The 72,089-nt window shown below is 41.7% G+C and overlaps 1 protein-coding gene across 1 annotated transcript; it reads left to right on the forward strand.

The window, feature by feature from the left end:
* Positions 1–3,045: 3,045 nt before the first annotated feature.
* On the forward strand, positions 3,046–42,253 carry SLC16A1 (solute carrier family 16 member 1). Its single transcript, XM_014780015.2, has 5 exons — positions 3,046–3,191; positions 27,518–27,778; positions 32,281–32,424; positions 36,809–37,675; positions 40,317–42,253. Exons 2-5 carry the CDS (start codon positions 27,562–27,564, stop codon positions 40,592–40,594), a joined length of 1,506 nt encoding a protein of 501 aa, XP_014635501.2. The 5' UTR covers positions 3,046–3,191; positions 27,518–27,561; the 3' UTR covers positions 40,595–42,253.
* Positions 42,254–72,089: the final 29,836 nt, after the last annotated feature.

The following is a 72,089-nucleotide window of genomic DNA, read 5'->3' on the forward strand; positions in this document are numbered from 1 at the left end:
CTTATTTAGGGAAACCTTTACACCCTACCCAAAGGGGTATGGTCTTGTTCTACAACTGCAAAAATATAGTCCTCTCAGAGTACAATACAACAGGCATAATATCTGAACTGATGATTTGCACAAAAGGTAAGAGGGAGAGGCTTCATTCTGTTAATATACAGCTCAGAAGTGGGGTAGGTAGCCCCTGGACCTCACCCGGGAACTGGTATCATCAGTTCTGCGTATTACAGGGCACTGTGGCAGATTCAGTGTTCTCAGATTCAGGGTGTCACAGATTGAGTTCTGTGATTTATTTACACCTCAGCTTGTTCACCAGTGCAGCAGTATCAAGAGCCAGTTAGAACACCCAGATCTGGCTCCCCAGGCAGGTGGATATATAAAGCTAGTCATTATGATCTACGAGGCCTCCTTCGTTGCATGCACCCCTCTCCTAAGTCACACTAGGCTTGAGGTGCAGTTGCTCAGGAGTTCCAACTGCCTGCTGCTGCTGTTGGGTGAGGGCCATAAGATCCAAGTTCTCACACTAAAAGACCTCTCAGCATGAAATATGGGTGCCAAGACACCCAAAACTTCCTGGAATGTAGGTGATCTTAAAACTAAGTTGTTCAAAAAACGTGCCTCAATGTCTCTGCCCCAAACTTAGCTGCCTAGAGATTTACAACTATCTGAAATTCAGATAAGCAGAGGGTAGCTCCTGCAGTGCACTTTCTGGCTTTCACGGCCAATAGCTTTAGTAATGATTGTTTAGCTCTGCCAGGGATAGAAGGAACCTAGATCAGGCTCTTCCTAAGTCAAGATGACCTTCAAACTCTGTGGATTAGTCTCCTATGGTAGTAATAGTTATAAACAACAATTTCTACTCATGTATTTTTGGTGAGAACTAAATGATAACTACTTCCTGATGACTGCAGACAATACCGATTATGTGACCTTGGGCAAGTTATTAACCTCTATCTGTATCTGCCTGTAAAATGGGAATTTTAATAGTACCTAGTTTATAGCATTTTTATGAGTAGTAAATGAGTTAGTATGTGTAAAGTGCTTAGATCAATGTCTGGCATATAGCAAATATTCCCTAAATCCTAGCCTGGAGAGGTAAAATGGTTTGCCTAAGGATAAAGAGCTATTAAGTGCCAAGTATCAAAGTTGGAACTCAGGAGATCTGGCTCCTGGGTCCACATTGTGAACCTACCACACTCTGCTCCTTTATAAGCCTTCTCCTGAGGTTTCCTAGGAAACCTTATTCTACTACTTACCACTGCATTCTATAGTTCAGGCCCTGATAAGTCCACATCTGAGCCAGTCCTATTTTGTCTTCCTAACTTGACTCTCCTACCATCTACCCTGAATGCTACTACGATCTTAAGAATCCTAAGCACCGTTGTTCTAGGTCCTGGCCACCCCAATGACCTGAAGTGCCTTCCTCCTCTGCATTTATCAAAGCTAAGAAGCAGTTACCAAGTACTCATAAGCAGTACTGGGCCACAGATTCCATACTGTCTTCTAATGTGTTGAATTGTTGCTGAAAACTGTTGTTGTGTGAAACAGGCAGAGTTGGTGAGAGGAAAGCACATGGGAGCTCTCAGAACCTGATCCTTCAATCCCCACTTGACCACAATCTCAGGTTTTTCATTTGCAAAACAGGCCAGGCCAACCTCACAGGGTAGTTACCAGGGGGGAGAGGGAAGGGCGGGGAGGGGGGATGGAAGGGCAGGGTTGGGGCATGCAGCAAGTCCTTATCAAATGTTGGTTGATTTCTGCCTGACTCAATCTCCCCAAAGAACTTGTAAGCTCTTTGAAGGCAAGAGCCTTGACTCATACATCTTTGGTATTTCTCAGAAGTCCTGGACATTAGAGGCACTTCATGAGTATTTAATCTGATCACTTCAACAGCTACACTTCGGTATCTGGGCTTGCTCAAGAACCTACAATGGCTCTTATGACAAAATCAGGCTCTGGAGTCTGACTTCAATGTTGGTCACTTACCAGCTCCGTGACCTCTGGAAAACTACTTAATCTCTCTGAGCCTCAGGTCCCTTATTTGTAAAATGTTAACAGTAGTACCTACTTCACAGGGTTGTGAGGATAATTCAGATGAACTGCTAAATATATAATCAGCCCTTTAAAACAGTTAGCTATAATTATATCCTGTCCCAAACATTCAGTGTCCATAAAAATCTGGCCTCTCTGCATTCTCCTTTCTCCATGTTTCCGACACACCCTCCCCCTTGGGACCAGTCTCGCCTCCCTCTGACCTGCTTTCCCGACTTCTATGTTTAACACCCACCATTCATCAAATGCCACAGGCCAGGCTCTGTAGTAAGCAAGTTCCCTAAATTCTCGCATAAAAACCACCAAAAGCGCCTTTGAGGTCGGTTCTATTACTGTTGCCATTTTAGAGAACAGAAAACAGGCCCGGAGGGGTTGAGCGACTTCCCCGAGGTCACTGAACTCAAACGGCGAGGCCACCGCCCAAGCTCTTAACCGCCGGCCTCTCAGCCTCTTCCCGGGTCCCAGATGCACCCGCGTCCATTCAAACCCTGCCCAGTCCCTCCACTTCCACTCGCTTCCCGGCTCCTCCGCGCGCCCATCGCCCCCCACACCTGAGTCAGGCCCCTGGGGGCACGCCCCATCGGTCCTTGGCGGCTTTTCCCTTTTCTCCGCCAGAAACTGAGGGTGAGACTGACGTCGGTGTCCGGGACGCGCCTAGGTCACCGCGAGCTCCCGGGACGGCGGGGCCGAGAGGCACGTCCCGCAGAGGAGCGCTGCAGCTCGGCCCGCGCCGCATAGCGGGGGCGCCGCGCCCGGCTCTGCCCGGCAGCCGGTCACGTGGCGGGGAGGGGGCGCGGCGCGCGCGAGCGACGGAGCGACCGAGCGGGCGCGCACGCCTGAAATCGTGTGGAGGCGCGAGTCCCAGTTCGGGTGTATGTATAGGGGGGAGGGGGCGGCGGCCGGGAGAGCCGACTCCGCCTCCTTTGCGCATGCTCGGGCCCCAGCGGGTTATAAGGCAGACTCGCGGGCCCGGCCCGACAAAGTGCTAGTGAGCGGCTACGGAGTAGCCGGCCGCGTGGGTGCCGGAGCGAGCGAACGAGGCAGCGAGCGAAGGACGCGACCTGGACCTGGGGTCCCGCGGAACTCTAGCCGCGCGGCCGCGTCACGCACGCGCTCGGCGCCGTGAGCCGCGCATAACGGTTAGTTGGGTAACGGCCGGCGGCGGGGCTTGGCGCGGACCCCGCGGTGCCCGCGGTGCCCTCGCTGCCTCGGCGAGGTCGGAGGGAGCTTCGGGGAGCGGAGACCTTGGCCTCTGGGGGAGGGAGGCAGCCCGGCGGGGGCACGTTGGCGGCGGGCAGCCGCGTGGCCCCAGAGTCAAGCGTTGGTGAAGGAGACCTTGAAGCGCTGGGGACAGCGCCGCTCCCAGCCGAACTACGGCCCGGTGGTCAGGTGCCGGCCACCGGCCTGGCCATCGTGGTGCCGGTGACCTTGGGGAAGTCGCTTCCTCTGTAGTCTTCAGTAGGCTCCCCATGAGATGCTTTTGATCTGGAAAAAGGACAACGTGGGGCTGATTCACGTGGTGCCTCCTGGCGGCGTTCTGCTCCAAGGGAAGGGACTCGGGGCTGGAGTTATTTTGGACTCGTGGCATGCCCGCCCCAGCCTCCTCGGCCAGCCAATCCTTGTCCCACTGGTGACTTGCGATAGTGGTTTGAGGAGCTGCAGTCCCCGCGGCCAAGGCGTGACTGCAGGGTTCGAGTGGACTTTGCCGAGGGGACCGGGCACCTGGCAGACTCCCAGGACTGCTGCTGACGGGGGCCCTTTGTCATTCAACCTGTGGCTGCGGCACGGCTGCCGCAGTGCCCTCAGGTCTCAGGCGGCCCTGTTGGGAGGAATCTGAAGGATAGCGCTACACTTGGTCAGATGCACGCTGTGTGTTCCAAGTACATCGTTTTTCCCACGTGCATTTTAACATTTCATTTCTTTGTCATGACTTATTTGGTGCGACAAGCAGTTGCCAAAACTAGTTTGTGATTAATCTTAACCAGAAAACAAACGTTATTACTACTTTATCTGAGTTTCCAGTGTCTGCTTATAAACTAGGCTTCTACTGATAACAGTAAGATGTTTAGGAGCTACGTTATTCACCATAACTAGTTTTGAAATTGAAATTTATTTTCACAAATTATTCTGGTTTCGAAATAAAAGATGTACATGTCAGTGCCCTGAAAACATGTGGGATTAGTAACTCCTGGCATGTTATGATAGGGTGAACTCTGAAGTGTGTGAGAGTTTGGAAGAATGTGATAAGGAATTAGCCATTAATAAACAGTTTTGATGTGAGCTACCAGCCCAGTGAGGGGAAGCAGAGGCTGTATCTTTGGCTTTTTAGTTAGGCATTAAATAGTACCCCTAAATCCAAGTTTTATACCCTGGGGTACAACTTTGTCCTTCAATTGCCGTAGAAATGATAAAGAATTCAAGACATCTAACCCTTAAAACTAGTAGTGGATATGTGTTATTTAAACAAAAGTTGAACATACTTCAGTAGTTAATTCAGTGTTTGGATAGATGCTGTTCTTTCATAGGATTGCAGTGACTCTTTTTAAATATGCAGGTTAATGGTCTGGGGAGCATTTTGTGAGATTTTTATAGCTGAATAGGTTTAAAGGTTTAGTAGTAAGCTTAACATAAGAGGCTATAACATACCTAAACAGATTAAAAAGGAAAAAAAAAAGATCATACCACCATAGGATGAAACCAACTTATTAGTGTTTCAATAGTTGACATATAGTTTGACCTTTTATTTTTTTTTTTTTTAAAGATTTTATTTATTCATTTTTTTTCCCCCCAAAGCCCCAGTAGATAGTTGTATGTCATGGGTTCACATCCTTCTAGTTGCTGTACGTGGGACTCGGTCTCGCGTTGGACGGAGAAGTGGTGCCTCGGGGCGCGCCCGGGATCCGAACCCGGGCCGCCAGCATCAGAGCGCGCGCACTTAACCGCTAAGCCACGGAGCCGGCCCTAGTTTGACCTTTTAAATATTAATGCATATATTAACTCTGGAAAAGATCTTAATGACAAACTAGTCAGTTCCCTTATTTTACAGATTAGGAAACTGAGGTTGAAGAGGTTAGGTAACTTATCATCTTAGGTCTGAAAACTTGTTAATGGTTGGGTGGGAATTATATGTGTCTTTTGACTCCCATTTGATCAGATTGGCACTCCTGAGCTTTGTCTAAAATTATAAATATGGATATAAATGATTTCCTGCTGAACATAGATATTTTGAATAATAACTTTTCCCAACTTTTTGAGTCTTTCATTCCCCTGTGTTTTCATTTCACTTCGTAATATGCATTTCTGTGGAGATCTTAGGTCCCTGTAAATGCCTACATGGCCAATCTGTTTTTGTTGCAGGTGAGAACTAGGAAGATGGGACTTGGATATGAGAAAAACAGTCCAGAAAGTTGTGAATTTTTATGTATTCAGCAGTTTGTTTTTGGCTACCGGGCACAATGAGAGACTTAGGATTCAGCAGTGAACAAGTTCCAGAACTATGCCTCCTGGAGTTTATAGTCTAACTGGAAAACAAATAAATATATAATTACCACAACAAGTTCTTTACAAACAAGTATAGAGTGTTATGATAGAGGAAGTACAGGTTCCTATGGGAACAAATACTTTATTGTGTAGGTGTGAGAAGATACCCAAGTTAGTGTAGAAGCAATCTGGGTAGGCCTCTCTGAGGAAATGCTATTTAACCTGAGACTTGAAGGATGAATAGGAGCTAGCTAGCTAGGCCAGGGAGTAATGATGGAAGGAGCATGCCAGACATGAGTGCTGAAGCTACAAAGTACAGTCCGGGGTGCACTGGAAAAACTGAAAGAATTTCACTGAAGTTAAAGCATAAAGAGGGAGCAGAGAGAATGGGGAGAGATGGAATTTGGAGAAGTAGACAGTATCAGATAATGGAAGGCCTTATAAGTCAATTTAAGGAATTAAGGAAGGGACTAGGTCAGAAAATTTAAGAAAGCGCTCTTGTCTTGAAACTAATCAAAAGCAGTTTAAGGGTTTTAAATGGGGCTGCGGATAGCATGATCATATTTTGCATTTTAGGAATATCTCTCTGGCTATAATGTGGAGAACAGGTGGGAGGGAGGCTCAGAGTGTTGTGAGACCACAGTGACGGACAAGATGAACAGTAGTGGGAGGAACGAAGAGAGAGGGGAACAGACAGGATTCATTGGTGGACTAGATGTGGGGGACTGGGGAAGCCAGAGGACTTGAAGATATCTCCCAGGTTTCTAGTTTGAACAAATATGAGTTTATGAGTTTATTAGGTGGTATTTGTCTCCATTTAACCAATTGGGACATTAAGGGGTTGGGTGCCTAGCCCAGGGCTGCTCAGCTTGTAAGGCTTGGAAACAAAACTGTAATCCATTCCTGTCCTCTCTGTAGCTTTGTTGGAGTTATTGATAGTGATGTTTTTTTCTCATTTTTTTTTCCCTTCTAAACAATTTATTCTGGAAAATTTCAAACAATTGAGAGCCACCACTGTTTCATCTATACCTCTACTTACCCCCCCCCACCCCCTACTGGATTATTGTGAAGCGAATCCTAGGTATATAATTATTTCATCTGTAAATATTTCAGTATATCTCTAAAAGATATGACTCTTAAAAAAATCATAACCACAATACCATTATCCCATCTTTAAAAATTAACATCACCAAATACCCAGGCAGTATTCAAATTTCCCTAAATTGTTTTGAAATAATTGGTTGGTTTGATTTGGAATCCAAACAAGGTCACGCATTATGTTTGGTTGGAGTGTCTTTTAATCTACAGGTTCCCCTTTCTCTCTTATTTTCCTCATAATTAATTTGTTGAAGTAACCAGGTTATTTTTCCTACAGTTCCCCTCATTCTGGATTTTGTTGAATGTGTCCCTCTGGTATAATTTTAACATGTCCTAGTTTAACATGTCCTTCTAACTCCTGTATTTCCTGTAAATTGATAGCTAGAGTGAAGACTTTGAGCAAGCTTAGATCAATTCAGGTTTGATTTCTGAGAGTATGGGTGGTATGGGGGAGAGGGCAAATATAATTCATAGGTGGTGGTGTGTATTTCCATCAGGAGGCATATGTTATTTGGTTGTCTCTCATTCTGCTATATTAACAGCCTAGTTCCATTATTTCATTAGTGGTTTGCAAATGACAATAATTTAACTGTGCCTTTAATTCTAACATTCCTTCTTTTCTTTTCTTTTTTTTTTGTGAGGAAGATCAGCCCTGAGCTAACATCCATGTTTAATCCTCCTCTTTTTGCTGAGGAAGACCGGCTCTGAGCTAACATCTATTGCCAATCCTCCTCCTTTTTTTTTCCCCCCAAAGCCCCAGTAGATGGTTGTATGTCATAGTTGCACATCCTTCTAGTTGCTGTATGTGGGACGCGGCCTCAGCATGGCCGGAGAAGCGGTGTGTTGGTGCGCGCCCAGGATCTGAACCTGGGCCGCCAGTAGCAGAGCGCGCGCGCGCACTTAACCGCTAAGCCACGGGGCCGGCCCTCTACCATTCCTTCTTAATTGATTAACTAGACTACCTCTATAAAGAGAAGTAGTTTGAATAGGAAGAACAAGTTAAATTAAAGTTTGTGTTTTTTAACACAATATCATATATGATTGAGACACTATCGTTATGGAGAAATGTATTTAAATGTATCAAGATGTATCCTCATTAAAAGCCAGTAGTGTATTAAAATGTTTTTAGGACTTGATATTAACATTTAAAGTAGCTTTTAATATTTGTAATATTTAGAATTTCTGTTCTTAAACTGATAGGATTTCTTTTGGTCTTCTCTGTTCTTTCTCTCAAAGAGCTTATCTGTTCTCATTGCTTTGGGGGAATTTCTGGTAGAATCACTACCAAATCTAAATCTCTAGCTGTAACCAGATTACAGATTTTAAGTTCCTTGAGGACAGGGGTTGACTACCCTTATCAATGATCTGCTTTTCTAGTTATCTCTTGGACGTTTCAAACTTAATATGTTGCCTAAAACTCATTATATCTGCCTGTTCTCAACTTCCCTTCATCCCCCAAACCTAGGTTTTTCTTCTGACTACCATTCTAAAACATCTCTGAATCGTCTTAATACTTCTCTAGTGGGCCCCCTGCCCTACTAAATGCAGTTATGTGCCAAACCTTTCTCCTCTGTGTTATCTCTTGTATCCATTCCTCTCCCCCTTTTTCATTCTTTTTTTTTTTGTGAGGAAGATCAGCCCTGAGCTAACATCTGTCGCCAATCCTCCTCTTTTTGCTGAGGAAGATTGGCCCTGAGCTGACATCGTGCCCATCTTCCTCCACTTTATATGGGACGCCACCACAGCATGGCTTGACAAGCGGTGCATCGGTGCGTGCCCGGCTCTGAACCCGGGCTGCCAGCAACGGAGCGCACGTTCTTAACCGCTACACCATGGGGCCGGCCCCCCCTGTTTCATTCTTATTACCGCTCCCTAGTTTAGGCTGCTGCCACGATTGGTAGAGTGGCCTTTTACCTTCTTTTACTGTCTATCGTTGCCATCCCCCTTCTCCAGTCTGTCCTACGGTGTGCTGCCGGTTCCGATTGTGTCATTTTGCTAACCAAAACTTTTTGTGGCTTTTTGGAACAGTGTGGATGGTGAGGCACAGCCCCCATCCTGTGCACGTCCCACTTTGGGTTCTCCACCCTGCCCCCCCCACCACTGCCACCCGTGCCAGAGACTGCTCAGCCTTGCACTGGCCTTTCGTTGTTGTCCATGTGTAGCATGTAGACGTAAGGACACGTGATCAAGCGCTACACATCAAGTCCAGTGTACATTGTCACCCCCATTCTCCACTGCAGCCTGAAGAACGGAATTCTTGTCTCAAACATTGAGGCGAGAGCTTTGACATTCTAGAAACTTGGAGTGGGGGGGCTGAAATATTAGGCAATACACTGGATTTGAGAATTTCCTTGGGGTCATAACTAAGCTGAACATTGATGGTCTACTGTAGTCCATCGGATTATTCTTTTTTGATTGAGGGAGGGGTGAAGGATGACTAGTGTTAGAGCCTGAAACTGTGGAAATGCTGCTAAAATTTTATATTGACAAACATTTTCTCGGTACTTCATTGTGATTTTTCATTAACTGACCATATTAAATTTATAATAAAAAATGCCCCTCAAAAACAAATAAACAAACTTCTCATGGCTTTCTAGTGCCTACCAAATTTAGTATTTGTCTGGATAGATTTAAGTCTTCTACAATATATGGCTCCAAGTTACCTTTTTAAGTAGTATATGTTTTTCCCTTAATTTGCTCTGGCAAACTGAAATTTTTCTCCATGTCTTCTACCCTCTAATTTTTTTCTCTTTTTTTTGGTCATAGGATTCATTTTATAATGGGTCTATATGGCGGGAAGACTACTATAGGTGACAGGTTTGAGCCCGTCTGTCATGCAGGGTAATGATTAAAACAGCAATAGCAATCTTATGGAAATGGTGATATCTCTTCTGGGGTCACAGTACACACTGACAGCATGAGCTCAAATCCACCACGACAGTGAGACTAGCTGCAAGGGCTGAGCCGTTGAACAGTGTCGCTGACCTTTTATGCAGAAGCACTTGGCTCCAGCTCTGTTGGTTGTCCACGCTACCCTATTGCTAGTCACAACTCATAGTATTGTTGAATCCGATTTGATTACAGTGACTTAGCCTTTGTAGAAAGGAGATATTCCTCAAAATATACAGGCATTATAAACTGTATTTGATCATTGGTTGAAAAATATTTCTTCCCTGTGATTTTGTTCTTCCTATGCAAAGGAAGATGATACTGCTCTGGTATGTTAAACTATTTTGGATATGGATAGGAACAGGGCTTTTGCAAGTTTCCTTATTGAGTTTTGAGAACCAAAGCTAAGTTTTTGCTTTATTAACTTTCTCTTCTGTTCTATCAGGATTTTTTAACCTGGGATCTGCAGATTGATCTCCATAGTGGGTGGATTTAGGGAGTCTGTGAACTTGGTTGGGGGAAAAAATTACATCTTTGCATTAACCTCTAAGTAAAATTTAAAATTTATTTTAACTATGAATGTAGGCAACAAACCATAGTAGTATTAGCAGTACCTGTGACTTTGTCACCAGTAGAAATCATATATTTTCATATCCTGATACAGTGGTTCCAGCTATCTTGAAATTGTTCAAACTCATCACTACTTCAAAATTAGTGTGGTTACTAGACCTTAGACCAAAGAGCTTATCTAATTTGCTGTTTTTAAAAGCACATTATTATGTCCAATTAAAAATATTTTGACAATTATCCCTTTGTATTTTATTTTACGCATTTAAAAACATTATTCTGACAAGGACTCCTTAGGTTTTACCAAACTGCCAAAGGAATCAGTGGTACCAAAGAGCCTAAGGACCCTTGCTCCTAACTCCTGTACTTCTGTTCTGATGTGAGAGTGAAGTTAGCCAGAACCTGGAATGCAACATAGCACACAAATCGTGATGTCACAGGGTTATGTAATCATGTCACAGGTTGTGTACATTCTTTGGCTATTGACTTTTGTGTACTAAATCATCATACGTTCTGACCTCACGAATGAGAGGGAACAAAATGCTTGTGTGTATGCTAAGGGAGAATAAAATGATTTTCACAAATTCTGGCAGAATAATTTTCCTTTGTATTCAAGGAGTGTATGTTTATATAACTTAAAATTACTGTTTCCAAAGGAGTTTTATTTTAAGTGCCATAAGTTAAATGGAACAGTGGATATCTTCATTAACTTGGAGGGTTTTCTTGCTCTCTTTGGGGGTGCATCAGGAAAGATGCTTGGAATTGCTTCAAATCTTGTCTTCAGCAGCTCGCTATATTAGATCTAGGCCTATATTATACTCTACTCGGGAAACCCCTAAACAGGTCAGTGAACCTCAGGTTTGAAATACCTGCTCTGTAGATTAGAAATACAGATCCTTACTTCTGTCTATTGTGGTTGTGTAATGATGTTGTTTGTATTTACTCTGTCACCTAGAAAACTACTTGAAGGAGCAGAGGGAAGAAGAGTGGTTTAACAATTACTATAGTTTCCAGGAAAATAAAACACTCATTTGAAAATTGTATATTTCTAATAAAGGAATTGATAATTACCTTAATGACAACATAGTCTAAGATTTATATTGTCAGCAATTAAAAAGGCTATTTAAGGGGCCGGCCCAGTGGCGCAAGCGGTTGAGTGCACGCGCTCCACTTTGGCGGTCCGGGGTTCACAGGTTCGGATCCCGGGTGCCCACCGATGGACCGCTTGTTGAGCCATGCTGTGGTGGCGTCCCATATAAAGTAGAGGAAGATGGGCACGGATGTTAGCTCAGGGCCACTCTTGCTCAGGAAAAAAAAAGGGGAGGATTGGTAGTGGATGTTAGCTTAGGGCTAGTCCTCCTCACACACACACACAAAAAGGCTATTTAAGTTTAACTGTAGTGTATTTTGAGGTAATAATGCTGACTTCTTTTTGATACATCTTTAGTGTCTATGAATATATTCTAAAAAAGCTTTGCAAATAAACATTTGAGAATGGTGGATAATGCTTTAATGCTAGACAAACAATACTCAATTTTAACACTCTTGTGGTTTGTCTATTACTAATAAAACAAGAAAACAAAACTTAGTTCTTTATTTGAGATAATGAGGGTGAAAGGTAGCATAGTAATGAAGTTTAGACTCATTCAAGGGATATTTATTAAACAATTACTATGCACAAGAAATTACTAGAAAGTGATGAAATATATATTTAAAAATATGATTTGAAACTTTTAGAATGCGAATAAGGCTTTGAAATGAAATGTTAGTATATTACTGTGTTGTCTCTAGTCCTCAAAACTTAGGATATTTTTTATGTGGAACTAAGTATGGAGTTAATTATTTCTGTGAATGAATAGTTCAACTCAGCTTTTTTTGAGAAAATGAAAAGCTTTCTTTGTTGTTGATCTTCTAGTGAATTATAATCCACTTATTCTCCCCATTAGGCTTCAGAATACTGAAAGTGAAGTAGATTCTAGCAGAAATACCAGCTATCATGTTCAAATACTCATTTTTATTCAAAATAACATAAATTTCACAACCCTGACAACACATCTGTCTGTAATTTTAATCCAGCCACTACATTTCTTCTTCACATTCTGGAGCAAGGTAGGTCATATAGTGATAAATTGAAAAGGCCCACTTAGATCTTGATGTGTTGAATGTATTTTTGGATTGCTGTAGAAAACAGAACATATACAGGTATTCCAGAATATAACCTAGAATTCTGCCAGGCAAAACCTGCCATTGAAGGACATTCCCTTTCTTCACTACTACTCACATTCTTATGTTTTATAAAATGTGAAATGGGTCTATATTTGGGAACAGGACTTGGTCTTAACATGGACAATAGCTAGTTTTTCAGTCTGTGAGAAACAAGCAAAAATGAAGCATTAAAGAAGGCAAAATCTACTGGTGTAGTAATAACTCAGAAAGTGAGACTGATCAGGTAAGTTCTATGTGCCAGAAGTATTCCGTAATTTTTTTCTTTATTTAAAAAAAAATAAAAAACAAACTTTCCCACCTGTTTTTTTTTCTGTAGAGGTCCAGAAAGAGTAACATCGTTGGAGGCTTTTTCCTGGTTTCATATTTTTCTCTACTTCTTAAAAACTGGGAAAATCAGATTTCTTGAAGTTCATCTAGTACTAACATTTGGTCATGGGGGAGGGGTTAGTTTTTTAAAAGTAGAATAGCCTCTGTTCTTTCTTTTCTTTTTTTTTTTTTGTGAGGAAGATCAGCCCTGAGCCAACATCCATGCCAATCCTCCTCTTTTTACTGAGGAAGACTGGCCTTGAGCTAACATCCGTGCCCATCTTCCCCCACTTTATGTGGGACGCCGCCACAGCATGGCCTGACAAGCCGTGCATCAGTGAGCGCCCGGGATCGCAACCGGGCCACCAGCAGCGGAGCGTGCGCACTCGACTGCTACGCCACGGGCCCACCCCACCACAGTAGTTTTTTTTTTTTTTTTTCGTGAGGAAGATCAGCCCTGAGCTAAATTCCATGCTAATCCTCCTCTTTTTGCTGAGGAAGACCAGCTCTGAGCTAACATCTATTGCCAATCCTCCTCCTTTTTTTCCCCAAAGCCCCAGTAGATAGTTGTATGTCATAGTTGCACATCTTTCTAGTTGCTGCATGTGGGACACCGCCTCAGCGTAGCCGGACAAGTGGTGCCTCGGTGCGCGCCCGGATCCAAACCCAGGCCGCCAGTATTGGAGTGTGCGCACTTAACCGCTAAGCTACGGGGCTGGCCCAACACAGTTTTTATAGAAGAAAAAAAGTAACAACCTGAGTATGCAACAATAGGTAATTTTTTTTAAAGTGTGATACCTCCATAGAGTAGAATACCACTATTCAAAGGTAATATTATAGAACTAGACACATCAAAAAATGTTTCTGGGGGCCTCCCGGTGCTGTAGCGGTTAAGTGCGCACGCTCCACTTCAGCAACCCGGGGTCCGCCCGGGTGCACACCGACGCACGGCTTGTCAGGCCATGCTGTGGTGGCCTCCCATGTGAAGTAGAGGAAGATGGGCACAAATGTTAGCCCAGGGCCGGTCTCCCTCGGCAAAAAGAGGAGGATTGGCATCGGATATTAGCTCAGGGCTAATCTTCCTCACCAAAAAAAAAAAGTTTCTAATATGGAATGGAAAAAGCAGGCTATAAAACAGCATAAAATAAAACTGATGTTTATATTTATGCTTGTGCACGACTATCCTAGAGGGAAGTTGAAGACAATTTACGTCAAAAGGTGAATAACTGGGCCGGCCCCATGGCTTAGCGGTTAAGTGCGCGCGCTCCGCTGCTGGCGGCCCGGGTTCGGGTCCCGGGCACGCACCGAGGCGCCGCTTCTCCCGCCATGCTGAGGCCGCGTCCCACATACAGCAACTAGAAGGATGTCCAGCTGTGACATACAACTGTCTACTGGGGCTTTTGGGGAAAAAATAAATAAAATTATTTTAAAAAAAGAACATATTCATTTAGTTTACTTAATTTGTTTACCTGTTTATTTTCTTTCTTCCCCTGGAATCTAAGCTCCATGAGAGCAGGGACCATGTCTGTCTTGTTTACTACTTTCACACTAGGCACTCAAATTTTGTTGAATGAATGGCAAAACAGTTTGGTGTGTGTCCTGATATAATTTTTAAAAATAATTATACAGTCCTACGATGTGTAATTTTTTAATCTTAATTGCAAAAACACTTGAATGAAATTTGATGGTTTAGGATATTGACAATTGATCCTCCTTGGGTCTCATGGCCCTAAAATCCTGCTTTTGTATGAATCTTTATTAGTTAACAAAGTTATACCCCTTTCTTATTGCACTAATAAAAACTAACCCTTGTTCTTTGGACTGTACAGTTCACAAAGAAAGTTACACCACAGTTTGTGCTTGGATAGTAGAAAGGAAGAGTGAAATAGCCAAGGAATGCAGTGTGGCACTTAGGAAGTTGTTATAGACAATAGTAGAGAATTAATCTGCTACTATAAGACTATTACTTTTTGCCTTGGATGGTGTATTTAATAGCTAATGGGCTTACTCTTTTTTTTGAAGTCATAACTCACTAGGAGCAAAGTTATAGTTGCTAGTTTCTTGAAACCTTTTCATAATAAGCATGTTAACAACTATTTCACAATTTTTCCTGTAATCTTAACTTTCAAGTTGAATTATTAAAGGGAGAAATATTTTCATTGGAGTTTGTTTATGTTTATAGTTTGCAAATCAGACTTAAAATTAAGAAGTTTCTTTTTTCCTTATTTTGAAAACTCTTGTTCTCAATTAAAAATGCATATTAATTAATATATACCAATATTATCTATTCTATAAGTTTACAAATAGATTACTTCCTTTTGAAAGAAATTGCACTGGTGTGGGGAGAAGAGATAAACGAAATATTAAAATTAACCCTCAACAGGGAAATCAGAACCCAAATTGGGAGTTCCTACATGTTACTGGGACCATATTTCTCCCCCTTCCCCCTTGTATAAAATCATGCTTATTTGGATGAATAGATATCAAAAGTCATTGTCCTATAAGAATAATTAAGAGTGTTTGTTACAGATTTAGGTTATTAAATATGGCTGAGATTGACAAGAGGATTAAATAAGTATATATATATATACACACACACACTCATATGTACATATATATGTATATTCACTACCTTTAAGTTTGCATTAGTTTTCCTATTTGCTAATATGATCAGCTTCATCAGTTCTCTATACTACTTATAAAACTTTAATCCTCATTTCTAAAACAGCTCCAAGAAAATTAGGATTGACATTTGTAAAATTGGGGTCACTATAGCAACATCATAGGGCTATTGTAGAGTATTATACAAAGTTAAATTGATTGGAATTATGCATCAACATAGGCCCAGTCAAGCAGAAATACAAACAAAAATTGATTCTTAATATTAAGTCTTGGACATTCTGTATTGTCTTAGGGAATTTAGTTGCAGTTGCAAATAGCCAGAATTTCCCATGTTTGTCATTCATTGAAATAGCTTGCCTGGCTTTGTTCAAAGTACAGCAAAAGTAGCTCTAATTGTTGCTATATTGATATAAAAGGTGATATTTTGATTGCCAGGAAGCCCTTTAGGAAAACTTAAAACCCGTTTCATTAAACAAGCCAGGAATATGTGTGATGCATGTCACTTGCTAGTGGCACTAAATTCCTTTCTCTGGAAATCTTTTTCGGTGCTTATATCCACATGTTTCCATGTTCTTGGTAAATTTGTGTTTTCTGCCTTTTCAAAAAATTTCAGCCTTGAGGCTTTGCTCATTTAAGCAAAAGGCAGCTGACTAATATTTAGCGAAGATTCTTCATAGAAAGCTATCATTTACGAGGTAGAAAATTGTCATACTTGAACAATCTAGATGTGAGACAGCAGCGGACAGAGAGGTGGCAGAAAGGCTGGAAATTAAGGAGTGTTAGTTGTTTATGTTGGGGAAACTCTCCACCCTCAACCTCTGACACTGCCTTCTGTCTTATTTTAGGTGGTGAAAGGCCCTGAGATGTAACAAACACCCCCCATTTCATCACATGTCCTTTGGCGTATGATAAATTTACATGAGACAGAGCAACCCTTTTCTAGATCACAGTAGAAATGAGGACAGTTACAAATGTTAGATTTCATCTGTTTCGTGGTGGTGTGGGCTCCTGATTAGTATGTGTTATGAGCTTTCTTGTTGGGAATAACTTTGAACGAATTCCTGGTTTGGGTAGAAAATACTCTTTGGGTATACATATGGTATTCAGGACTACAAGAAAATGTGAGGACTATAGGAAATACCTTATAAGCCAAAGAACTCTTAAAGGAAAGATTATTATTTTGTTCTATAATAGAATTATTGCATGTTCTTTTTCTTTTTAACTGACTAAAAATAGCAAAAACTGACATCCTTGATTAAAATTATTTTAATAAGAGGTTAAGGGGCCGGCCCCTGGCTTGGCGGTTAATTAAGTGCACGCTCTCCGCTACTGGCGACCGGGTTCGGATCCCCGGCGCGCACCGACGCACCGCTTCTCCGGCCATGCTGAGGCTGCCTCCCACATACAGCAACTATAAGGATGTGCAACTATGACATACAACTATCTACTGGGGCTTTGGGGAGAAAGAAAAAAAAAGGAGGAGGATTGGCAATAGATGTTAGCTCAGAGCCGGTCTTCCTCAGCAAAAAGAGGAGGATTAGCATGGATGTTAGCTCAGGGCTGATCTTCCTCACAAAAAAATAGATAAATAACTGTGTTAAAAAAAAAAAATAAGAGGTTAATAAATAATTACAATTTTTTTTTTTTTTTTTTGCTGAGGAAGATTTGCCCTGGGCTAACATCCCTTGCCAATCCACCTCTTTTTTTGCTTGAGGAAGAATTGCCCTGAGCTAACATCTGTGCCAGTCTTCCTCTATTTTGTATGTGGGACACAGCCATAGCCTAGCTGGTGGTGAGTGGAGTAGGTCTGTGCCTGGGGTCTGAACCCGCGAACCCGCATCACCGAAGTGGAGCATGTGGAACTTTAACCACTTGGCCACAGGGCTGGGCCCAAAATAATTACAATTTTTATCAAAGTATAAAATACGTATATAGTTTAATTAGACTTATGACTTAAAGTGAAAAATAGTAGTCCATTCTGCACCATCTCCTATGACCCTTTCCCATATACATATGCATCAGCTTTTTTCTGTAATTAATAAATCCAAGTTATACATCATTATTTACTGTAGCGCTTAAAAACATTGCCTAACCCACAGAGATTCTGATTCAATTGAATGCACCAAGATGATGTACAATCTGAATGAATCAGTAGGTATCAATTTAGTCACTTTTGTGATCAAATAGAGTTAATGGTTTAAAACAACAACCATTCTCAGTGTGGTTTATGGACCCCTCAGGGACCTGAAGACTCAGGGTTCGAGTCCTTAGATTCCACATTGTAACTAATCGTTAAGAAACTATCACTTACTGAGTTTTAATGCAGTGTTAAAGAAGAATATCCACAATTATATGAAAAAGCTATTAGAATACTCCCTTTTCCAACTGCGTATCTGCTTAAGGTTGCTTTAGACCAAAAACTTTGAGATCTGTTGTCTTAAAAAAGAAATAGACGTCATATTTATTGGTAGGATGGGGTGACCATGTAAATCATAAAAAATCTGGAAAGTATTAGTAACTAAAAGATTGGTATTTTTAGGGATTATAAATATGAACTAAATAAAAAAAAGGTCTAGAATCAATTTTCACATATTCTGAAGGATAGATCCAAAATCCTTCAAGCATTCTGTTTAGCAAATTGTTAATTTCTCTTCGAGGATAGCATATCTAACTTCTTGTAATGTGGATTGGATTTACCCTGAATGATAAGGGAGACACAAACAGTTGGAAGTTTGCAGAGCCAGGTTTACATTTTTTTAGGTTCTTTATATGCAGTTTGATCAAAATCATGCATTTCATAACTGCTGGGTGTTTGGCTAGCCAGCTACAGTAGTTATATTTCTTTCACTGGTGCTTTCTGTTTGGTTTTATTACTGTTTTGTTTTTCTTCACTCTGTTCAGTTTTAAAATGGAAAAGAAGGCAAAAGAAGGTAAGATTTCCTAGACCCTGGGATTTACCTTGAGGCAGGTGGTTCTATAAGCCATGAAGCTGGACAAGGGCCAGTTATAAAGAGCAGTAGATTAGCTACTTCAGCAGTAATGGCTTCAGTAAATCAGCCTTTCTGGATTTGAATGTTTCCATGTGAATTTGAAACCTAAAACTGGTCTACACTTAGTAACAAATTCTTTTAAGATTATCGATTTTAGATATTTTCTGCCTCTTTTAAGTTCACAAAATGGCCATTATCATTTTAGCAAATGGCAGCGGCTTTGTTTTAAATGTTGATGGAGAAAGTGTAGAGAACATAATGAGTACTATTTCCAAGCGCTTTTGTAACCCTTGTAACCCTTCTCTTTTGGAGTGGGGACAGAGCATGGGGGGGTATAGAGCACAATTTTGACTTTCCAGATTAGTTTACTTGCACAATTCCTAAGAGTTATGAGAAAAGGAGAGAAATCAGAACATCTGGATGGTGATTCTTGTCACCACCATCATCGCCCAGAAAAGTTAGGATTATTGTTTCCCACTGCAGATTGATGAAGAACTTTCTCATCACCCTATCACTTTTTTTTTTAATCTCTCTCTCACTTTCAGGCAACTACTAGAGGGTCATAAAATAATAGCTAAGCTAGTAGGAAGACTACTGTGCACATTGTAAGGATTAAAATCTTCAACTTGAATCTCTTTTAGCCTCTTGCTTGGCTGGAGTATTCCTTCTTCTCAATGGGGCTCTGAATACTGTGCAAGGGGGCCTGCTCTCATAATTTACTTTTTGAATGAACCCTTTTGTTTATAGCTGAGATTTGGTCAGTTTAAAATAAAATAATATGCGTAGATAATGACATTATACACTCTTTTTCTATTATGTACCAACAGAATTTTTAAGTTAATAAGGACAGCCATTTGTCAGATGGTGGCAAAATTGTGTTGAATCCATGTCTAGTTTTTCGAAGTGTTCTTTTTTTTTTTCCAAAATTTGGATACTCTTATTTCTCATATTTTCTTTTTGTTTCCTTCTGAATCTTTTTAAAGCTTCTTGAAGTTTTAAATCTAATTTTGACACTATGGAATAAGGTATTATTAACTTGATGAGGCAAGTCTTGGTGACTAAAAATTGTAACTGCCTTAACTAACTGGGAAAAATCATAGCTGGCAGCTAAGCTCAAAGTTTAATCACGTCCAGCACATATTAGCTGTTCGAGTCAGAGCTTGATGTGTTAAATAGCTGTACCGTCTGTGCGTGGATGTCTCTCTGTAAACATTCTTAGGCGAATTAATCTTTTTAGTAGTTATTTGATTGAAAAATTTTGAGTGCTTTTCTCTTTTTTCATACTTAGATGAAGGAAAAACTCATAAAGTTAATGCCTGGAGCAGTTCTATTTAACACAATTTTAGAATCTAGACTGTTTCCTTTAGCAGAACTGAGCTGTTAAATAGCTTTTTATTCTATTCATTCCAGTAGAAATTTCAGGAAGCTTCAACTTGTAAATATTTTTATCCTACCTGAATCATAGGTGAGTAAAATGCCCTAGGACAAAGAACTGTAATCTTTAAACTGGGTTATATTTTTAAGAGAATTATTCTCCAGATTCTCAGATTCGGACGTACCCTTAACTAAAAATCATCTCTCCTGAGAATAGATGCCTGAGGTCTTGTGCTTCTCCTTTTCCAATTTGCTTTATGCAAAAGCCCTTACCCTCACTACAAAGGCAACGTATATCTCTCATTTATCGCAATTCTTAGCGTGGTTCACTGCCCCAGGCTATAAAAATCTCTGGGGCCCCCAAGGAAGGGAAAGTTCCAGAATGCATAGGAGTTAGGTCAGAAATATTGGAGGAGGCATAACCTTGTTCTATCTGGACAAAAAACTTCTGCCTTCTCTGTTTTCTAAGTTAAAATTAGATTTACAAAGGCATATAGTTATCACAGGGATGAGTATCAACATATTTATTTCAGGGCCGGCCCCGTGGCTTAGAGGTTAAGTGCTCGCGCTCTGCTGTTGGCGGCCTGGGTTCGGATCCCGGGCGCACACCGACACGCCACTTCTCCGGCTATGCTGAGGCCGCGTCCCACATACAGCAACTAGAAGGATGTGCAGCTGTGACATACAACTATCTACTGGGGCTTTGGGGGGAAAAAAATAAATAAATAAAATCTTTAAAAAAAAACAAACAAACAAACAAAAAAAACCATTTATTTCAATTAAAATGAGATGACTTTTACAAATCTGTTTTGCTTGATTGGTTTAAAATGGGCTGGCCAGTTAGATTTTTATATAGTAAGTATTTTTCATAAATTGGACAAAATCTTTAGTGCCAAAGTTTTGATAAATATATTTAAAGCACGTAGAATACAACATATAAAATGCCAGAAATTGTATTCTTTGCAACTATTATGCTTAATAACAAATTTTAGATGTCAAATTAAAATACAAGGAGGGGTACATATTTTTTCTGTCTACACAAAAACCTGCGTATAGAAGTTGATAGCATGGGGCCGGCCCTGTGGCTTGGTGGTTAAGTGCGCGCGCTGCGATGCTGGTGGCCCGGGTTCGGATCCCGGGTGCGCATCGAGGCACCACTTCTCCGTTCATCCTGAGGCCGAGTCCCACATACAGCAACTAGAAGGATGTGCAGCTACAACGCACAACTATCCACTGGGGCTTTGGGGGGAAAAATAAAATAAATAAAATCTTTAAAAAAAAAAAAAAAAGAAGTTGATAGCAGCTTTATTCATAATGGCCAAAACTTAGAAGCAACCAAGATGTCCTTCAGTAGGTGAATGGATAAATAAACTGTGGTACATCTAGACAATGAAATATTATATAGTGCTAAAAAGAAATGAGCTATCAAGCCATGAAAAGACATGGAAGAAACTTAGATGCATATTACTAAGTGAAATGCATATTACTAAGTGAAAGAAGCCAATCTGAAAATGCTACAGTATTGTATGATTCCACCTATATGATTCTGGAAAGGGCAAATCTCTGGAGACAGTCAAAAGATCAGTTAATGCCAGAGGTTGAAGAGGAGAGAGGAATGAATAGTGGAAGCACAAAGGATTTTTAGGGCCGTGAAACTACTTATCATGATACTATAATGTTAGATACATGTCATTATAAATTTGTCTAAACCCACAGAATGTACACCAAAAGTGAACCATAAAGTAAACAGTGGATTCTGGATGTGTCATATAATGATGTGTATGCTAAGAGTAAACTTACTAAAGACTATGTTCCAAGGAAAAGAATATTATTTTAGGATGTGACGCTGTTTTCATGTAGAGGACAAGCTAGGGATCCTCAGATGGGCCAAGTGCCTGAAATCAGGACAAGCTAGCAATTCTGGCTGTGCAAACCGTATTCTTTGGCAAGGGAGAATTATGCTTCACGAGATTAGGACCTATCTGCAACTCTGGTGAGGTTGGGGATAACTTGGCAATGTCTTCTCTTACTGACTAAAACTGTTCCACAGAGAAAATGGAGAATATGTTTTCTATTCCCCTGGGGACTTCAGCTTTTTGTCAGCCATGTTTGTCTGCTCCATCCATGAACAAGAATAGGTCGAGAATTATATTTTAATATGGCACAATTTCTCCCATCCTGATGAGATAATCAAGGGGAATTCCTTACAGGAACAAATTTATAATTGCTGTGATGGCCTCCAGTCCATATTTGATCCCATCAGTCTTGGCTCGAGCATCCTCTTGGGAAGTTCCAATACCATGAGGATGTGGGCGAAATGCCCTTGCCTAGCATTCTTGAACCATTTCTCCCAGGTAGTTCTAAAGGAGCACTACGGAGTATGGCCCACAGATCAGTGCTGGTCTGCTGTGCATTGCCTGTCCATGATAAGTACGAACATTGAGAGTAAGCATTTAGAAACTTTTATAGCAATTTCTTTTCTTTTTTCTCTATACCCAGTATGTCTCTATAAAATAGTATCAATATATACTCTTTATAAAGACATTGGTATAGGTATATGTATATATATACCTATGTGTGTCTATAAACAATATACTATTTTGCATGATTTAAAATTTTATATAAATGGTGTCATACCACGTGTGTCTATGGTGGATTTTAGAAATGGTGTTCAACATCCATTACATCCTCTTCTATATGTACTTATATTCTTCTCTGTGTACTTATATTGCAGAGGCTTTAAAGCTAAAGACTACAATTCCTAGGTTCCCTGGCAACTGTATTTCTGGATTTGATTTAAATTCTGCCTGTCAAATGCATTCGTGTAAGATTTGTAAGGCAATTAGAACAGAGGTCTCAATGTCTAGTCACTGACTGAGATTTTGAGAAGCAGGACACTTTGATGGTGCTGTCATAGGAGGCACATGTGGTTCTGGAGCTAACCACAGAAGTTAACAGCCTCTGATTGTGGTGACTTCCTGAGTTTGATGATTACCTGATTTGGTCAGCTTCTTCTTTTGCTGGCTTCCTAATTGTGGCAATAAGAGATATGATTATGGAGATAGTGGCTTTCTGGTTATAGAAGGAGGAGCAGCTCTCTTGGTGGCCTGATTAGTGCTTTGGAAAGCTTTTTGGGTCCAGGCGAACAAATGTGGGAGTCTTGGGATCCTAAAGGGCTGTACTGTAGAACTAAGAGTGAATTGGAGGTAAACCAGTCCTCAAATGAACTGCAACCTAATTTCAAGTCATCTGGATGGGCAAAATAGATCCTTAAAATATTCTTTTTGTGTGTGTGTGAGGAAGATCAGCCCTGAGCTGACATCCATGCCAATCCTCCTCTTTTTTTGTCGAGGAAGATTGGCCCTGAGCTAACATCCGGGCCCATCTTCCTCTACTTTCTGTGGGACACCGCCACAGCATGGCTTGACAAGCGGTGCATCGGTGCACACCTGGGATCCGAACCCAGGCCGCCAGCAGCGGAGCGCACGCACTTAACCACTACGCCAAGGAGCTGGCCCCCTTAAAATATTCTTAAAGAGAATTCGGGTTTGTATAGCCCTAGGTAAATGAAAATCATGACTGGAGAAAGATAATATCCTAGGCCCAAATTCTTAGTACAGAGAGACAAAAGGATGGGAAAACACAGAAGAGAAAGAGAATAGATACCACGGGAAGGTCCCGCTTACATCTAGTTGGGGTCTCCGAGGAGTAGAAAGAGGGAATGGGGAAGAAACAATATTTGAAGACATAGTGACTGAGAGGTTTTTAAAATTGGCGTGAATTCTGTTTTGTCAGCATGGTTATCTATTAGTTGTGTAATCTCCATTTTCTCACTAGTTTTTTAAAAATATTTTTCTCTTGTTGGGTTTCCTCAAACTGTAGGTTCATACTATTCATCAAATCTGTAATATCCTTAGCCAGTAACCCTTGAAAATTGCCTCTTTCCCACTCTTCTCTTCTTCCAAAGTCCCATTAGATGTATGCTGGACCCTCCCATTCTAAACTACATGTTTCTAAACCTTTCTCTCATAGCTTCAGAATAAAGGTCTCCCCTGAATTCTGACTTTTTTCTTCAAACCTATCCTCCAGGTTCACTGTCTCTCTTACCAGCTATGTTCAGTCTGCTAGTTAACCAATTATTAATTTCATTGAGTATACTTTTCACATTTCTAAAAGTTCTGTTTCAAATCAACTAGTGTTTTTATAGTATTTTGTGGGGTTTTTTTTTTAGTGTTTTTAATGCCTTATTTCATGCTTTTAACCATTTTAAATATCCATATATCCAATGTCTGTAGTTCTTGAGTGTCTAATCCAGCTGTGTTGGGTTGGTTTTACTTCACCCATGGTTAATTGATTCTTGATGTGTTTTGAAATTTTAGTTTGTCAGCTTGTGTTTGGCAGGGTTTTGTGAGAAATGTTTGCTAGCAAAATCAAACATAATATATCTGGAAGAACAACAGAGGTTTCCCACAGACATACGTATAAGCTCACACAGGCCTGTAGTTGTGAATTCTCAGGAGAGAGTCTTCTGTCCTCTTCCTTTTCCTCTTCTTTCCTTTAACTACTCTGATAGCCAAGACAGAGAAATTTGCCTGCCATCTCCTTTTGCTTCTCTGTTGTCTCCCTTGTGCCACTGAACAGATTTTATCTCTCTTGTCACTATCCTTGGACTTTTTTTTTTTTGATGAGCTTTATTTAGGTCTGATTTACATACAATAAAAGTTGCCAATTTTAAATGTATAATTCAATGAGAACTACTGCCACAATTATAATAACAGATCATTTCCATGACCCAAAAAAGTTCTCTCATGGCCTTTTGCAGTCAGCCTCCTCTCTCCGATGCCTGATCTGTTTTCTATTACTAGAATTTTGCCTTTTCTACATCCTAAGGTAAATGTAACCATACAGAATATGGTCTTATGTCTAGGCATTTTTCACTTAATGCTTTTGCGATTCATCCATGTTCTTGCATGCATCGGTAGTTTGTTCCTTTTTATTGCTGAGTAGTATTCCATTATATGGCTATACCAGATTTGTTTATCCATTTACTTGTTGGACATCTGGGTTGTTTTCAGTTTGGGACCATATAAGTCTTCGTGAAGATGTATGTTTTCATTTCTCTTGGATAGTACCTAGGAGTGTAATGGCTGGGTCATATGTTAAATGTAGGTTTAACTTTATAAGGAATTGCCAAAATGTTTTCCAAACTGGCTGTACCATATTGCTTTACCACCAGCAATGTGCAGGTTCCATTGGCTTCATATCCTCATCAACTGTTAGTATTACCAGCTTTAATTTTTGTCATTCTAGTAGATAAGTATTAGTATCTCGTTATGATTTCAATTTGCTTTTCACAAATGACTAACAATTTTTCATGTACTTTGTCATCCATGTATCTTCTTTGGTAAAGTATCTGTTGAAATCTTTTGCCCATTTTTTAATTGAATTCTTTGTCTTTTTTGCTATTGAGCCATAAAAGTTCTTTTTATGTTTTGGACATGTCTTTTGTTGGATATATATTTTGTATATATTTTTTCCCAATCTGTAGCTTGAAATCCAGTTTATAAACTTTTTGATAAAAGTGCTGTTATGTGCCTTCAGAAATCTTTGCCGTATTTATTTATTCATTCATTCATTTATTTAGTGAGGAAGATCAGCCTTGAGCTAACATCTGATGCCAATCCTCCTCTTTTTGCTGAGGAATATTGGCCCTGGGCTGGCATCTGTGCCTATTTTCCTCTACTTTATATGGGACGCCACCACAGCATGGCTTGACAAGTGGTGCGTTGGGGCGCACCTGGAATCTGAACCCGTGAACCCCGGGCCACTGAAGTGGAGTGCGCACACTTAACTGTCTACCACTGGGCCAGCCCTAATCTTTGCCTAATTAGTTGAATTTCTTAGTAATGTTTCGTAGTTTTCAGAGTACAGATCTTACACATCATTTGTCAGATTTACCCCATTCAGTTTTTTTATGCTATTGTAAATGGTACTTTTTAAAATTTCAAATTTTGGTCCTGTATTGCTGGTTTATAGAAAGATAGTTGATTCCTGTTTGTTAATCTTGTATCTTGAGACATAGTTAAATTCATTTTAGTTCTAGTAACTTATTTGTATATTCCTTGGCATTGCCTACATAGACGATTATGTCATCTGTGAATAAAGACAATTTTACTTCTTCCTTTCTCGTCTTTGTTTCTTTTTTCTTTTTCTTGCCTGCGTGCACTGACTAGAACCTCTAGTACAATGTTGAGTAGAAATGATGAAACCTAAATCCTCGCTCTCAGGAAAACTTCCGCTAGGGCCTACTTTCTTCCTACCCCTACAATGTCATTGTCCTAAATTGTGTTTGAAGTGTTCAGATGGGTTGGAAGAAACAGTATTTAGGAGTTAACTACTATACTATGAAGCTAGATTTGTGTTTTAGACTAAGGAATGTTGTAGCCAACAGTGAGCTTGTCATCTCTGACCTGTTTTTGTTACTGTAATATAGTCTGAGTGGAGATAATTTGAAATGGACATGCTAACAAACTATTGCAGGATGAGTTGTAATATAGGGTGGAAGTTGGCTTTAAATAAATTAAAGGAGACCTTCCTGAGAAGACAGGTAGGACTACCACCAAACCCTCATCCCATCTTCTCCTTATTCATAATCTAATAGGGAGTTTCATTTTCTAACTTCTGTTCATCAGTACTAGGTGGCTTCAAGAAAAGGAATAGTCTTTGATTTGAAACTACCATCTTTTTTTTTTTTTAATAATTTTATTTATTTATTTTTCCCCCAAAGCCCCAGCAGATAGCTGTATATCATAGTTGTACATCCTTCTAGCCGCTGCATGTGGGACACGGCCCCAGCACTGCCGGAGAAGCGGTGCGCCGGTGCACACCCGGGATCCGAACCGGGGCCCCCAGCAGCGAAGCGCACGCACCCAACTGCTAAGCCACGGGGCCAGCCCGTGAAACTACCATCTTTTAACATCATAGTTCAATTTGTGAGTTTAACTCTATTGACTAGCTGTTGTTTAGGAGTTTTTCTTGTCCTATAGTGGAAAAAATACCTTGATCAAAGCCATAAGATAGATAAAAGGAAACTTTTCTGAGAAACTTTTCCAGCCCATTAAATGAAATTCTTGTGTGTTCAGCATGATCTTCTATCTTGCAAATTGCTACATATCTAGTGAGTCAGGTACACGTTTCCTAATACTTTTTTCAGCTTATAAATAAGAGAAAGGGGCCGGCCCCGTGGCTTAGTGGTTAAGTGCGCGTGCTGTGCTGCTGGCGGCCCGGGTTCGGATTCCGGGCGCGCACCGACGCAGCGCTTCTCCGGCCATGCTGAGGCGCGTCCCACATACAGCACCTAGAAGGACGTGCAGCTATGATATACAACTATCTACTGGGGCCTTGGGGGAAAAAATAAATAAATTGTTTAAAAAATAAATAAATAAGAGAAAGTATAAAGAAAGTAAGTATTGAAGAATATGTTTTGGGAAAAGGGAAAAACGTATAAAACCTATACTAAAACCTGAAACTTTTGTAGGGTATGTTATGTGAATTTTGCAAGCAGATAAGTCAAACGAGGCATTTAGTTATTCATGGTAATTTGAGGAATTATATTAACTACTAAAACTAGTAGGCTTATTTGAAATGCAAAGGTTATATTTATTGAAAAGGATTTAGTTCGATTATGGTTTCCTAAATGGTGAAGAGCTATTTTCCTTTTACCTACTAAAAACTATGGGCAATACAATGGCTCTAAAACTTTTTCTGATAATGTCCTTAGAAGATAATGTCTATTGGACAAGTAACATTGAAAAACAATTCAGTTACTTGAGAGCTAGGTGTAAAGGGTAGAAGTGCTTTGTTGTTGGGAGTGCTTTATTGTTGACAGACTGTTTTAATTTTATATCTTTCAGATATTTGGATTTGAACTGCATTTTGGAATTCATCTACACTTAAAATGCCACCAGTAGTTGGAGGTCCAGTTGGATACACTCCCCCAGATGGAGGCTGGGGGTGGGCAGTGGTAGTTGGAGCTTTCATTTCCATTGGTTTCTCTTATGCATTTCCCAAATCTATTACTGTATTCTTCAAAGAAATTGAAGGTATATTCAATGCCACCACCAGTGAAGTGTCATGGATATCCTCCATCATGTTGGCTGTTATGTATGGTGGAGGTAAGTACCCACTAAGACCTGCTATTTTAATTTTCATTAAGCAGCCAAAGGGTCTGTATTAGGTAACTTTTTTTTTATGTCTTATTCAGTGAGTTTCGAAATGTTATTTCTTGAAGCTTTATGTTTAGAGTCACGTTTTTCATTCCCATTAACAATGGCAACTGAATAACATAGTTCATAGTCTCAGGTGAAATCTTTTCATGGTGTTAGAGTTAAAGAACTGAGTAAAATCTCCCCCTTGTTCCTGTTGATGTTATTAGTCCTAAAAGCATTTCGGCTACACCTTAAACTTAAGTTTTATCATTTTTTCCCTTCTGTTTTCTTTGAAATGTTGTGAAGGAGATGAGGAGAGTAAGTTGCTTACTTAACATCATTTAAAGTATTGGGCTGGCCCCGTGGCCTAGGGGTTAAGTTTGGCGCACTCCACTTCGGCAGCCTGGGTTCGGTTCCCCAGGTGCGGACCTACACCACTTGTCAGCAGCCATGCTGTGGCGGCGTCCCACATGCACAATAGAGGAAGATTGGCACAGATGTGAGCTCAGGCCAAATCTTCCTCAGCAAAAAAAAATAATAATAAAAAAATAAAATACTATTGGTTTCACCTTGAACATCAAATCACAATTTAACATGTCAAAGTCAAAGCCTACCATAGTACTTAAAATATGTAGTTGCTTAGCAGAGATTCTAAAGCCAAGTGTATTTATTTACTGGGATTGACAACGTCTCACGTTGCTTATTTAGCCAAGCTTTTACTTCTCTCATTCTTATTTTTGGGTGGCAGTTTAGGACCTGAGATTATTTTCACATGTGGCTTTTTAACAGCCTGTAAAAAGACTCTATATTTCGACTGTAAAACCTTATAGCCTTAGGCTTCTAACCTGGTGGCAGATTCAACCAATATTCATTAAGCCCTGTGCACATATTTCACATGAGGCTAGGTGTCGTGAGTGATAGAGAACACTGATCCTGATCCTTGTCTTTGAGAAGTTTATAATCCTGTTGATGGGCCGGCCCGGTGGCTTAGCGGTTAAGTGCGTGCGCTCCGCTGCTGGTGACCCGGGTTCGGATCCCGGGCGCGTACCGACGCACCGCCTCTCTGGCCGTGCTGAGGCTGCGTCCCACATACAGCAACTGGAAGGATGTGCAGCTGTGACATGCAACTGTCTACTGGGGCTTTGAGGCAAAAAATAAATAAAATAAAAATTATAAAAAAAAAAAATAATCCTGTTGAGACAATAACATAAACTCATGAAACAGGAATAAGTAGTTGAAGTTGTAATTTAAGTAAGTACATAATTTTATTTGCACAGAAGAAAACAGGTAACCTGGTTGCCTTAGAGAGAGATAAATTGGGTGACTGGCAACAGGAGTGGGAATACTTATTTTTATCCACTGTATATCTTTTTGTGTCTTTTAAATTTTGAACGTATGCCTGTTTTGTCTATTAAGTACTTTTTAAAAGAACACAAGTACTAAATTTTAGTACTTATTTTTTTTAATAAGTTCGGAGAAATCAAAAGGGTCTTTGGACGTTATCTAGCTTCTGAGAGCCAATAATTTTGGAGGCTTTGACTTCTGTCTACCAGGATTTCTAGTCAGGTTTTGACTATGATGGCTAGAAAAAAATTGGTATAAAAATTATCCAGGGGTACTTCAGATGCTCAGTGTATCTTTAAGCTGACTACAAACCAGAGGGTTCACATGTTGCAATTCTGAGCTGCTGAAGAGCTTGAGAGCCACTTGTATTTTGCATCAAAAGTAAGTGATGTCAGTTGTGCTAATGGCACATGACACTTTCTTTTGGGAAAACAGTTCCTTCTTTGTCCTCGCCCAGAGATAACTAGCACATTTCTCTGAATTTGTGTTATAATAGACCTATAAACTGTACCCCTCCCTATTTTTAATGATAGCTAATTGGGGCCATTCTTCCTGAAATAATTCTGTAAGACAAATTGCCTATCATGAGCTTTGCGGCAGAATTTTCACTAAATGGGTTATTTTGTTTTGATTGGCTCCTAAGTGTATGTCCCCTAAGAATTATCATCACTTTTACAACTGCCATAATCCTTTAACTTGTGCATTTGAGCTATACCCTCAACACTAATGTTTTGAGCTATGAGTGGTTTAGTTTTCTTTTTTTTAGTGCTTTGCTTCAGAGATACATACTGATGCTTGTTAGAGTGTGAGTAATACTGCAAACTTTACAGCATTAACTTCTACTTCACAAAGTCAACATTGTGGCAATATTTTGATCTTTGTCATTCTGACCCTACAAAATCTGTTTCATGACTAATTTATATGGAAATATTTTATGAATAGTCTTTCAGTATTTAATTCTCTCATCTTATACAAGCTGTAATTCAGATTACTTCCAAACCAGCTGTGGCCTAATATTTTCATGAAGTGGCTTATAAGGTCAATGAAAATTTCTTTATACATGTCCTTGGTTAAGCCTAAAGTCTCTCATGGCATTCAGTTCTTGACCCAGCCCTTTAGAGAGATTTGATTCTCTGAGACACTAAGCTTTAATTCCCTCTTGCATGTTTATTATATGTAAGTATTCGTCATATATACCATAATTTGATTTTGGATCCCTGGAACCAGAGCCTGTCCTTTTAATCTTAGGACACCCTACTGCAACTCTGAATGGTAGTACTAGAATATAAGTAACTGGGGAATTTTCCATAGTGTTTCTGGAAATAGAATATATCAACATATGATCAGTAGTATATTCTGAAAATGTCAATTCTGTATATGTTTTTAACAATAGACTTACTTTTTGGGAACTAAGTATAGAATAAACAGAATAGGGTCAGAATTTACTGTGCTAATAGAAGAGAAACATGATTTGTATGTCTTCTGCTTTATAATTTAGTTCCAAAAATACAGAGTCCATGTAATGGGGAGAAAACGGGCTGGGTTTGAAACTTGGTTCTCACTAGCTTTGTGACTTTGCAAGTTCAAACATCAGTTCTTTTCCTTGTGTCCCCTTCCCTACTGATGCATTGCAGTGACCCTTTCTTATTTTTAGTCATCTACCTTAACCAGGCAGACAAGTTATGGTGTCATGTAAACAAAGTTGTCGTTTCCACAAGTCCGTATCCATGAAGTAGAGACATGAGTGTTATAAATAAATGAAATTCAGTGGCTGTCATTCAGTTTGTAATCAGCAAATATTTAGTGTACTTAAGAGTTGTGTACTTACAGAATGTACTTAAGTTGTACTTACAGCTTTTACAATACTTTGGATAAGGCTGTCCTATAATTAAGACTTAAAAATTTAGAAAAAGAGAATTACAGATTATACCTATATGTAGCAAGTAAGAAGAGGCCATTTGATTTTTGTATTCGAAAACTGATACATGAAATGCATAAAATCTTCTTCTTCCTGATCCTTATAATACTTCACTTTTTATTTGGTTTCTTCTCTTACATTCAAGAAAAACTGACTATTTTGTACACATCTATTTAGCTGAGGAAATTTAATCTGGTTTTCTTAGATAACACTCTATTTCCTATCCTCTTGAGTTAGACCCAAGGATATTTGACTGTTATATGACTTAATCTTCTCCTACAAACATTTTTTCACAGTAAAAGACAGTAATATAGGCATGGAACCAGGTTAACTCTAAAAGACATATTCAATTCAATACCTGAGACAGCTGGATGTAAATGGGACCGGTTTTTTTGTTTTATTTTAAGTTTAGATGTCCTAATTGCAAAACTACTTAAACTTGGAAAAAATAATTATGTATTTTTGTATTTGTTCTTTTCTTCTTCTTCTTCTTTTTTGTTTTGTGTGTGAAGAAGATCAGCCCTGAGCTAACATCCGATGCCAATCCTCCTCTTTTTGCTGAGGAAGATTGGCTCTGGGCTAACATCCATGCCCATCTTCCTCTACTTTATATGGGATGCCGCCACAGCATGGCTTGACAAGCAGTGCGTCGGTGCGTGCCCAGGATCCAAACCTGCAAACCCCAGGCAGCCGAAGCAGAGCGCAGGCATTAACCGCTGTGCCACCAGGCCAGCCCCTTCTTTTTTAAAAACATGAAACGAACCACATTTATGATAATGTGTGAATAATGCTCTAAAATCATCTCATCATGTCAGTGTACCTGTTCAAAAATTAAAACAGAGCAAACTTAGTAGATATATGTTGATCATATCCTGGCTACATCAAGAAGCCTATTAACATCCATTACCAAGGTGTTTTCAGCCTGTTCTGCCTTATAAGAGAAAGATTGAGGACAAACTAAAGTCTTATGTTTTAGTAAAATTCTATCCAATATTTCTGGATATAGAAGATACACAATGTTTTTTAACATCTTCGTTTTCCAGTACACATACCTATGACTATGAAATAATTATAGAAAGCAATATTCTTACTATTGCCTTTTGTTGTGTCTATTTTGAAGGACTTGTCATTTAGTGTCACTAATGCCTTGTGTAGATGTGAGGGAGTAGGTTCCTTCTATACTACTAAATTTTTGGTTATCTCTTAGGTCCTATCAGCAGTATCCTGGTGAATAAATACGGCAGTCGTCCAATCATGATTATTGGGGGCTGCTTGTCAGGCTGTGGCTTAGTTGCAGCTTCTTTCTGTAACACTGTGCAGCAGCTTTACTTGTGTGTCGGCGTCATTGGAGGTGAGTTGCTATTGATTCATTTTCAAGCATTAGTTTATTGATGGCTGTTTGGTATTCCCCTGCATTAGTCTTTCAGATCTTTTGAGTAAAATTCCTTCCTTATAGAAATTACTTGATTATCATTTTGAAGAGCTGTAAATACATTGAGTACTAGAAAAGCAAACTTTTAAAGAAATTGCTCTCATACAGTAGGTATTCATTTCTTGTTAAATGAATGAATGAATTGAAAGAGATGATTGAATCCCTTGTCCTAAGAATAGTCAGTGGTGGTAGATAAAATGTGTGTAGCAACTTTTTGCAAGGGTGGTCATTGGTTATTATTCTCTCTCATTACTTCTTCCTCCCACAGGGAGTAGGCTTCTATTGGAGCAGGAGAGATTGTTAAACGTAAAGCAGGAATTATCTGGTAGGATGTCCAGATACATTTCTGAGGGATAGAGGATTCACTTGATAATCTCCCCCGCTTTTTTTCAGTAGCCAAATTAATGAACTGCTGATGAATATAATAAATTAAGATTACTCATAGCTTCACAGTTCAGATACTATCACTATTAGCGTCTTGATGTATATCCCTCTAAACTTTTTTCTGTGCACAAACATATAACCTTTTTTTAGAACAAAAAAGGATCAGATTATGTATAATGTTTTGTAAGTAGTTTCTTCACTTAACAATATATCATGAACATCTTTACATGTCATTAAATATTCTGATAACATTTTTAATCTCTATTATTCCATTGAAAAGATATACACCATAATTTTATTTGACCTCTTAGTTAATTGTTGAATATTTATGACTTTGTTTTTGCTTTTTTACATTTTTTTACTATCAGTAAACAGTATTGCATTGATAGCCCTTTGTGAACATGAATACTTTCTTAGGATAAATTTGTAAAAGTGGAACTGCTGTGTTTTTTTAAATATATATAAACTAAATTTCCCACCAGAAAAGTTATACTCATTTATAGTTCCACCACAATATATGAAAGAGGACACACCCTTGTCAACAATGGAATATTATATTTTTTAATCATTGCCAATTTAACAGGTGAACAGTATCTCCTGGTTTTAATTTGCATCTCTTTGATTATTAGGAAAGTAAATGTTTTTTATATGTTTGTGGCTATGTATTTTTGTTTTGTTTTGTTTTTGTTTTACAAAAGGCTTATTCACCACCTTTGTGTATTCATTTTCTTATTTAAGAATAATGTGTAATAACTTTACATGTTAAATTATTATTCCTTTGCATGAGAGACAGTTATTTTTCCAAATTAATTTTTTCATATTTAATTGTGGTAAAATACACATAACATAAAATTTACCTTCTTAAACATTTTTAAATGTTCAGTTCAGTGGTATTAAGTATATTCACACTGTTGTGCAACCATTACCACCATCCATCTCCAGAACTCTTCTCATCTTGCAAAACTGAAACTCTATACCCATTAAACAATAGTGCCCCATGGCCGGCCCTGTGGCTTGGTGGTTAAGTGCGCGCGCTGCGATGCTGGCGGCCCGGGTTCAGATCCCGGGTGCGCATCGAGGCACCACTTCTCTGTCCAGCCTGAGGCCGAGTCCCACATACAGCAACTAGAAGGGTGTGCAGCTGTGACATACAACTATCTACTGGGGCTTTGGGGGCAAAAAATAAAAAAAATAAAATAAAATAAAATCTTAAAAAAAAAAAAAAAAAAAAAAACAATAGTGCCCCATCCTCCCATCCCTCTGGAGAACCTGGCAACCACCATTATACTTTCTGTCTCTATGAATTTGACAACTCTATAAGTACCTCATATAAGCGGAATCATACAGTTTTTGTCTTTTTGTGACTGGCTAATTCACTTAGCATAATGTCCTCAAGGTTCATCCATGTTGTAGCATGTGTCAGAATGTCCTTCCTTTTTAAGGCTGAATAATATTCCATTGTGTGTATATGTCACATTTTATTTATCCGTTCATCTGCCGATGGACGCTTGAGTTGCTTCCACCTTTTAGGTATTATGAATAGTACTGCTATGAACATGGGTGTACAAGTATCTATTCCCAATTTTTTATTTATTTATTTATTTTGTGAGAAAGATTAGCCCTGAGCTAACATCTCATGCCCATCCTCCTCTTTTTGCTGAGGAAGAATGGCCCTGGGCTAACATCCGTGCCCATCTTCCTCTACTTTGTATGGGACGCCACCACAGCATGGCTTGACAAGCAGTGCATCGGTGCACACCCGGGATCCGAACCCGTGAACCCTGGGCCGCTGAAGCAGAGTGTGCAAACAAAACTGCTGAGCCACTAGGCTGGCCCCAACCCCATTAATTTTTTGCTATACAATTTTGTTTGGGGGCCAGCCCCATGGCTTAGTGGTTAAGTGCGCACACTCCACTACTGGCGGCCCGGGTTCGGATCCTGGGCGTGCACTGATGCACTGCTGGTCTGGCTATGCTGAGGCAGCGTCCCACGTACAGCAACTAGAAGGATGTGTAACTATGACGTACAGCTATCTACTGGGGCTTTGGGGAGAAAAAGCCGAAAAAAAAAAAGAAGAATTTTGTTTGAAAAAAATTTGATTTAGTCTTTCTACTTTTTTCTCCTCATTAAATGTCTACAATTTTCAAGTATTCAAAACTCTCAGTCTTTTATGATTTCTGTCTAGTATATTATTCTTAGAAAATGCTCCTCCAAGATTATGAGAATATTTGCCTACTTTCTTAAATACCCCCTCCCCTCTTTTTTACATTTAAAACTTCTGGATGAATGACAATATTTGACATAAAATGAGAAGAAAGAAATATAACTCTATTTGTTCCCATGTAGTTAGTCAGTTTGTTCATTTGCTCTTCTATTCATTCATCAAATATTTATTGAGCAACAACTATATGTATGTTAGGTGCTGTGGGGATAGAGCAACAAGTCAGGCGAAGTCATGTTCTCTAATGGGAGGAGGCAGACAGTAGTACTCACAAATATATGAACAAATAAGAAAAATATCAGGTAATGATAAATGCTATAGAAAGCCTCAAAACAAGGTGTTCTGACAGGGAAGGACTGGGTAGTCAATGAAGGTAAGGGCTCATTGAAGAGATGACTTTAAGAGATCTGAGTAACAACAGAGAACTAGCTTTGTGAAAATCTAGGGGAACATAGGCCCTAAGTCAGCAGCAGGCTTATTAGCACAGGTGGGAATGGTCTGGTATGAGATCAGGGAGGGAGGTAAGGACCAGGTAAAGGTTATGGATAGGAAGCCATTAGCAGGTTTGAAATAGGGGAGTGACCTGCTCTGGTTTATTGGTTTAAACCTCTGTGAATAGCTGAAACATAAATAGTAGGGAGCAGGAGGGGGCCAGGGAGAGCATCTAGAAGTTATTTGAATATTTACTTATACTAGCACTATTTATTGAATAATTCTTTCAGCAGTAATTTAAAATGTCACTTTTATCTTACATTAAATGTTTATATATATTTCAGGTCTGTTCCTGGACATTCTGTCCACTTTCATCCATCAGCGTTTACCTATTCCTAAGTCAGAGCCACACTGTTCTAATGACTGTAGCTTCCATTTAAATATTTGTTGTGGTTAGTCCCACTCTTCCCCCTGCACCACTAAAAATTTCCTCGTTGACTCCCATGTATTTGTTCGCTAAGTATGTTTTAGTGTCACTTTACTTCATCTCCAAATGAAATCCACTGATATGTTCATTGCAATCACATTAAATTAGTACATTCATTTGGGGAGTATTGACATCTTGACAGTGTTGTGTTTTATTGTCCAAAAACTGTGTGCGTGTGTGTGTGTGTGTGTCGTTTTTAATTCTCCAACCCTTCAGGAAAGTTACACAATTGTAGGTATATAAATTGCACATTTTTTGGTTTTGGGTACTATTGTAAGAGGAATAATTTTGTATTGCATTTTCTATTGTAAAACTTTTCTATTTGATAACTGTCTACTTGATCACCTTCTCTGGTTTTAATCCTTCAGGTAATTTTGTTAGATTTGACTAATAGACAGTTATTTACCTTCAAATGATATAAACAAAAATAATAAAAATAACTAACATTTATTGAGTGCTTACTACATGCCAGGCACTGTTCTAAGTGCCTTATGCACAACAGTACCATGTGCCTGTTTTACATATTAGGTAACAGTCACAGGAGGGTCAACTTGTCTGACATTACACAGCCAGTAAGTGGTGATGCTAAGATTTGAACCTATGTAGTCTGGTTTTAGAGTCCACACGTTAAACCACTACCCAATATGCCCTCTGATTATGAGGATTTTTGTCTCCTTTCCATTATTTTTACCTCTTATTTTTATTTCTTTGGTTGAGTAATTCCAAATCTATTTCTGACATTTATTACAGTATGTGATTATTTTCTCTCTCCTCCCCAGGTCTTGGGCTTGCCTTCAACTTGAATCCAGCTCTGACCATGATTGGCAAATATTTCTACAAGAGGCGACCATTAGCAAATGGACTTGCCATGGCAGGCAGCCCTGTGTTCCTCTCTACCCTGGCCCCCCTCAATCAGGCTTTCTTTGGTATCTTTGGCTGGAGAGGAAGCTTCCTAATTCTTGGAGGCTTCCTACTAAACTGCTGTGTGGCTGGAGCCCTGATGCGACCAATAGGGCCCAAGCCAACAAATGCAAAGAAAGACAGGTCTAAAGAGTCCCTTCAGGAAGCTGGAAAATCTGATGCAAAAAAAGGGGCAGGTGATGCAAATACGGATCTTATTGGAGGAAACGCCAAAGAGGAGAAACAATCAGTCTTCCAAACAATTAATAAATTCCTGGACTTATCCTTGTTCACGCACAGAGGCTTCTTGCTATACCTCTCTGGAAATGTGCTCATGTTTTTTGGACTGTTTACGCCTTTAGTCTTTCTTAGTAATTATGGCAAGAGTCAGCATTACTCTAGTGAGAAGGCGGCCTTCCTTCTTTCCATTCTGGCTTTTGTTGACATGGTAGCCAGACCTTCTATGGGACTTGTAGCCAACACAAGGTGGATAAGACCTCGAGTTCAGTATTTCTTTGCTGCTTCTATCGTTGCAAATGGAGTGTGTCATCTGGTAGCACCTTTATCCTCCAGCTATATTGGGTTCTGTGTCTATGCGGGATTCTTTGGATTTGCATTTGGGTGGCTCAGCTCCGTATTGTTTGAAACGCTGATGGACCTTGTTGGGCCCCAGAGGTTCTCCAGCGCTGTGGGATTGGTGACCATTGTGGAATGCTGTCCTGTCCTCCTGGGGCCACCGCTTTTAGGTATAGTATGTCTTCCTACTTCTGAGGTTCTGTTAACATAAAACATGCATAGAAGATTGGGAAGGTGATAGAAAGCAGAGATCAGTGAGCTCCTTGATGGCGGAGAGCAAGTCTTTCTCATTTCTATGCCCTCAGTGCTGGCACAATGCTTGGCACAGCATAATTGTTCAAATACTTATAGGATTAAAGTGAAACTGAAAGGAGAATCAAAAACTGTTATAAACTTAACTATTTATTAAAATAATTTTTTCTGATCATAAAACTAACATGTTTATTATAGAAAAATGTATAATATACACTCTACCTTTAAAATACTGTTGGTAATTTCATTTTAATTATGGAATTTATCTCAGTAGTAATATATAAAATAATGACAGTAGCTAACAGGTGAGGGCTCGGGTGTACCAGGGACTGTCCTAATCATTTTACGTATCCTGTCATATCTCACACATCTCTATGAGGTAAGACTGTTATTGTCTCCACTTTATAAATGAAAAAATAGAGGCTTCTAAAAGTGAAATAGGGCCGGCCCCGTGGCTTAGCAGTTAAGTGCGCACGCTCCGCTGCTGGCGGCTGGGGGTCGGATCCCGGGCGCGCACCGGCGCACCGCTTCTCTGGCCATGCTGAGGCCGCGTCCCACATACAGCAACTAGAAGGATGTGCAGCTATGACATACAACTATCTACTGGGGCTTTGGGGGAAAAAAATAAATAAATAAAATCTTTAAAAAAATAAATAAATAAAAGTGAAATAACTTGCCCAAGATCACACAGCTAGTAAGTGACCATAACACTCGATGAATTATTCTCGAAGAATACCAAATTGTTTACATTTTAAAATTATTATTAATACAAATTACAATAATAATTTGGACTTTGCCTGGATATGACTCCTGCTTTTGAGATTATGCATTATAAGGGAAGGAAGGATACATAAAAGAAGATCCACTACTGACTTTTCCCAACTTCCCCACCCTCTCTCCTCCCTATACCCGATGAGATTCCAAGTCCTGTCAGTTTTCACCTCCTAAATCTCTTCCTAATCTGCCCATTCTCTCCATCACACCGCCCCCCTTCTCCACAGCTCCTGTCTCCTACCTGGGCTGCTCCTAACAGTAGCCTTCTAACTGGTTTACCCATATCCGCTCTAGCTGTTCTTCAGTCTCTAAGGGCTCTCCAGTTCAGAACTCTTAGAATGTTCTTAGAACTCTCCAGTTGCTTCCATTGTTCACAGGGTGAAGATCAAATTCCCTAATGTGGCCTACAAGGCCCTGCAGGGCCTGGCCCACCTCTCTCTCCTGCCTCATTTCCTACCACTCCCCTTTTGCTCTCTCTGCTCCACACCCCTCACACCCTGTGCTTCCTCCTACCACCTGCCTTTGCACTTGCCCTTCTCTGCCTGGATTCTTTTCCCATCCCCTTTCTCCTAGATGACTCCTATCCTCCTGTAAGTCTCAGCTTAGTTTACACTTTAAGAGAAGCCTTCCTGACCCTGTGTACTGGTCCCAACCCCCTATTTTCTGTTTTCAAACCCTCCTTGTAGCCTTTGTCACAGTTTGTGTAAGAATTTGATTAACATTTTTCTTCTCCACTGAACTGTGAATGTTATCTCCTTTGCTCACCCTTATCCTCAGGGGCCTAGCAGAGCCAGTGATGGTGTTTGTAGGGCTCAATAAATATAGCTGAGTGAACCATGCCCTGAGTTAGAAAACCATATGGAATCGTATTTGAATTGGTTATATTAAGTCCTTCATAGATGTGGGGTAGGGTCTTCCAGACTTTATTCCTTGAGATACCAATTTTAAGAGATGCTAATAAATTTTACTATAGCAAGGATTTCATGGCCAAAAAAATGTTGGAAACATTAAGTTAAATAGGTTTCTTTACTATAGGACCTCACAAAGCCTTTAATATGCTAATATGCATTGTGAATCTTTTATAGAAAAGAATAAGATACACCATTTCCTAAATTTATTTGACTTTGGAAACATTAGGGAGGAATCCTTGTAGCACAATGGTTATGGATGGGTACAAGCTTCAGAGTCAGACTTTCTGGGTTTAAAGCTAACCTATTTCACTTACTAGCTTTAATGTATCTCTGCTTCAGCTTTTTTCATCTGTACAGTTAGGATGATAATAGATAGAATCTCCTGTTTTGAGGATCAAGTGCTTAGAATGGTGGTTGATGTTAGTTAATTTTTTAGCATAGCACGAGTGTTCACAGGAACATTCTTTGGGAAATGCTGATGTGAGAGAAGGAGTATTGGTCTGGGAACCTGGATAGCTCTGTTGCCTTAGGCAAGACTCCTAAACCTCTTTTGAGCAACAAATTTTTCCATTGTGTATTGAGAGAATCGATTCTGGGTGAGCTCTAGGTCTTTCACAATTCAAATTTGCCAAAATTCAATTACTTTCAAGTTGCTAAAAATAACAGAATATGCAAGGCCATCCAAAATCACTGTGACATCATAAACAAAAGATCAGATCATTTTTAGAAATTCTTTTTTAGACTAATTTGTCATTTGTGGGCTCTTTGAGGATTGGGTTGACGTTTTCTTTCTGAGTGGATCCTTAAGCTTTATTTGGGAAAGGATATACTTGTTTACTTATACCCACATAACTTTTTTTTTGGAACTCTTTAGGTCGTCTCAACGACATATATGGAGACTACAAATACACATACTGGGCATGTGGCGTAATCCTAATCATCGCAGGCATCTATCTCTTCATTGGCATGGGCATCAATTATCGACTTCTGGCAAAAGAACAGAAAGCAGAGAAGAAGCAGAAAAAGGAAAGTAAAGAGGAGGAGACCAGTATAGATGTTGTTGAGAAACCAAAAGAAGTTACCAATGCAGCAGAATCTCCAGAGCAGAAAGGCACAGAAGGAAGCCCCAAAGAGGAGGAGAGTCCAGTCTGAACCCGTGGGGCTGAAGGGTAAATGGAGCAGCCTGTGACCCAAGATATCTGAAGATATTCTGCTGGCCTGTAATCTACCAGTGGTGCTCAATGCAAATAGTGGACATTGTGTGGAAATCATACCAGGTGTTCATTGATGGAATTTTTGTTTCACTCCTTACCAGTTGCCTGAATTAAAAATGCCATATCTTTTGGGGAGGAAGTGGTTGGCAAAGAATGAGGGAGGAACGTCTTTTTTTTTCTTTTTTTTAATCTTAGCTTTTAACAGTGTCAGAAAGATTATAATATGTGCCTTAAGTTTTAGTCTTTAGAACTCTTTAGGGAGCCTTAACTTTTTAAAGCATTCTGCTGAATTCATCTATTTTAAGTGTCATGTTAAAAGAGAAAATAACTAACTTGTTTGAAGCAAATCTAAAATTTAAAATTATTCTTGCTTCATTGTAATTTGTAATATATTGTCAGACATAGTTACTGGAAGATTTATGAATAGAAATATTGGTTGGAAGTTGGGGCTTTTATAAAATTCTGACTAAAATATTTTCCTAGCATCAGTAGTTAGTTGCCTGGCATATGTGCCTGCTAGCTATATATTTAGGAACGTAAAGCATAAAACTTTGGAAACTTCTTGGCTGTTCTAGACACATTGTACTCATCAGCACCCCTCTAGTATTGTTTCTTGGAATGCTTATTAGAAGCCAAGTGCTTGAGAGTTAATTTCATTAAATTATATTTTTGTTCTCCTTTTCAGAGACCTATTTTGAGTGGTTATAGATCATTGCCCTTTTGAGATCACTTAGTATTATTTTTTTCGCTGTAAAAGTATTAAAATATACAGAACTATATATTTATGCTTCCTTGGTAAATACAACATATCTAATTAAATGTAGACAGATATTTCAAACAGCAGCTGGATTCAGTTTAGGTTTTTCCAAAACCTCAGTTAAGCTGTGAGACTTGGAATCTTTCTGTTTTCCCTGGAATTTTCCCCCTTTGATCCGTAGTAGTTCCATTTATATCTGCATCTAGCTTAGAGCTGTGTGTGAGATACTCAGTCTTTGTATGTTTAAGGTTTTTTTTTTTTCCCCCAATGTTTGCTAATTAAAGAGAGCCAGAGAGATTTGGCCCCAGGCAAACCAATGAGGATAAGATTGGGAGGGAAGTTGCTAAGTGTACTTACTTTTAATAAATAACTCTTTTTCTTTTTTCTGAGAAGGCCTTAAAAAAAATTATGTTTTGCTTAGAATTATTGGACACATTCTTACTCTCCACACAAATCTAAAGAGTTGTGACCCTTTTCACTTACCTGAAAAGTAGAGAAATGGGTTTATTTTAAGGATAGGAGGGAGGATGGACCAGAGTGAAACGGTATTTCTTAACCTAATATCTTTTAAATTGAGGCAGGAAGATAATGATAGACATTCAATGAATTATATTCAGTGCATTTTAAAGTAGCATTGTAATTGACAGCGAAAGTGTAGATACAAAACCTTGTATAAGGGGCTGGCTTTTCCAAATAAACTTTTTTTTTTTTTTAAAGAAATGTTTCTTCTTTAAAACGTGTATTTTCTTGAGGAAAATATTGCTGTCTTCATTTTCTTTATCAAGATTCAATTTGGCCCTTGCTGATATTAAATTAAATCATTCAGCTTATGTGCTTTGGGATTTGTGTATATGGCTTGTTTTATTTTAGTTTTTCTTCTTTCCTTTTCTTTACCTTAAGATAAGCAGGAGAATTTTAAAACCACCTCTCTGAAAGCAACCAGAGCAGTTAACCTTAAGGACACAATGAAAACTCCCTTTCTGTGTCACGGCAGATGGAGGAGGAATTTTGGGGGAGGAGCCCGCTGTGATTGTTGGCAGGTTTGGCTCCAGTTTGGACTCTGCCATTTTCCACGGACCCGAGTCCATAACCTCTGTGTGTCTCTTTCCCCTTCTATAAAAATGAGCTTTACTGTCGGTGAGATAATATGAGTAAAGGAAATGTGCAAAAAAAATTAAGAAAAAGTAAAGCAAGTTGACTCTTGTTAGTGGAGTGAGGGGTTTGTGGTGCAGTTTCACCACCCCTTATGAGAAGGAAGGGTTCTGAAGTTGCTGTATTCGGAAGCAAGGGTTAAAAATTGGCTCAAAGCTGGAACTACACCTTTTATCACCCAGTCCAACCCTGACTTTTTCCCACTGAAGATACAGGCTTAAGGGATGTATTCAAGATCAATTTTGGTAACAGAGCCAACACAAAAATCCAATATAGACCTACTCTGTGCCACCCTTCCTTGTTATAAATCAGTTAATCCTGTGTTGCAGTTGTGTTCAACACTGGAAGCAGCTGGGCTTTCTGATCCAGTCCGTTGTCCCGTATTCCATGTGAGAACTGAACTTGTTTCAGTTCACACAGTTTCACTGGCTGCTTTGGGAAAATAGATGTATGCATGGAGGACCTGCCCATCCTTGCTCGTCTCTGTCCCACACCCTCTGTAAGTCACGGAGAGAACGTTTACAGCGCTTAAGTAGTTGTAGTGCCAGTAGTCCAAAGAGGCTTGGGACTGTTCAAGAGTACACTCTGAAACAGGATCCCAAGTCAAAGCTGGAAAATCATTTAAGAAACTAATAGGTTGGACAACTGCAGTCGATCATGGTAACAAACAAGACTGTATTATCACCTTATACTCAAGTCTATTGAGAATTTAAATTAACAAGCCAAAATAAAGGAGTAATTTCTACAAAAAGTATTCAGAAAAGCATGATGGTAAAACAAATTGTGGAAAACTCAGAGATGTATTTTATCCCAGATTTAATCACATTGATGATAATCCTTTGGATTTTTGGGTTGTCTGAATTTAGTAGTTCGTTTGTACCATAGATATATATGTCAGTATTAATCCTGTATTTTAAAAGAAAAAAATTTGTTAAAAGCTATTTAATATTTTTGTATGAACCAATGTTTTATTGTATTGAATTTCAGATTGATAAAATGGGTATTGGTTTGTCTGAAAAACCTAGATGTCTGGATTTTACCTTCCCTAGCAGATGGTTCACAGTATAAACCTAATAATCAGGTGTGTCCCTCCCCTTCCCCCCCCCCCCACAGTTTTGCTTGGAAAGATGAGGAAAAGTTAACAGTAAATTTCCACCTTTGCAACCTGTCTTGTTTTAATGCAGGTTAGGCACTTGCCTAGAAGACATGAAGAAAGAGGTAGTGATAGACTGTGTCACTATGAAAACTCTCAGGACTTGACAGGAAGTGACAGCCCAAGCTTGCCTGCTTGCGCAAATATGAGCAATTAAGCCAAGTTGCTTCAGAGTTTAGAAGGATCTAAGGGAATTTTAAGTACATCACTCCTGAAATGTGTTCTAGCTTTAGAGTTTTAGATTCAGTCATCCTTTCCTCCATTCCATCTGGGCCCTGGTGGCAAAATCATTTAAATGGAGTGACTGGTAGAATATCTTTCTCCTCAGCTGAACAGCACTGATTTACTTACTTTTTGCTGACTTTTACCCTGACCTGCCTGGGGAAACTGAGATAGTTTAGCAAACGAATCACAGCCTGCTGCTTGCTTAACAATATACAGTAGTCCTCCCTTAATCCACGGTTTTGCTTTCTGTAGTTTGTTACCTGAGGTCATCTGCAGTCCAAAAATATTAAATGGAAAATTCCAGAAATAAGCAATTCATAAGTTTTAGATTGCATGCTGTTCTGAGTAGCGTGATGAAATCTCGCTTCATCCCACTCAGTACTTGAATCATCCCTTTGTCCAGCATATCCACACTGTATACATTACCTGCCCAGTCACTTAGTAGCCCTCTCGGTTATCAGACGGACTGTCGCAGTATCACAGTGCTTGTGTTCAAGGAACCCTTATTTTACTTAGTGACCCAAAAGTGCAAGAGTCGTGATGCTGGCAATTTGGATATGCTAAGGAGAAGTTACTGTTGTTAATCTTACTGTGCCTAATTTATAAATTAAACTTTGTCAGAGATATGTATGTATACGAAAAACATAGTATATACAGGGTTCAGTACTATCTGCAGTTTCAGGCATCTACTGGGGGTCTTGGGACATATCCCCTGCAGATAACGGGGGACTACTGTAGGCTGCCTGGATTCAAATTGAGGCTTTGTGACCTCAAACAAGTTACTTAGCCTCCCTAAGTAAACATCAGGTTTCTTTTTCTGTAAGGGTTGTCTAGGGTTGTCATGAAAGTTAAGTTGATATGTGACAGCTTGTGTTAAGCAAGTGCTTAATAAGTGTAAGCATCTGACTATAAAGAATAAATCAAAGAAAATTAATACTTAGGTAAAAATTGAGCTCTTCTAATTCCTAAGGTAGATCCACACTTGCAGAGGATAGTTTGGGAGTGGCTCTTAAACAGTAAGAATATTAGCTAAATGATCAAATTCTCCTTTTTTTTTTTTTGTGAGGAAGACTAGCCCTGAACTAACATCTGATGCCAATTCTCTCTCTTTTTTTTTTTTTTTTCGTGCTGAGGAAGATTGGCCCTGGACTAACATCCATGCCCATCTTCCTCTACTTTATATGGGACGCCGCCACAGCATGGCTTGACAAGCAGTGCATTGGTGTGTGCCCAGGATCCAAACCTGTGAACGCCGGGCCGCCGCAGCGGAGTGTGCACACTTAACTGCTGTGCCACTGGGCTGGCCCTCAAATTCTCCTTGTTGATCAGATCTTCCTTTTAGTCTTAAAAATGTAATGGTTTGGGGCTGGCCCTGTGGCGTAGCGGTTCAGTGCGTGCACCCCACTGCTGGCAGCCCGGGTTCGGATCCCGGACGTGCACCAACACACTGCTTGTCAGGCCATGCTGTGGCGGCGTCCCATATAAAGTAGAGGAAGATGGGCACAGATGTTAGCCCAGGGCCAGTCTTCCTCAGCAAAAAAAGAGGAGGGTTGACGTGGATGTTAGCTCAGGGCTGAGATTCCTCACAAAAAAAATAATAATAATGTAATGGTCTTTTTTTGGTAAATAAATGAATGGAACTAACAACTCACGAGGCTGGTGCATATATGTCTAGCTCTTTGCGTAAGATGGACTTGAACCCCAAAGCCCTTGCTCTTTCTACTCGGACAGCACACTGCCTCCGTGGGGAAGAGATGCCTGACGAGTAGCAGAGCAGCTTCCCCTTTGATATCTGTGATGATTCTGAAAGAGAAGAAATATAACTAGTAACCAATCATGACTAAAGTTTTCTGTCCCTAGCAATGTTCTTCAATGCAAACTGAAAGATTGATGAGGTTTTTATTTTTCCCTACTACATAGATGACATGATTTAAATTATAAATTACCATCAGTTGGTGGCTGAATAAATAGGTGTGACATATTGGCAAAGCAATTTCATAATATGTGTCGAGTACCATGAGTTCACATATTTTTCTTAAGAATTCCAGATTTGGAATTTATATAAGAAAGTTATGTCTGTCTTAACTGGAAATTAAAATTACCAATTTCTTTGCAAAATCTTAAAATGTGTATCAATAACTATTTAAATGGTTATGAAGTCCTTATGATATAAACATGGCATGATGTTAAATGAAAAAGCAGAACACAAACTACCATGATATATGTCTGTGTGTGTGTGCATAATACACATATACACATGCACGGGGAACAAAGGACATACACAAATATGCTGATCACTTTGTGAGCATGGTAAAATTAAAGATGACTTTTTTCTATATATTTTCCATATTCTAAATTTTCTTAATGTGATAGTTCTTTTATACTAAAAGAAAACATTTAGGTAGCATATACTACTGGTTTACAGAGTGGCATATAACAGTATACTTGAAAAAACAGTATATTTGATCTAGAAGGGTTCTAGCAGGAGACACATGACTCCTAAGAAAATGAAGCTGATGACTATTAGAAGCAGGTTATTTTTTTATGCTTCAAGAGTTGCATTCTGGTGGAAGGGAGGAGAATGTGACGTGAAAGTCAAGAGCACGGTGGTCTCAAGTCATGATTTTGCTGGTGATAACCAAAGCTGTAGAGTGTAGAGTCCACGGGCTGCCTATGCCAGCTGCCAGTGCCTCCTTCCTGGACACAGTGCTCTTGGGGACAGTGTTCCTGTGGTTCCCCTTCTGATCATCATTCAGCTGCAAGTGAATATTAAACTCAGGGAGCCAGAGCATTCAGTATTTACCCATGTCACAGTGTTGCAGTCTTAAATATCTCACTGAAATCAGCATCAGAAAAAAAACACTGATGTCACAAAAAGACAGGAGTAGAATTTGTCCACAGAGCTATCATTTGTTTGTTTACCCGCAGGTATTTATTGGACTCTTACTGTGTCCCAAGCATTGTTCTAGGCTTTGAGAATCCAGCCATGAACAAAACACAGTATGTCTTCCCATGCATCGTACTGTCTAGTAGGAGAAAACAATGAATAGTAAGTTGTAAGGAAAACATCAGTATTGAGAATAGAGCAATGGATATAAGATCAGGCTTCATTAATTCATTCATCTAAACAGTATTATTTGGAGCATCTTTTTTTTTTTATCATTTTTATTTATGTATTTATTTTCCCCCAAAGCCCCAGTAGATAGTTGTATGTCATAGTTGCACATCCTTCTAGTTGCTGTATGTGGGACGCGGCCTCAGCATGGCCGGAGAAGCGGTGCTTTGGTGCGCGCCCGGGATCTGAACCCAGGCTGCCAGCAGCGGAGCGCACGCACTTAACCGCTAAGCCACGGGGTCGGCCCTGGAGCATCTTCTATGTGCCTGTTTGCTGGATGGAGGGGATATAACCATGAATATAATCCAGTTTGTAGCACCCGCAGCTTCTAGTCCAGTGGGGAAGACAGTGTAGTAAGTGCTGTGATGGGGCAGCACATGGAGAAGTCTCTAACCCAATCTTGGGAGGGCCTAAAAAGAACAAAAAGTACATTCTTGAGCAAGTTAATTTCTCTGAGCCTTTTTGGTAAAATAAACAAAATTATTGTGAGGATTGTGTGAAAGTACACAGTATGAGTGCACAGTAGTAGTATATTGAGCACATAGCAGTTTTAAAAATTAAATCTGAATCTGCTTGAATATTGTGCAATGCAATACAGCAAGTGTCAGGTAAGTCATCAACCAGAACAACAAAGAATAAAGAACAGCTGGTAATATCTGTATAGCTCATCAGAGTTGACAAAGGCCTTTCAAGTATATTCTGTCATCTGATTCATGCAAAATCCGAGGGAGGTGGGTATAATGAAAAATACCCTTTAACTGGGCCTTCATCCTAGCCAGGCATCTCCCCTGCTGCTGGAAGAGCACACAGCAATGTTGCAGACAGCTCAGCGACTAGAGCTGAGGGCCATACTGAATGGAAATCTGGAAATACAAGAATGGAAGAGGCCGAATGCTCGGTCATCTTAAAGGGTGAATAGTGACCAAACCAATCACTCAGTTCCTGCACCAAAATGAGTAAAATGGTCGTGTTCCCAACAATCTAACTTAGAATCTTTTTCCTTAGCTTTGGAATTCATAATGTGATTTCTTCACTTGTGGATTTCCTTTCCTAATATGCTTTACTGATTTCAGAATTAAAAGTTTGCATTTCCTGAGCTTACTCTGGCCAGGGCCCAAGAGGAAGTGGCCACCAGCCATTAAGAAGCCAGGAAGGGAACTGGGCTAGGATTAAAAATCACCTGGTGTGCTGACAATCTGTATGACCATAATTATCAGGAGGAGGTTTATAATGGTTGTTGTCAGTGATTTATCTTTCTTTCCCTTTCTCCTCATTGCTTTTTTTTCCCCTTGAGGTCAAAAGAAAAGGGCCTGTGTGCTTTTGAGTCAGGCCCTATTTACATATGCTTTTCAGAATGGGAGCTGTAGAGACTTCGATTAACAACACTTTTCCTTTTAAATTCCAAGGACTATCTTGTTTCTCAAATGCTAAGAATGAGCAAGAACAGGCCTGAAGTTGGGGGTTTTCTGAGCTGAGCACTTTGGGGGGGTCCTCAACTTCCACCTGCGCCCCAGCCCCTCCCCCCTCTCCCCATTCCTACCCCACAGACCTCCCTAAGTTGCCCAAACGTGCACATGAAACTGCTTTGCTGTTTCTCCCTTCCAGCCCCTTTTCGTTTTCCCTACCTTGGCTTTGGTTTCCGACAGCCTCCCTCCCTCTGTTCTCATCACCTCCAATCCAGCCTCAACACTGCTGCCAAAATGACTTTTCTAAAAAGGCCGAATCTCTCAGCTGCTTTCATCACTTCAAATGACAGCAATAAAGATAAAAATAATAAAACTCATCTAATCATGTCATTCCTCTGCTTAAAATCTTACAGTTTGAGGATAAAGTCCAAACTTCTTAGCTTGACCCACAGGGCCCTTCTCCATCAGCTCCTTACACCCCTTCAGTCTTACCTCTTGCCAGTCTTCAGCCCACACCCTGCTCTCCAGCCCAACTGAATTTCTTTTTTTTTTTTTCTTTTATTTCTTTTCATTCTTAGTTTTTCGCTTTTCTTTTTAATTATTTTTTTTCAACTGAATTTCTTAGTCCTTCAGTGCAGGGCCTTTTTCACACCTCCCTGCCTTCCTACCTGCTGACCTGTGCCTGGAAACCCCTCCCTGCTTCCTGCTCTGCGCCAGCTCCCACTCATCCTTTGAAACTTGGTTCACGTGTCCTGTTACAGGAGGCCTCACCTGACTCCCCAGTTTGTAATTGCCCTTCTGTCTGGGGCACAGTTAGAGTATGAATCTGTGTGTCAGATCCCAGGTCTCTGTGTCCAAATTCCAGATAGGCCACTTACTAACTCAGAGTCCTTAGCCAAGTTACTTAACCTCTAGGCCTCAGTTTCTACATCTGTAAAAAGAGACTAATAGAGTTTACCTTATAGGGTTGCCATGAGGATTAAATAAGGCAACATCTATAAAACCCTTGGCATGGTACCTGACACAGAATAAATGCTCAATTAGCACTAATTATCACTACCTCTCTCATAGATAGTTCTCACTGCTATTAAAGGATAATTTTCAATGTGGTGAAATCATGATTCTCCACGAAGATAAGATATATTTATACAGCTCATTAATTAAGGAGGAAACCAGTAAGATTTTACAACTGTTTCAAATGAGAATTGGACTTATGGAGATTTGTTCTCTACTGAACAAAATTCACTTGCATCACCGTGAACAGGAACACTTGGCATCACACATCAGACAGGAAACATCCACACCATCAGCCTCCACTGGTTACCTTCCATCTGCAGACCTGTAAGACCGCCCCGCAGAAGACAATCCAATGTGCAGATCTCCACAGGATCAGATAGCCTGGAGCCCTAGACAACTCAGCATTCCTTGGCAAGAACACCCAGTACTCCTTTTCCACTTGAAGGTCTTTCACAATTTTTCCTGGCACCACAGTGCACTATACTCATTTGTTTGCTTTTCTAAATCCCCACCAAACTGTGAGCTTCTTGCGATGAGGAAACAACACGTCAAGTGAGAGATCCCTTTTGATTTTAGGGGCTGGGGAAGCTTCTGCAGGAGGTGACATGAGCTGGGTAGAGACAGGGAAGGCGACACTGCTCCTGGAGAAGGGCATCCAGAGAGAGCTATGGGGGCCATGGTAGAACTGGCTGGCAAGTGTGTGTGAAACAGACTGTGCCAGGCCCTGGGCTAGGCGAGGAAGATCAAAAGAGGAGTCAGGCCTGATCTCTGTTTTCAAGAAGCGCTCAATCTGTTGGGGCAATAAAAGAAAATCGGGCCAGCCAGGTGGTGTAGTGGTTAGTTCCGTGCTCTCCGCTTCGGCAGTCCGGGGTTCACAGGTTTGGATCCCGGGTGCAGACTGACGCACTGCTCATCAAGCCTTGCTGTGGAGGCATCCCATATACAAAATAGAGGAAGACTGGCACAGATGTTAGCTCAGCTACAATCTTCCTCAAGCAAAAAGAGGAAGATTGGCAACGGATGTTAGCTCATGGCCAAGCTTCCTCACAAAAAAAAAAAAAAGAGAAAATCAATGCTTAAAACACAGTGTGATGAGGGCCCTAAAAGTCCAGAAGCAGAACTTCAAGGACTTGAGTGAATTGAGGACAGAGTGTTTCCCAAGACCAGGCCTGATGAAGGGCCTAAGACAGAGGAGATGCCCGTGAGTCTCTGGGCAGCCTCAGAGAAATGAATGAGAGTACCTGTGTTCTACACCCATTGTCAGACTCCCTCCCCTTTCCACCACTGGGCTGGACTTTGTTGGCAGACGGTGCCAGTGGAGAATTAATGACAGTTCCCTCGAGTTTCTGGGAATAGTAGTCCTCATTAGAGGCAGGGGCAACCCTGCAGCATTCCCAATGTCTCACTTAGGGAACTAGCATACTTAAAAGTCATTGCAAAGAAAATGGCATTCACCTGCAAAAACGCAATATGTTGGAAAGGGGGACCAGTCAACTAAGTAACTCAAGAAAATATGTTCTCCCCTGGAACGTACACTCTGTGAGGCAAGGAGTATCTGAATATGATTGTTATGTGATAGCACTCATTTGTTGAATATATAAATGAATGAATGAATGGAGACTCTAGAGGAGGATCTGTCCAGGGAGAGGGACTGGCCCACTGGCTGCCCTGCTAGGTGCCCTCAGATGTAGTCAGCCAAAGACTGATGTCCTTTAAATATATGAAGCACCTTTCTCCTCACTAGACACCTCCCCTATACTTTTAGCTGCTTATACTATACTCTATATTGGCCTCTCCTATACTTTCAGCTGCCTAATGGAAAAGAACATGCTCAGCGTGCGGGCAGGAACATTCAATCTGAGAGCCTGCCATACTCTCCCTATGAATTCTGGTATATACATGAGCCTCAGATGTCTGTCAGGCTCCCAGGCTCCATTCAACCCCGACATACTGACAAGACCAAACCACTCTGAGTTCACCAAGGTGATGCCACCTAAGTTGGCCTCCTGACCCATGGGCCTGTGTGTGACACCACCACCTCACCATCACCTCTTTTTGATTTTACACTGATCACTGAAGTGTTTCTCCAAACCCTGCTGATCTGCTCCAACCATGGGAGGTGACTGATGTGGTACCCAGACAGCTTGCCTTTCTTGGCAGCCTCCCGGCCCCACACTTGCCATCTGGGTCAGCCCCAGCCTCTGGGACAGTCCCCAGGAACCCGAGCTGCTTGTGCTTCTCAGGAAGGGACAGACACCTTGGGAACCTGCTCAGGACCTGCCACGGGAGTCAGTCCAGCCCTCTGCCTGAAAGCTCATTGAGCCTCCTCCCACACCTGACACACATCAACACCTAGTCCCGGAGGCAAGATGGTGGGGTGGGCTCTGGGCTCAGAAAGACCTGGTTCAGAGCCTGACTCTACCCCTCACTGGCTATGTGGCTCTGGGAAGATCACTTCACTTCTCTGTGCCTCAGTTTCCTCATCTGTAAAATAAGGATAATAACAGTTGTACCAGCCAGAGTTCAGTACAGGAAATAGGAACCACTCGAGGTACTTTGAGCACAAAGTGATTTGATACAGGGGGCTAGGTGCTTATGGGATGGTTGGAGTGGCTGCAAGGGGGAGAGGAGGAGGTAAGGCCGAGTCTCTAGAGGATCTGCTCCCTCGCCTGGGCAGGAAAGGAAGGTGCCACTGGCACTACTGAGTTCCGGGATACACGGACATGGCCATGATCCAGGGAGCAGGCAGGGCCTCCACTGCTGCCGCTAGTGGTGGGGACTGCACACTGGACACGCTGCAGAAAAAAATGCATGTCTGCATGACCCTGCTTGCCAGAAGAGAGCAGCCAAAGCAGCAGGAAGGTGGCCTCTCGCTCCCTTCCACCTTCCAAATCCCATGTGAGGGTCTAAGGTTGGATCACAATAGGCACCCACCACTCTTGAAGGTCTGGAAAACATAGCTTTAGCTTTCTGCCTCCAAAGGACAGGAAATAGGTGGGAATGGATGCTGGATGCTACTCAGCCACAGGGGGATTAACTGTGTTCACGCCTGGAGAGCACTCACATTCTGGCACACAGCCCATGCCGAATGCAGGCGGGCTCTGGTGGACGTTACAGTGGTTATGGCTACATGCCTGCTGTGTGCCAGCACCGGCCAGGCCCTCAGAGACACAACAGCCAACAAGACAGGGCCCTCCCCTGAAGAAGTGATGACACTCCAGGGGGAACATAAACTGGAACCATAAAGGAAAGTGGTCAAGGTAAAAGTGAGTCATAAAAGCCTGGTGGGGTTTCTGAAAGATAGAGGAGGCACCTTGGCCCGTCTAGGGGAGGGGAGGGACAGTCAGTGCTGGCTTTCCAGTTGGGGTGGAGTCTAATCTGAGGCTTGAAAGGAGAACTAGAAACTAACCAAAGTAAGCAAGAGGAAACAAGGGGTGTGTGTGTGTGTGACAAGGCTAAATTCCACCTTGAGGGAACATATACACAAACAAATCCTGGAGGATGGAAGGTGCTTGGCATTTTCCACGAGTGGACAGTTCAGTCTGGTGCATAGAGAGACGGGTGGGTGGGGGGTAAGAAATGAAGCTGGAGAGAAAAGCAGGGGCAAGGAGAGCTCGTGGGGCTTTACACGTCATTTTGAAGAATTTGAGCTTTATCCTGTGGGCAACAGGGAGCCATAGTAGCTGTTTAAGCAGGGAGAAGGATCATCACCATTCCAGTTTCAGAAATATCACTTTGATGTGGTTTGTGCAATGGACTGGAAGAAGGCAGGACTGCCAGCGAGGATTCCAGTTATGATATTTCAACAGTCTGGGCTGGAAATAATGGCTGCCTAGAGGAGGACAAGAGAAAAGCAGCGACGATTCAAGGGAGTTAAGGAGGAGGCAGAGTAAACAGGAGCGGTGTGGGAGTGGGAGCAGGGAGGAAGCTGGGGTGGCTGCCAGGTTTCAACAGCAGGCACACCCAGAAGGGTGGGAACTCTATCTACTCCTGGCACTTGATCCCACCCACAGGCTCCCTGCCTCTGGACTGAGGTTCACAAAAAGCCCCTTCCCTCCCGTCCACCTTATGGCCCACATGCAATTCAGTTCCTCCAAGGTTTATTAAGCAGCTATTATGTGCCAGGAACCGGGGAGGCTTCTCCCTGCTTCACCTAAGGGAGTTTTAACTGGATGACTGAGAGGCTCCAGAGCAGGGAGAGGAGGCTGAGGGTAAGCAGGGAAAAGGCAAAAGCTGCGGACACAGAGCCTGCACTTAGGCCCTGTCTCCCCCTTGCACTGGAGGAACTTGACCCTGACCTCTCACCCATGAGAGGAAAGGTACAAGGGATATCTGCAGGGCCCTAGACAAAGCTCTTGGGCCCCAACCTGTATTGGAACAGGCACCACCCCTGGTCTCTTTCTGTTCTGAAAGTTCTGTGCTTCTTCTCCTGTGAGATCCCAGACAAAGGAGAGAGCCACCGCATGCTGACCCCCAGGACTCGCTGCCTGCCATCCAACAGTCACTCCTTGGAATCAAGGCATTTTCCCAGAGGCTCTTGTCCACAGAGAGACATTAACTCACTACTCCTGGATAACATATTAATTTCTTACCGATTCGCTATTACGGTAGTGCAGGCAAATTATAGGACTGTTCTTAAGTGAGCCTAGAAGAGAGGCCCGCGTTTCAGAAGAGGGAGAAGCTGGAGCCATCCTATGGGGTCTGGGCACTGGAAAATGATAGTAACAGCATTTACTATTGATTGAGCACTCTACATTCCTAATTTCTAAATCTTCATAATTCTGCAAGGTAATTTTTGTTCCCATTTTGCAGATGATAAAACTGAGGTTCAGTCAGGTTAAGTAATTTGCTCATTTAAGGTCACATGGCTACTAGGTGGCTGAACTGGCATTTTAACCAACCCAGGCCTGATACCAACGCTTTCTTCTTAATGACTACATGGTCACCCAGCCTCGCTCCCCGGATGCCCTACAGGTCCCACTACTCCCTAGAGTAGTCACGTCCCCGAAGGATGTTGTTCTCTCACATCTTCCTCACGGTTATTTGGCTGGGCCTAGGAATCAAAGCTCCTAGGAAAGATGGGGTGTGCAGAGCCAGGGCCAGGCTGCGGAGGGGAAGGTCTGCTGGGGAGAGTCTGGACAAAGGCTGGAGGGTGAGCCGGAGTCCTGTGAGTTCCAGTGCTGGTCTTCTCTCTCCAGCTGGGGTCTCCTAGGCACTGCAGCGGCCTGCTCTTGTCCCCAGCATGCTTCAAGATCCCAGCACTCCTAGGCTTGCTATTTCTCCTCCAGTCTGGCTCTGAGGAGCCTCAGGACTTCCTCTTCCTCCTGCTCTGGGACACTGTCCAGGGCCTCAGCCTTCTGGCCTGAGGCTCCCACCCTGGGTTTAATTTCTACCAACTCTAATGCTCCCAAATCCCAGCTGAGACAGCCAGCCCAGGGTACAGCCTCAGAGCTTATTCATGCGCACTGGCTGCCCAGTGACCACGGTGGGACGGGTAGAAGCCTCTAGCCCCTGGTAGCTGTCCCCCCGTAGGGGAGGAAAAATAACTTTCCCCCTACACTTCTGAGTTCTTGGCTAAGACCCCTGTAAATAAAAGACAACAACAAGAGAAAAACAAACATTAGTTTATTCCTTTGTATACCTCATGTATTAGCTGGGAGGTACCCAGGGAAAAATGAGTTAACTCTCTCAGGTGGCCTAAGCCAGCAGTTTAAATACAATCTCCAGCTAAAAACAAAAGAAAGAAAAGTGGGGTGGGGGAGTCAGTTGTGGGCCATGACCATGAAAAGCAGGGTAAACAGGGGTAATGTCTGTTAGGTAGATTTAACCTTCTCCGTCGATAAGATTCTCCTATGATTTAGAGTCGTCTCTTCCTAGTTCAGAGGGGTAGACGCCCTTACAAATGAAGATTTCCTTCATAAATGTAAATTTCCCTTTCAAAAGAGTAATTTCTACTCTGTTTTCAGAGCTTCTCTCGTGTCTGTTGATTTGCCAAATAATCAGCTCAAAATAATCTTTATGCCCAAAAAGCATATTTTGAGGAGGCATATTCTGCCACCCTTCACCTCCCTCCCCAAACCTAGGCTGTCACCGCCCTAGGCAGCTTTCAGGAGAAAAAAATGTTCTGGTCTAAAGTGAGACCAGTGTTGTTTCTTGGGTCACAAGACTTTTGCTGAGCTATGGCCCTAGGCACATCTTGGTGACACCAGGTCCTGGAGCAAAAGGACTGGGCAGGATCCAGGGCCTGGCAGCCGCTGTGGCATCCTAGCCTTTGCTGGGTAATGAACCACCGCTGGAAGGCTTGGGGGTCCGAAGGCCCATGGGCAAGCCCCCACTATACAGTCCTGCGGGGCCAGGCTGAGGGCGTGGCCCCACCGCCAGCAGCTAGGCTGAAGGCTCAGGCTTCTCCCTCCTCTTTCAGACCAGGACTCCTCCGATGCGGAAAGCCTGCTGAATCCACTTGGGCTGGATCTTGCTTCCATCTCGCTTTAGGTTCCCCTCCTTGTTAGTACCAGCCTCAGCCGCAGCCCTGGGGAAGCATGAGCCGCCCCTCCCCACACCCCCTCCCATCCTCCACTATATCCCCGGAGAAACCCACACACTTACATACAGTCACTCCCAACACAGCTCAGGCATCCCGCACACACCTCAGTAAACAAACATTCCCCTCCCCCTACACAGGCAGCCCTGACGTACATATGCATGAATTCCTCAGGGCCTGAAAGCCGGCTGTGTTTCCAGTTGCCAGAGGGACCTAACAGACCTTCTTCAGGGCCTGACCACACAAGAAACCTGGAAAGAGGGCCAGTCTGTGGGCAGTCAGGACCTCTCCTCCCTACCCTCCCCCACAGAAGGCCTCCTCCCGGTCCTCTCTCCTTTCCAGCCACCCCCATGCTGGCTGTGGCAGTGTGGGGCGCCCTCGTGTGGGCCAGAGCGGCCCTGCAGCCTCGCCGCCAGGATCCCAGGCTGCTCCCCCCCCACCCCCGCATCCCCTCCTCCCAGAGCCCTGGGTCCTCCTGTCCCATGGGTGTCATGGCTGTGCTACGGCCCACCGCGTACTACTCCAACTGGCCTGCCTCCAACCTAGCCTCCCTTGTTTTACCTCTGAATATTTTCCCATTTATATTTTAAAATATAATATTCCATGCACACAAAAAGACAATTTAAGAAAATGTTAATTATAAAACATAATATAGTTAACATCCATGAGCCTGCAACCGGACAAGAAAGCTGAAACGTCACTTAGTAACTTCCATCTTCCTTTGTGTTCCTCTTCACCCCACGGCCTCCTGTCTCTCTCAACAAGAAGTAACCACTGTCTTAAATTTCACGTTTTCTCCTGCTTTTTATTGTTTCACTTTCTGTCTCTATGAATTTGACTACTCTTAGTATGTTATATAAGTGAAATCATGCAGTTTTTATACTTTAGTGACTGGCTTATTTCACTTAACATAATGTCCTCAAGGTTATCCATATCATGTGTCAAAATTTCCTTCTTGTTTAAGGCTGAATAATATTCCATTGTTTGTATAGACCACATTTTCCTTATCCATTCATTCATCCATGCACCTTGGGTTGCTTCTGAGTTTTAGCTACTGTGAATAATGCTTCTATGAACATGAGTGTACAAATATCTCTTGAGACCATGCTTTCAATTCTTTCGGGTATATACTCAGAAGTGGAATTGCTGGATCATGTGGTAATTCTATTTTTCTTTTTTTTTCGTGAGGAAGATTTGCCCTGAGCTAACATCTATGACCATCTTCCTCTACTTTATATGGGACGCCACCACAGCGTGGCTTGACAAGCTGTGTGTCGGTGCACACCCTGGATCCGAACCTGCAAACCCTGGGCCATGGAAGTGGAGTACGCACATTCAACCACGATGCCACCGGGCCAGCCCAGGTAATTCTATTTTTAAAATTTTTGAGGAACCACCATACTGTTTTTCATGGCAGCTATACCACCAACAGTGAACAAGGGTTCCAGTTTCTCCACATCCTCGCCAACACTTGCTGCTTTCTGTTTTTTTGATAATAGCCATCCTAAAGGATATGAGGTAGTATCTCATTGTAGTTTTGATTTGCATTTCCCTAATGATTAGTGATGTTGAACATCTTTTCATGTGCTTATTGGCAATTTTTATATCTTCTTTAGAGAAACATCTATTCACTCCTTTGCCCATATTTGGATCAGGTTGTCTGTTTTTTTGTTGTTGAGTTTTAGGAGTTCTAAAATCATTGCCAAATCCAATCTCGTGAAGCTTTTGTCCTATGTTTTCTTCTAAGAGTTTTATTGTTTTAGTTATTACATTTAGTTCTTGATCCATTTTTTAGTTAATTTTTGTATATGGTGTTAGGTAAGGGTCAGTTACATTCTTGTATGCGTGGATATAGTTTTCCTAGCACCATTTGTTGAAAAGACTGTCTTTTCTCCCACTGAATGGTCTTGGCATCCTTGTTAAAAATCATTTGACCATATACGCCAGGGTTTATTTCTAGCGTATTCTATTCCGTTGGTTTATATGCCTTGTCTCTATGCCAATACTACACTGTTTTGATTACTGTAGCTGTGTAGGAAGTTTTCAAGTCAGGAAGTGTGAATCCCCCAGTTTTGTTCTTTTTCAAGATTGTTTTAGCTATTCAGGGTCCCTTGAGATTCCATGTGAATTCTGAGATGGGTTTTTCTATTTCTGCAAGAAACATCATTGGGGTTTTGATGGGGATTGCACTGCATCTACAGATTGCTTTGAGCACTATTTTAACAATATTAAGATTGTAACAATATTACAATTTTAACAATATTACAATTTTAACAATATTAAGTCTTCTAATTCATGACCATAGGACGTGTTTCCATTTATTTATGTCATCTTTAATTTCATTCAGCAATGTGTTGTAGTTTTCATTGTATAAAACTTCTGTCTCCTTGGTTAAGTTAATTCTTGAATATTTTATTCTTTTTGAGGTGATTGTAAATGAAATTGTTTTCATAATTTCCTTTTCAGATTATTCATTGTTAGTGTATAGAAATGCAAGTGATTTTTGTGTGTTAACGTATCCTGCTACTTTGCTGAATTCATTTACTAGTTCAAATAGGTTTTTTTCTGTGTGTATGGAATCTCTAGGGTTTTCTACATATAAGATCATATCATCTGCAAATGATAATTTTACGTCTTCCTTTCCAACTTGAATGCCTTTTATTTATTTATTTTTCTTGCCTAATTGCTCTGGCCAGAACCTCTGGTACTATATTGAATAGAAGTGGTGAGGGGCTGGCCCCATGGCGTAGCAGTTAAGTGCGTGCGCTCCGTTGCTGGCAGCCCTGGTTCGGATCCCACGTGCGCACTGACACACCACTTGTCAGGCCATGCTGTGGTGGCGTCCCATATAAAGTAGAGGAAGATGGGCACAGATGTTAGCTCAGGGCCAGTCTTCTTCAGCAAAAAGAGGAGGATTGGCATGGATGTTAGCTCAGGGCTGATCTTCCTCACACACACACACAAATAATGAATAGAAGTGGTGAGAGAAGGCATCCTTGCCTTGTTCCTGATCTTAGAGAAAAAGCATTCTTTCACCATTGAGTACGATGTTTGCTGTGGATTTTTCAAATATGGCTCTTTTATGTTGAGGTAGTTTCCTTCTACTCCTAGTTTTTTGTTTGTTTGTTTGTTTAACATGAAAAGGTGTTGAATTTTGTCAAATGCTCTTTCTGGATCAATTGACATCATCATGTGGGTTTTTTCCCTACATTCTGTTAATGAAGTATATTACATTGATTGATTTTCTTTTTTTTTTAATTTTATTTATTTATTTTTTCCCCCAAAGCCCCACTAGATAGTTCTATGTCATAGTTGCACATCCTTCTAGTTGCTGTATGTGGGATGCGGCCTCAGCATGGCCAGAGAAGCGGTGCGTCCATGCGCGCCCGGGATCAAACCTGGGCCGCCAGCAGCAGAGTGCGCACACTTAACCGCTAAGCCACAGGGCCGGCCCTGATTGATTTTCTTATATTTAACCATTCTTGCATTCCAGGAATAAATCCCACTTGGTCATGGTGTATAATCCTTTCAATATGCATCTGAATTTGGTTTGCTAGTGTTTTCTTGAGGATTTTTGCATCAGTGTTCATAAGGGATATTGGTCTGCAGTTTTCTTTTCTTGTAGCGTTTTTGTCTGGCTTTAGTATCAGGGTAATACTGACCCTCAAAGAATGAGTTAGGAAGTGTTCCTTCCTCTTCAGTTTTTTGGAAAAGTTTGAAAAGAATTGGTCTTAGTTCTTTTTTAAATCTTGGTAGAATTCATCAATGAAGCCATCACATCCAGGGTTTTTCTGTCAGGCTTTTTTGTCAGGAGATTTTTGATTACTAATTCAAACTTCTTACTAGTTATAGGTCTATTCAGATTGTCTATTTCTTCATGATTTAATCTTGGTAGGTTTTGTGTTTCTAGGAATTTGTTCATTTCATCTAGATTATCCAATTTGTTGGCATACAATTGTTCATAGTACTCTCTTATAATCATCTTTTAATTTCTGTAGAATTAGTAGTAATGTCCCCACTTTCATTTCTTATTTCAGTAATTTGAGTCTTCTCTCTTTTTTTCTTAGGCCATCTAGTTAAAAGTTTGTCAATTTTGTTGATCTTTTCAAAGAACCAGCTTTTAGTTTCATTGATTTTCTGTATTGTTTTTCCATTCTCTATATCATTTATCTCTGCTCTAATCTTTATTATTTCCTTGCTTCTGCTAGCTTTGGGATTAGTTTCTTCTCCTTTTTCTAGTACCTCAAGGAGTAAAGTTAGGTTGTTGATGTGAGATCACTCTTGTTTTTTAGTATAGGCATTTATAGCTATAAATGTCCTCCTTAGCACTGCTTTTGCTGCATCTCATAAGTTTTGTTATGTTGTGCTTCCATTTTCATTCATCTCTAAGTATTTTCTAATTTCTCTTGTGATTTCTTTTTTGATCCATTGGTTGTTTAAAATTGTGTTGTTTAATTTCCACAATTTTGTGAATTTTCCAGTTTTCCTTATGTTATTGATTTCTAACTTCATCCCACTGTGGTTGGAGAAGATACTTTGCATATATCTATCTTTTTAAATCTATGGAGACTTAATTTGTGGCCCAACATATGCTCTGTCTTGGAAAATGTCTCATGTGCACTTGAGAAGAATGTGTATGCTATTGTTGTTTCGTAGATTGCTCTGTATATGTCTGTTAGATCTAGTTGTTCTCCTGTGTTATTCAAGTCCTCATTTCCCCTATTTTAATTATATTCTCCCACCTGGTTGTTCTATCCATTATTGAGAATGGAGTATTGACATCTCCAGCTACCATCGTACAACTTTCTATTTCTCCCTTCAATTCTGACAGTTTTTGCTTCATATATTTTCCTGGTCTATTAGGTATGTGAAGGTTTATAATTGTTATATATCCTTGCTGTATTGAACCTTTTATGAATATATAATGTCCCTCTTTGTCTCTTGTAAACTTTTTTGGTTTAAAGTGTATTTTGTATGATATTAGTATAGCCACTACTGCTCTTTTTTGGTGACTATTTGCATGGAATGTCTTTTTCCATCCTTTCACTTTCAAGCTATTTGTGTCTTTGGCTCTAAAGTGAGTCTCTTGTAGACATCATGTGTTTTTATCCATTCTGCAATCTCTCTCTTTGATTGGAGAGTTTACTCCATTTACATTTAAAGTAATTACTGAAAAGGAGGGACCTACTTCCATCATTTTGCTATTTGTTTTCTATATGCCTTATACCTTTTTTGTACCTCGTTTCCTGAATTAGTCTTCTTTTGTGTTTAGTTGATTTTTTGTAGTGAAATGTTTAAATTCCTTTCTCATTTCCTTTTGTGTATATTCTATAGCTATTTTCTTTGTGGTTACCATGGGGATTACATTTAACATCTTAAAGGTACAACACTCTAATTTGAATTATTACTAGCTTAACTTCAATAACACAAAAACTCTACTCTTTATAGGTGCATCCCTCTCCCTTTTAGTCGTTGATGTCACAAAATTACACCTTTATACAGTGTGTGGCCCAAAACCTAAACTAATAATTCTTTTAAATGCATTAGTCTGTTAAATTGTGCAGAAAACAAGATTCGGAGTTACAAACCAAAGTTACAATAATACTAACTTTTAGACTAATGATAGTTTTTTTCTTTGAATGTATTAGTCTCTTAAATCACGTAGAAACAAAAAGTGCAGTTACAAGCCATTGTTACAATAATACTAGCTTTTATGATTACCCATATATTTATCTTTAATAAAATCTTTATTTCTCCACATAGTGTCAAGTTACTGTCTCGCATCCTTTCATTTTACCTTATGGGACTCCATTGAGCATTTCTTGCAGGGCATGTCTGATAGTAACAAACTCCCTCAGCTTTTGTTTATTTGGTAATGTCTTAATTTCTCCCTCACTTTTGAAGGACAGTTTTGCTGGATATAGGATTCTTGGTTGACAGATTTTTTTTCCTTTTAGCACTTTGTATATATCAGCCCACTGTCTTCTGGCCTCCAAAATTTCTGATTAGAAATCTACTCTTGGGCTGGCCCCATGGCTTAGCAGTTAAGTGCGCGCACTCCGCTACTGGCGGCCTGGGTTCGGATCTCGGGCGCACACCGATGCACCGTTTCTCCAGCCATGCTGAGGCCTCGTCCCACATACAGCAACTAGAAGGATGTGCAACTATGACGTACAACTATCTACTGGGGCTTTGGAGAAAAAAAAAAAAAGGAGGAGGATTGGCAACAGATGTTAGCTCAGAGCCAGTCTTCCTCAGCAAAAAGAGGAGGATTAGCATGGATGTTAGCTCAGGGCTGATCTTCCTCACAAAAAAAAAAAAAAAGAAATCTACTCTTATTGAGAATCTCTTGTATGTGATGATTTGTTTCTCTCTTGCTGCTTTCAAGCTTTTCTTTGTCTTTGAAAGTTTGATTATAACGTGTCTGGGTGTGGGTCTCTTTGAGTTCATCTCGCTTGGAGTTCATTGAGCTTCTTGGATGTTTATATTCATGTCTTTCATCAAATTTGGGAAGTTTTCTGCCATTATTTCTTCACATGTTCTCTCAGCCCCTTTCTCTCTCTCATCCATCTGGGACTCTCATGATGCACATGTTGGTCTGCTTGCTGTATGCCACAGGTCTCTTAGGCTCTGTTCACTCTTCTTCAATCTTTTTTCTTTCTACTCCTCAGACTCCATAATTCCCACTGTCCCATCTTCAAGTTCACTGATTTTTCTTCTGCTTGCTCAAATCTTTCTTTGAATCTCTCTAGTGATTTTTTCATTTCAGTTATACTTTTAAGGTCCATAATTTCTTTGTGGTTTCTTTTTAGGGTCTCTATCTCTTTATTGATATTTCCATTTTGCTCATTTGTCACTATCTTAACTTTTTCCACATCTTTCTTTAGTTCTTTGAGCATCTTTAAGACACTTGTTTTCAAGTCTTTGTCTAGTATATCTGCCATCAGGTCTTTTTCAGGGACAGTTTCTTTCTTTTTTTATTTTTAGAGTTTTTTTTTTTTTTTTTGAGGAAGATCAGCCCTGAGCTAACATCCATGCCAAACCTCTTCTTTTTGCTGAGGAAGACCAGCCTTGAGCTAACATCTATTGCCAATCCTCTTCCTTTTTTTTTTCCCCTTTTTCTCCCCAAAGCCCCAGTAGATAGTTGTATGTCATAGGTGCACATCCTTCTTAGTTGCTGTATGTGGGATGTTGCCTCAGCGTGGCCAGACAAGCAGTGCATCAGTGCATGCCCTGGATCCAAACCTAGGCTGCCAGGAGCGGAGCGTGCGCACTTAACTGCTAAGCCATGGGGCCAGGCCCAGGGACAGTTTCTATTATTTTATTTGTTTTCCTTTAAGTGGGTCATACTTTCCTGTTTCTTTGTATGCCTTGTAATCTTTTGTTGAAAACTGGACATTTTAATCTAATAACATGCTAACTCTGGAAATCAGATTATTCCCTTTCCCCAGGTTTGATATTTATTATTTTTGTTTATTGTGTGGGATTTTTTTTTTTTCTTTTGGAGGCTGTCTTATGCCAAAGATTAGCCTGAGGTGTAAACTTAAGGTATGTATCAGGTATCTTCTGAGCCTTTCCCTGGGCATGCATGGCCAAAATGCATGCATTTTCCTCATATATGCAGTTGTTTTTGAATGTCCTAGTCTTTAGTATCTGGCTCCCAAAAAGGGAAAAAGAGAAAAATTGAAGGGAGGAAAAAGGGTGCTGGTGCTTTAAATCCCCTCAAAGTCACTTTAGCCAGAGAGAGAGGGGCTTGCAACATTGGAGGGAGCTGCAACAATGCATACCCACCTTTTGTCTGCAAGTCTATGATTATAAGCAGCAATCAGTAATCAGGGCACAGATCCCCAATATCTGGAGGACAGGGTTCTTATTGTCCATCCTGGCTCCCATAATCTGTGTCCAAGCCACTCCAGCAACACATGCAGAGCTCCCTGACACATGGCTGGTAGTCGGGGATGGGTAGCTACTACTGTGCTAAGAGCTGAAATTGACTGAGATTAACCACAATTTATGGTCCATGTTTTCCCCTGGAAGTTGCAAGTTTTCAATAGACTCCAGAGTTTCAAAATAGTTGTATCAGATTCTGCCAGTGCAACTATAGTCTAGGTGGGGTTCCTGGTGTTTTCTACTCAGCCATCTTCCCAGAATTCTCTCTTCCCTTGCTTTTTTACAAAACTGTTTATTTCATCAAATAACTAAATATGCCTAAATTATATATTTGTGGAGATTTGCTTATTTTTGAGCTTTTTAGAAATATCTTGATATCATCTTCTGGTATTTTCTTTTTTCTTTTCTTTTCTTTTTTTGTGAGGAAGATCGGCCCTGAGCTAACATATGCCAATCCTCCTCTTTTTGCTAAGGAAGACTGGCCCTGGGCTAACATCCATGCCCATCTTCCTCCACTTTATATGGGACGCCACCACAGCATGGCTTGCCGAGCGGTGCATCGGTGTGCACCCGGAATCCGAACCAGTGAACCCCAAGCCACTGCAGCAGAGCGCGCACACTTAACTGCTTGCACCACTGGGCCAGCCCCTGGTATTTTCTTTTTGCACTCAACATTGTTTTTAAGATTTGGCTCTGTTGTTACATGCAGTCATTGCTCATTATTTTCACTGCTATGTAATATTCCACAGTATGTGTGCCAGTTATTCACGTATTGTCCCTGGGGTCCCAACCCAACATTTTAAACTCTGGTTTGTGTGCTGGACTATACAAATCACATTTCTCCATTTTCAGTAGCATCCTGTTAGGTTCTGGCAATTGGGGGCACTGAAGAAAGATTGAAGGATGGAGGAAGGGAGAAGGGACTGGCTTCCTGTTTGTCTCTATTTATCCCTGTTCCTTTCAGTGGGGCTCCAGTGGTGGCACTAAGCTCCAGTCTCCAACTCTTTTCTCATTCCCAGAACCAACTCTTGCTTCTTCTCATAGGCACCAGCATCAGTGGGTGGTGTCCCCTTCTCAGAGGCCAGAGCCTCACTTCCTCAGAGCCCCTCCTCCAAGCTTCTGGGACTATAAAACCCTTTTCTTCCCTTGTGTTTCCCCACCCTGGAAGCGGTAGCTGCTTCCTGCCTTCCTGCCTTCCTATTCAGGCATTAGCTCAGTGCTCCCTGTCTTCTTTCAGCCCTCCAGTGCCTGTGCTACTAACACCTTGTATTAAATCCCCTCTGCTTGAAATACTTAGTGTGGCTTCTGCTTTCCAGAGTGGATCCCAACAGATACAGTGTAAATATGCCATAATTTATTCACCTGTTCGCCTTTTGATAGATGCTGGGTCTGTTTCCACTCCTTTGCCATTTGAACAATGATACTAAGTACATTTTATACATGTGTCCTGGTACACAGTTCTAAAGTTTCTCTGTGTATATATGAGAAATGGGATGCTGGGTGCTAGCGTATACAAATGTCCCATTTAACAACATACTGTCAAATTGTTTTCTAGTTTTCATTCTCACCTGCAATGTATACAAAATCCTGTTTGTTTACTTCTCCAAATTTGACTACCCCTCCCTGAGGCATGTGTGTAGAGGGGAGGGAAGATCCAGCACCTGGGAGGCCTAAGAGTCTGAGGGCACAGAGGCTGGCAGTGGGAGAAACCATATGTCCTTGGATTCCAGCCCAACCCCGCCAAACTTTTGTGTCCCTGGGGAAGCGTGAGGCTGACCTCACCTGAGTAAGGCTCACTGGTGCTCCAAATGGAGATGTCCACCTTTGCACCCACTTCTTGTGCTGGTCAAGGGCAAATCATATATGTCCTCCCTATCTGTAATATGGGGTAACAGGTCCAGTTTACATTGTAAAAATTTCATGAGAGCCCTTGACAAAGAATCCTGCTGCACTTAACAGATGCTCACTAAATGTGAGTTTCCTTTCTTCTTGTCTGTCTCCTGCACTGAAGCCACTTCTTTGAGAAAGTAAAAGAAAATGAATAAAACAAACTCTAAAGCAAATCATAATTCTGATCTTCAGCATTATTAACAGAGCATTCATTAATTTCTTACCCACAACAAAAGGAAATAGGAGTTTAAATTTTACTTAGGGCCCTTGCATGGTGGCAATTGGAATGAGCTGGTTTCCCTTGGAACTTTTGGTTGATAGTAAAAGGGAAAGCCTCTGACTCAGGATTCCCCTCTCTTACTGCCGCCTACTACACATCCATCCCAGCCTAGACCCTTGATCACAGGAGGGCAGAGGAGAGGGGGTGGAGGACACAGACGACCACCCCAGGAGTCTGCCTACCACCAGGTCAGCTGGGATGACTCAGCTCAGTTAGAGGAATAGGGAGCTGTTCATGAGCAGTGATTTCAGAAACACTGGCCTGGATCCACAGCCCAAAAACAACCTCCCTCACTGAGACCTAAGAGTCCACCATGGGGATTTTTTTAAAATGTCGTGGGAGGGGCTGGCCCCCTGGCTTAGCGGTTAAGTGCGCGCGCTCTGCTGCTAGCCGCCTGGGGTTCGGATCCCCGCGTGCACCGACACACCACTTGTCCGGCCATGCTGAGGGTGTGTCCCACATACAGCAACTAGAAGGATGTGTAACTATGACATACAACTATCTACTGGGACTTTGGGGGAAAAATAAACAAATAAAAAATTGTTAAAATGCCGTGGGAAGGAATTCATGCTAAGCAATTGACAACTTGCAGAAGGCATCTATCTAGCCCAGCCTCCTCCCAGTACAGCAATACGTTTAGCATCTGACCCAGCTAATGGGGCCCCAGCTTGGTTGCTGACAGGGTCAGGGACTCGTCATCTCACAGAATGGCCTTTCGGTGCCTAGACAGCTCGAACTGCTAGAAGGTTCTTCTCACACTGGTCAGCTCCTGCCAGACAGAGCCACAGAGCAAAGGTCTGTGTGGGTGCCAAGACTGTGCCAGGCTATGAGGAACACAGGATGGTGCAGACTTTATCCCAGCCCTCGGGACAGACCAGGTGCAGAGCAAGGATGTGGGCAGAGCCCTGGCTCCCAGACCCCTTGGCAGTCCTGAGCGTGCACATTTGAACTACATTCAAAGTTCTGCACCATCCCCTGGAAGACAGAGCACAGACACACAGTGGGACAGTCACCCAATGGCCTGGACACTCCATCTCAGGAAGCAGCCTGGTCACCAGCTGGCTCATGTCAGACATTTCCAGGTGCCTTCTGAGGTATTCTTCATCTGACCCTGACCCTGTGTCCTCCCTTCCAGCAGCCCGAGTCCCCAAACTGGGGTTGTGCTAAGCTGGAGCATGTTGCCTCCTGGGTGTCAGGAGAGGCTGTTGATTGGCTTGGGAATTAACCCAGTTGTTCTCAAACTGTAAGGTACAACAAGGAATTGTTGCATGACAGATACAGCCATGTTCCTGTCCTGCCTGGAGGTGACCTACTAACAGGGGAGACAGAAATAAACGTAAACTCACACACTCAGGGAGTGCCCCAACGCACCAGGATAGGACGCAGGTGTGTTGGTGGGGAGACATTGGACAGGCCCCGCTACCCTGCTCTGAGAGGCCAGGGAGGGATCAGAGAAAGTGAGCTCTGCACTGAGGTTGGAAGGAACGGTCAGAGTTCACCAGGCAGAGGAGACAGGGTGGAAGGAGCTCCTGGAAGGTTGGGAAGCAGGGAGGAGCCCTCCTTGAGCTCCCGGGGCTACACACCTGGCCCAGGGTCTGGGCGGTGGTGAGGGCAGCCCAGCTTTCTAGAGGATTGAGCCCTGAATGAGGAATCCAGTCCCAGAGTCTAGGCGGAGCTGCACCAGAACCTGTGTGTCTCGGCTTTCTTAGGGGTCAAATGGAGTTTCAGACTCCAGCCTCTTCTGCAGCCCTGAGAAATGGACGCAACCCTCTCCACTCTCAAGTGAGCACATGGAGACCCAGGGGGAGCCCCTTGCAGGAGACCAGAGGGCAGAACTGAGAACAGAGCCCAGCACTCCTCTCCTGGTCTCTCAGCTGCGTCGGGCTCTGGGACCCCCAGAGGTTTCACCAACTTCACGGGGCGGCAGGAGAACCGAGAGTCAAATGATGCACGTCCTGGGCCGGCCCCGTGGCTTGGTGGTTAAGTGAGTGCGCTCCACTGCTGGCGACCCGGGTTCGGATCCCGGGCTCGCACCGACGCGCTGCTTCTCCGGCCATGCTGAGGCCGCGTCCCACATACAGCAACTAGAAGGATGTGCAGCTATGGCACACAACTATCTACTGGGGCTTTGGGGGAAAAAAATAAATAAATAAAATCTTTAAAAAAAAAAAAAAAAAAAAATGATGCACGTCCTGGGAAACGTGCCATGACGTCGCGTGGTAGTCATGGGAAAGGACGTGCCTGACAATGGCGTGGGCTTTGTTTTGTCCTGGGACGGGGTCACTGGGCTGTGCTGGGAGTGAGAGGATCCGGATTGAGCCCACCAGCTGTGACAAAGCCCTGTGAGCTTGGGCAAGTGGGAGGCTGCGTTTGCTGGGAAGAAACTCCTTTGATTCTACTTTGAAGATTATTTATTTATTTATTTATGTTCCCCCCAAAGCCCCAGTAGATAGTTGTATGTCATAGCTGCACATCCTTCTAGTTGCTGTATGTGGGACGTGGCCTCAGCATGGCCGGAGAAGCAGTGCGTCGGTGCGCGCCCGGGATCTGAACCTGGGCTGCCAGCGGCGGAGCGCACGCACTTAACCGCTAAGCCACGGGCCGGCCCTGATTCTACTTTGGAAAAAGAGAGAAGGGTGCAGATTTAAACTGCATCAGGAGAGATTCAAGTCATACACATGGAGGAACATCCGGGCTGAGGGTGGAGAGAAGGAAAGGCGAAGTGGGCACCTGCCAACTTTGCAGTGTTGAGGGGCAACAGAATTTGCCACCCCAAAATATGCCTTTTTGGCAGAAAGATTATTTTAGACTGATTATTTTTAAGAAAGTGCAGACACAGGAGAAGCTCTGAAAACCAAGTAAAAGTTACCCTTTTGTAAGGGACATTTACACTTATAAGAGAAATCTCCATTTCTAAAGATGACTCCCTCCCTATACCAGGAAGAGAAAGATGACTTTAAATCTCTAGAAACTCTTATCAATGGAGAAGGCAGACTTGAATCTGCATTACAACATGACTCTCGTTTACTGTGCTTTTCCTGAAAACCTCCCATAACTAGCCTCCCCACCACACCTTCTTTTGTCTTTAGCTGGAGATGTTATTTAAGTTGGTGTTAGTTAATGGCTTGGGCCATTTCCAGGAGTTAGTTTTTCAGGATCTCCACCATGTATGTATACAGGAGGTATACATGTTATTAAACTTCTGTTTGTTTTTCTCCTGTTAATCTGTCTTCTTTATTACAGTGTGGTCTCAGCCAAGAACCTAGAAAGGCAGAGGAAAAATTATTTTTCCTCCCCCACAGTGTCATCAACTCTCAGGACAGGAAATTGCAAAGCCAGTTCCCTAATTAGGACCCAGTCAGAGTCAATTACCTGGAGCCACAGCCAAAAGGAAAATCAGTCAGGGCAGAGATGAGCTTTCTCAAAGAGCTTTCTGGCTTTGGCCAGAGGAGGGGGTGGCAGGGATGAGAGAGAAATGTAGTCTCCCAAGCCGAGGCCCAGGCCTATCTAAAGGCTTAATATTGAAAAGGTCTGGAGCTGGGATGGGGGCAAAGGCAGGATGAATAATTTAGAGAGCAAGTGAAGTGGCTGCTGATGCTGACCAAGGTTTGTGCCTTGTTAGTCTCAAAGCAACACACTTGGCCTCCTGGGAGAAGGAGCACCTGTGGTGATGTTGGAGGAGAGGGGGAGTTGTTACCCAGCCCTAAGGGACCAGTGACCCACAGGTGGGTCCTTTTGCCTGGAGTCGCTTGTGCCAATAGAATGAGACCAGGTTCGGAATAGCAGAGCAGAAATTTTATTCGTTGATCAAGGAATGGAGAAGGGAGAGCTCATGCTCTAAAGACACCTTCTCCCTGAAGACTGGGGAATGGTGAACTTTTTTGTGTGTATGTGTGAGGAAGATTAGCCCGGACATCTGTTGCCAATCTTTCTCTATTTTTTTTGTATTTTTTTTTTTTTGCTGAGGCAGATTGGCCCTGGGCTAACAGATTGTGCCCATCTTCCTCTACTTTATAGGAGACACCGCCACAGCATGGCCAAACAAGTGGTGCGCAGGTCCGCGCCTGGGATCCGAACCCGCAAACCCCGGGCTGCCAAAGCAGTGCGCGAACTTAACCACTATGCCATGGGGCTGGACCCCGGAAATGGGGAACTTTAACGGGTGAGAGGATAGGCATCATCAGGGTTCTGGGAAAGGGGCGGAGATTTCCAGGAAGAGTTGGTGCATGACCAGTTCTTCAAACTCCTTTGCACAGGGCACCAAATGTGCCTAGCAAGGTACCCTCCCCCCAACCTCTGAAGGGTGCCTCCAGGTCCTTTTACACAGGTGCTGCTCCTGTCGTCAGGTTAGAACTGGTTCAGGGCAGTTTGCAGCTGTGGGTTCTTTGAACTATAGCTGAAAAATATCTCACATGAAACTGTCAGGTGGGGGCCAAAGTAAGTGTGGGCCAGAGCTAAGTTTCACTATTAAGAGTACATGTCGGTGGGGCCAGCCCAGTGGCACAAGGGATTAAGTGCACGCGCTCTGCTTCGGCGGCCCGGGGTTCCGGGGTTCGCAGGTTCAGATCCTGGGCACACACCAACGCACCGCTTGTCAAGCCATGCTGTGGCGACGTCCCATATAAAGTAGAGGAAGATGGGCATGGATGTTAGCTCAGGGCCAATCTTCCTCAGCAAAAAAAGAGGAGAGTTGGCATCAGATGTTAGCTCAGGGCTGATCTTCCTCACAAAAAATAAAAGAGTAAATGTCGGTGTGCCAGGGGTATGCATGGGTGACGGAGTGAGCGCACAGCCAGCCTTTAGTGCAGCTTGACAGGCTTTGTTTCTCAAGGCATTTGTATTAGTTATCTACTGCTGCATAACAAAACCCCCAGAGTTAGCAGCTTAAAACAACAAACATTTATACCTCACACAGTGTCTGTGGGTCGGGAATCTGGGAGCTAAGTTGCTAGGCTGTGTGGCTCAGAGTCTCTCATGAGGTTTCAGTCAAGCTGTCTTTCGGGGCTAGAGTCACCTAAGGCTTGACTGGGACTAAAGAATCTAAGATTGACATGATGTTATATAATGATCCAAAGATGGCCCGTATATTGGCTCCTCATAGCAGGCTGAGACTGTTGGCTCAAAAGCCTGCTGGCACAAAATTCAAATTTTTACACACCCAATTGTTTTAAATATAGGCCAAATAAACATATTTTTAATCATTTAAAGTCTGACTGCCTTGCATTCCCCATGAAATTGCACCCCACATCTGCTAGCCATAGGTACAATAAACTCTGGAGCTGTAAAAGATCCCAAGCCACCAATGCCCCCTGGAGCTCTATCATCCAGAGACTCCCCATGATGATGAACAAATCATCTAGACGTGCAAGTGCCTCTCCATCTTCCTCACCTGAAGGTGTTTCCTGGCCCTCCTCCTCTTCTGGGTGATGGCCCCAAGCCATTGCCCGTGGAGGTTTAATGCTGTAAAGGGCTTCCCCTGCATGCAAATATGTCAAAGCCCAAATAAAGCTCATTGTCTGCTACAGCCAATCTCCTGATCATATCTTTTTCTTTAATCAGCCCTGAAATCCCTCAACTTTACTACACATGGCTATGGCCTGGAGGCCTCAGTTCCTCTCTCCCCCTCTCCCTCTCTCCCCCCTCCCCACACCCATTACTTCTGCTTTATTCTGTTTGTTAGAAGTGACTCACTCAATCCAGCCCACATTCAAGGGAAAAGAATGAGGCTCCACTCTTCAAGAGAGGAGTAGCAAAGAATATGTGGGCGTATTTTTAAAATCAGCACAGCTCTTTTACTAGCTTCCTCTCTCACCTCTCCCCTCTTCCCCGGGGCCCTGTGAGGTGAGCAGAGCAAGTAATGAGACTCAGGGAGGGTGAATGACCTGGCTGTGCTCATGTGCCTGGTACATGAGGCTGGAACCCAGGACCTCATGAGCCTCCTCTCCTCATCCCCACCCCCCAGGCAGGAACCCTCACCTCTGCATGGCGTGTCTCACTCTTCACACCA

Source organism: Ceratotherium simum, chromosome 2, assembly GCF_057802395.1.
Source record: "Ceratotherium simum simum isolate JZ-2026a chromosome 2, ASM5780239v1, whole genome shotgun sequence".
In the NCBI taxonomy this organism is placed as follows: Eukaryota; Metazoa; Chordata; class Mammalia; order Perissodactyla; family Rhinocerotidae; genus Ceratotherium; species Ceratotherium simum.

Coding starts and splice junctions, on each gene's coding strand:
- SLC16A1 (XM_014780015.2), top strand. CDS start 27,562: ATGCCACCAGTAGTTGGAGGTCCAGTTGGATACACTCCCCCAGATGGA. Junction 27,779..32,280: donor GGCTGTTATGTATGGTGGAG/GTAAGTACCCAC, acceptor GTTATCTCTTAG/GTCCTATCAGCAGTATCCTG. Junction 32,425..36,808: donor GTGTGTCGGCGTCATTGGAG/GTGAGTTGCTAT, acceptor TCTCCTCCCCAG/GTCTTGGGCTTGCCTTCAAC.